Raw genomic sequence first — 71,569 nt, 5'->3', positions numbered from 1 at the left:
TGGCACTGAATATCATCTAGACAGATAATATCTCCTAAGAGGAATAGAAGCCAGGTATGTTGAATGTGAGAGGTAATTTAGGTAGAGAGCCTGAAGGAGGTTAATTGCATCTGGCCCCTGTCTGTTCCTCCAGGGTCCCAGGCACAGAGGTTTGCAAATAAACTCAGACATACCATGTCACAAGCAAACTGCCTTGAGATCTGCCTCTCAGTTTTTAGTGGAGCAGAACTATCAGATCATTAACAGCAGGAAAAGTCATCTTCCCCACACATTATTATCATGCAATTTTGGGACCCAGAGGTCCAGGATGGTCATGATCAATTAACTGCCCTCAAGAGCAAAAATGGCCAGTGGTGGTGGCATTAACTTTCCTCTTGTAGTAAATGTGAAACTATAGATATGTGGTTATCTACTGTATTAGTTATATTTCCTGTGTAACAAATTAGCCCGAATTCAGCACCTTAGACAACAACATTTATTATCTCACAGTTTCTGATGGGGGAGGGGTGGTCAGAAATATGGATGTGGCTTAATTAGGTGCCTCTGGCTCAGGTTGCCTTACAGGTTGCAATGAAGGTGTTGACCAGAACTTAGTCATCTGAAGATTCACTTGGAGGAGGATTTGCTTCCCAGCTCATTCACATGGCTGGTGGCAAGCCTCAGAAGATGCACTTCCAGGCTCACTCAGAGATATAATTTCCTTGCCATTTGGATCTCTCCACAGGGCAGCTCATAACATGGCAGCTGGCTTACCTCAGAACCTCAGAAAGAGTGAGAAACACAGCAAAACAGAGTGAGCAAGTTGGAAGTCACAGTCTGTTGGTAACTTACTCTCCAAAGTGAAATCCCGTCACTTTTGCAGCTTTCTACTCATTAAAAGCAAGTCACTAAGTTGAGTCCACACTCAAGGGGAGGAGGGGAATAGAAATGGGTATGAATATCAGATACCTACTACAGGTAACTCCTGAGAAATCTCAGTAATATTTTGGGCAGGGGTCTTGGGAACTGAGGTTCTGTATCAACTAATGTAAATAACAAGTTAATAAACTTGGATGGCATGCTCCTAAGGATAGATCTTTGGTTTATTTCTGAAGGTCTCCTTATCTACCTTGAGGCAGAGCACAGTACAGCAGTTTTGGGGACTAGTTCTCTTTCAGGCTTGAAGAATGGACCTTCTAATGGAGGCTAAGCATAGTACATTGAACCTAGACTACCTCCCAGTCATTAGAAATGTATTGGCTGAGGAAGGCACGAAGCAGCTCCACGCCCCTTCAAAAGGCAGCAGAATGCCTCTCACCATTCACATCACTAATAACTATGTCTCTGCTGAGGAATCGGGGAACTGGGAGCATGCAGCATTGTTTCCTGATTTTTCAAATTTCCATATATCGCTATATCTTTTTTTTTTGCGGTACGCGGGCCCCTCACTGTTGTGGCCTCTCCCGTCGCGGAGCACAGGCTCCAGACACGCAGGCTCAGTGGCCATGGCTCACGGGCCCAGCCACTCCGTGGCATGTGGGATCTTCCCGCACCAGGGCACGAACCCGTGTCCCCTGCATCAGCAGGCGGACTCTCACCACTGTGCCACTACGGAAGCCCTCTCTATATCTTTTGCCACTAAAAAACCTTTATATCTTGCACACGTTGGCTTCTTTCTCTCAGCTTTATTCCTGCCCCATGGTGATACCCAGGCAGAAGTCAGGACCTCTAAAATATGGCCCATGCACCTCTCTAGCCTCATTTATTTGCATTCTCTTTCAAGTACCCTGCATTCTACCTTCTCTGGTTTATCTTCTGTTTGGAGAATATGTTGCCTTTTCATATCTTTGTGCTGAAGTCCATGCTCTACCCCCAGTTTGAAAAGCTTATCTTCCTTGGCCTCCCTTACACTCTATTTCCATTCTCTGTTCAAATAAGACTTTATAACACACTGCTAGGAGAAGCCCTACATGAGTTTCCAGGTGGAATGGAGGAAATGAACAGAGAAGCAGACTTTGGAGATTAAGTATGCTATCAGTGTGACAACAAAGTGAAATGAAATCTGAGTGCTAGAATCTGAATCATGACTGGTTTACTATCTTTGTGACCTTCTATGCACCTCAATTTCATCTGTAAAATGTAGATGTGATAATGGTAGCTTACCTCAAAGGATTGTGAAAATTGAATGAGATCATCTTTGAAAAGTGTTTAGCAGCGTGCTTGGCATATAACAGGGTTTCACAAATCTAACTAATCTTGGGCATTTTGTTTTCTTTTCAGAATGCATGCTATATTCTCCTAACTCTTAGGTATCCCCTGAGGACTTGAAGAAACAAAGACTTTTCATCCACTAAGCACCTTCCTGTTCCTGCAATTTGGAACACTCCAGGGGGTAGAGTACAAACAAAAAATCAGTCTCTGGAGGAGTTACAGTGTTTGGTTACTGGGCAAAGGCCAAGGGAAGCTGGAGGGTCCAGGGAAAAGGCAGGGTGATAGAGAACCGATAGGGGAAGATGGCTCCCCATGGGAAGTCTTTGAAAATGACAATACTCCTCACCATGACTCTACGTTGTTCATATTTGATCTTGTGTCACTCTTCCTGCTCCTCCTGAAGGTTCCTGTATAAATCCCCCTTCTTTTGAGTGAAAGAAATGTGACTACCAGAGGAAGTCAAATAGAGAAAACTCCAGAGTGGTGGGTAACTGAGTTGGGGACTGGGTGTTGGGCGTGATGAAGTCTCAAAGGCAGGGTCACCCTAGAAAGGAGGATATAAGTCCTTAACCGCACTACAAAGGGCTTGTCAGGTCTTGTGAGTACTGCTGATATTAAGATCACATTCTGGAAGTGATGGGACAATTGGGGAAAGGAAAGGAACAGGGAACACATGATACTTTGGTTCAAAGCTGTGAGAGGAAGGGGTATGTCTCACCTTGGGATAATGGAGAGACAGTTTTCAGGGACCAGGGAGAGTTATGAGAATAGAAACTGGGCAGTAGGGCTGATTGGAGGTATGTGCTTTTGGTTGTAGAGTGGAGGCATAGGGTTATCATAAACACAAAGCCTTCATTTGAATGAATTATGCATTACTGCTTTTACCTTTAAGACAATCTTAATTTGAATTGTGTATTTCCCACCCTTTAAATAGGAATAAAAAATCCTCACATATCCTATGATTTAGTTAAGTGACTTGTCTAAGCTTTTGTTTAGTGATTGGCTCTCCAGGTCTTCATGTGAATGTCTCTGCAGGGTTGAAGGCAGAGGCAGGTTCTAGGCTGGAAATGTCTTAGGAGAGTTTGGACAGAGCTTTCTGAAGAACAGTACACCTTAACAACCAGGGAGCAATTGTGCTTGTATCTTGATCTGGGTAGTGGCCATGAGGGTGTGTCCTTATGCTCACTTTATAAAACTTTATCAACTATACACCTTCTGTGCATTTTACACAGTATATATTGATATGTTATACTTCAATCAAAAAGTTAACCAAAAAATAAGCTTCAAGGTGCTGAATGAGTAAGATATGGGGATCACCTTCCTCCCCACAAATACATTAAAAAATACATCTACATGTGGAACAACTACAGAACACCTACTGAACACTGGGAGAAGACCTCAGACTTCCCAAAAGGCAAGAAACTCCCCACGTACCTGGCCATGTGGCTCACAGGGTCTTGGTGATCTGGTTGAGTGTCAGATCTGAGCCTCTGAAGTGGGAGAGCCAAGTTCAGGACATTGGTCCACCAGAGACCTTGCAGCCCCTCATAATATCAATCGGTGAGAGCTCTCCCAGAGATCTCAATCTCAACACAAAGACCCAGCTCCACTCAACGACCAGCAAGCTAGAGTGCTGGATACCCCATGCCAAACAACTAGCAAGACAGGAGCACAACCCCACCCATTAGCAGAGAGGCTGCCTAAAATCATAATAAGTTCACAGACACTCTCAAACACACCACTGGAAGCAGTCCTGCCCACCAGAAAGACAAGATCCAGCCGCATCCATCAGAACACATGCACCAGTCCCCTCCACCAGGAAGCCTACACAACCCATGGAACCAACATAACCCAATTGGGGCAGACACCAAAAACAACGGGAACTAAGAACTTGCAGCCTGCAAAAATGAGACCCCAAACAGAGTAAGTTAAGCAAAATGAGAAGACAGAGAAATATGCAGCAGATGAAGGAGCAAGGTAAAAGCCCAAGAGACCAAACAAATGAACAGGAAATAGGCAGTCTACCTGAAAAAGAATTCAGAGTAATGATACTAAGATGATCCAAAATCTTGGAAATAGAATGGAGAAAATACAAGGAACATTTAACAAGGATCTAGAAGAACTAAGGAGCAAACAAACAATGATGAACAATATAATAAATGAAATTTAAAAATCTCTAGAAGGAATCAATAGCAGAATAACAGAGGCAGAAGAACGGATAAGTGACCTGGAAGATAAAATAGTGGAAATAACTACTGCAGAGCAGAATAAAGAAAAAAGAATGAAAAAAATTGAGGACAGTCTCAGAGACCTCTGCGACAATATTAAACTCACCAACATTCAAATTATAGAGGTCAGAGAAGAAGAGAAAGAGAAAGGGACTGAGAAAATATTTGAAGAGATTATAGTTAAAAGCTTCCCTAATATGGGAAAGGAAATAATCAATCAAATCCAGGAAGTGCAGAGAGTCCCATACAGGATAAATCCAAGAAGAAACATGCCAAGACACATATTAATCAAACTATCAAAAATTAAATAGAAAGAACAAATATTAAAAGCAGCAAGGGAAAATGCAACAAATAACGAACAAGGGAATTCCCATAAGGCGAACAGCTGATCTTTCAGCAGAAACTCTGCAAGCCAGAAGGGTGTGGCAGGACATATTTAAAATGATGAAAGGGAAAAACCTACAATGAAGGCTACTCTACCTAGCAAGGATCTCATTCAGAAATTAAAACCTTTACAGACAAGCAAAAGCTAAAAGAATTCAGCACCACAAAACCAGTTTTACAACAAATGCTAAATGAACTTCTCTAGGCAGGAAATACAGGGGAAGGACAAGACCTACAATAACAAACCCAAAACAATTAAGAAAATGGTAATAGGAACATACATATTGATAATTACCTTAAATGTAAATGGATTAAATGCTCCAACCAAAAGACACAGACTGGCTGAACGGATACAAAAACAAGACCTGTATATATGCTGTCCACAAGAGACCCACTTCAGACCTAGGGACACATACAGAGTGAAAGTGAGGGGATGGAAAAAGATGCAAAAGGAAATCAAAAGAAAACTGGAGTAGCAATTCTCATGTCAGACAAAATACTTTAAAATAAACACCATTACAAGTGACAAAGACGGACACTACATAATGATCAAGGTATCAATCTAAGAAGAAGATATAACAATTGTAAATATTTATGCACCCAACATAGGAGCACCTCAATACATAAGGGAAATTCTAACAGCTGTAAAAGGGGAAATTGACAGTAACACAATAATAGTAGGGGACTTTAACACCCTACTTTCACCAATGACAGATCATCCAAAATGAAAATAAATAAGGAAACACAAGCTTTAAATAACACATTAAACAAGATGGGCTTAGTTAATATTTATGGGACATTCCATCCAAAAACAACAGAATACACTTTCTTCTCAAGTGCTCATGGACCATTCTCCAGGATAGATCATATCTTGGGCCACAAATAAAGCTTTCGTAAATGTAAGAAAATTGCAATCATATCAAGTATCTTTTCCAACCACAACACTATGAGACTAGATATCAACTACAGGAAAAAAAAACTGTAAAAAATACAAACACATGGAGGCTAAACAATACACTACTAAGTAACTAAGAGATCACTGAAGATATCAAAGAGGAAATCAAAATATACCTAGAAACAAATGACAATGAAAACATGATGACCCAAAACCTATGGGATGCAGCAAAAGCAGTTCTAAGAGGGAAGTTTATAGCAATACAACCCTACCTCAAGAAACAACTCAAACAAACAAACTAACCTTACACCTAAAACAATTAGAGAAAAAAGAACAAAAAAAACCCAAAGTTAGCAGAAGGAAAGAAATCATAAAGATCAGATCAGAAATAAATGAAAAAGAATTGAAGGAAATGATAACAAAGATCAATAAAACTAAAAGCTGGTTCTTTGAGAAGGTAAACAAAACAGATAAGCCATAAACAAAATGGATAAGCCATTAGGCAGACTTATCAAGAAAAAAGGGGAGAAGACTCAAATCAGTTGAATTAGAAATGAAAAAGGAGAAGTAACAACTGACACTAAAGAAATACATAGGATCATGAGAGATTACTACAAGCAACTATATGCCAATAAAATGGACAACCTGGAAGAAATGGACATTTTCTTAGAAAAGCACAACCTACAGAGACTGAACCAGGAAGAAATAGAAAATATAAACAGACCAATCACAAGCACTGAAGTTGCAACTGTGATTAAAAATCTTCCAACAAACAAAAGCCCATGATCATATGGATTCACAGGCAAATTCTATCAAACATTTAGAGAAGATCTAACACCTATCCTTCTCAAACTCTTCCAAAATATAGTAGAGGGAGGAACACACCCAAACTCATTCTACAAGGCCACCGTCAGCCTGACACCAAAACCACACAAAGATGTCACAAAGGAAGAAAACTACAGGCCAATATCACTGTTGAATATAGATGCAAAAATCCTCAACAAAGGGACTTCCCTGGTGGCACAGTGGTTGAGAATCCACCTGCCAAGGCAGGGAACATGGGTTCAAGCCCTTGTCCGGGAAGATCCCACATGCTGTGGAGCAACTAAGCCCATGCGCCACAACTACTAAGCCTGTGCTCTAGAGCCCGCAAGCCACAACTACTGAGCTCACGTGCCACAGCTACTGAAGCCCGTGCACCTAGAGCCCATGCTCCACAACAAGAGAAGCGACTGCAGTCAGAAGCCCAACACCGAAACGAAGAGTAGCCCTTGCTCGCCGCAACAAGAGAAAGCCCATGTGCAGCAACGAAGACCCAATGCAGCCATAAGTAAATAAATAACTAAATAAAATTTACAAAAATAAATCTTCATCAAAATACTAGCAAACAGAATCCAACAGCACATTAAAAGGATCATACACCATGATCAAGTGGGGTTTTTCCCAGGAATGCAAGGATTCTTCAATATACGCAAATCAATCAATGTGATAAACCATATTAACAAATCGAAGGAGAAAAACTATATGATCATCTCAATAGATGCAGAAAAAGCTTTTGACAAAATTCGTCACTGATTTATGATAAAAACCCTCCAGAAAGTAGGCATAGAGGGAACTTACCTCAACATAATAAAGGCCATGTATGACAAACCCACAGCCAACATCATCCTCAATGGTGAAAAACTGAAACCATTTCCACTGAGATCAGGAAAAAGACAAGGCTGCCCACTCTCACCACTATTATTCAACATAGTTTTGGAAGTTTTAGCCACAGCAATCAGAGAAGAAAAAGAAATAAAAGGAATCCAACTTGGAAAGGAAGAAGTAAACTGTCACTGTTTGCAGATGACATGATACTATTCATAGAGAATCTTAAAGATGCTACCAGAAAACTACTAGAGCTAATCAATGAATTTGGTAAAGTTGCAGGATACAAAATTAATGCACAGAAATCTCTGGCATTCCTATACACTAATGATAAAATATCTGAAAGAGAAATTAAGGAAACACTCCCATTTACCACTGCAACAAAAAGAATAAAATATCTAGAAATAAACTACCTAAGGAGACAAAAGACCTGTATGCAGAAAACTATAAGACAGTGATGAAAGAAATTAAAGATGATACCAACAGATGGAGAGATATACCATGTTCTTGGATTGGAAGAATCAACATTGTGAAAATGACTATAATACACAAAGCAATCTACAGTTTCAGTGCAATCCCTATCAAACTACCAATGAAAGGCATTTTTCACAGAACTAGAACAAGAAATTTCACAATTTGTATGGAAACACAAAAGACCCTGAATAACAAAAGCAATCTTGAGAAAGAAAAACAGAGCTGTGGAATCAGGCTGCCTGGACCTCAGACTATGCTACAGAGCTACAGTAGTCAAGACAGTATGGTACTGGCACAAAAACAGAAATATAGATCAATGGAACAGGATAGAAAGCCAAGAGATAAACCCACGCACCTATGGTCAATTAATCTATGACAAAGGAGGCAAGGATATACAATGGAGAGAGGACAGTCTCTTCAATAAGTGGTGCTGGGAAAACTGGACAGGTACATGTAAAAGAATGAAATTAGAACACTCCCTAACACTATACACAAAAATAAACTCGAAATGGATTAGAGACCTAAATGTAAGACCAGACACTATCAAACTCTTAGAGGAAAACATAGGAAGAACATTCCTTGACATAAATCACAGCAAGATCTTTTTTGATCCACCTACTAGAGTAATGGAAATAAAAACAAAAATAAACAAGGGGGACCTAATGACACATAAGCTTTTGCACAGCAAAGGAAACCGTAAACAAGACCAAAAGACAACCCTCAGAATGGGAGAAGATATTTGCAAATGAATCAATGGACAAAGGATTAAGCTCCAAAATATATAAACAGCTCATGCAGCTCAATATTAAAATAACGAACAACCTAATCCAAAAATGGGCAGAAGACCTAAATAGGCATTTCTCCAAAGAAGATATACAGATTGCCAGCAAACACATGAAAGGATGCTCAACATCACTAATCATTAGAGAAATGCAAATCAAAACCACACACCGGTCACAATGGCCATCATCAAAAAATCTACAAACAATAAATGCTGGAGAGGGTGTGGAGAAAAGGGAACCCTCTTGCACTGTTGGTGGGAATGTAAATTGATACAGCCACTATGGAGAACAGTATGGAGGTTCCTTAAAAAGCTAAAACTAGAACTACCATACAACCCAGCAATCCCACTACTGGGCATATACATGGAGAAAAATCATAAATCAAAAAAGAGTAATGTATCACAATGTTCATTGCAGCTCTATTTACAATAGCCAGGACATGTAAGCAACTTAAGTGTCCATCATCGGATGAATGGATAAAGAAGATGTGGCACATATATACAATGGAATATTACTCAGCCATAAAAAGAAAGGAAATTGAGTTATTTGTAGTGAGATGGATGGACCTAGAGTCTGTCATACAGAGTGAAGTAAGTCAGAGACAGAAAAACAAATACTGTATGCTAACACATATATATGGAATCTAAGAAAAAAAATGGTCATGGAGAATCTAGGGGCAAGATGGGAATAAAGACACAGACCTACTAGAGAATGGACTTGAGGATATGGGGAGGGGGAAGGGTAAGCTGTGACAAAGTGAGAGAGTGGCATGGACATATATACATTACCAAACGTAAAATAGATAGCTAATGGGAAGCAGCCGCATAGCACAGGGAGATCAGCTCGGTGATTTGTGACCACCTAGAGGGGTGGGATAGGGAGGGTTTGAGGGAGGGAGACGCAAGAGGGAAGAGATATGGGAACAGATGTATATGTATAACTGATTCACTTTATTATAAAACAGAAAGTAACACATCATTGTAAAGCAATTATACACCAATAAAGTTGTTAAAAGAAAAAAAAGATGTGGCACATATATACAATGGAATATTACTGAGCCATAAAAAGAAACGAAATTGAGTTATTTGTAGTGAGATGGATGGACCTAGAGTCTGTCATACAGAGTGAAGTGAGACAGAGAAAAACAAATACTGTATGCTAACACATATATATGGAATATATTAAAAAAGAAAAAGGTTCTGAAGAACCTAGGGGCAGGACAGGAATAAAGACGCAGACGTAGAGAGTTGACTTGAGGACACGGGAAGGGGGAAGGGTAAGCTGCAAGGAAGTGAGAGAGTGGCATGGACGTATATACACTACCATATATAAAATGCATAGCTAGTGGGAAGCAGCCGTATAGTACAGGGAGATCAGCTCTGTGCTTCGTGACCACATAGATGGGTGGGATAGGGAGGGTGGGAGGGAGACACAAGAAGAAGGGGATATGGGGTTATATGTATACGTATAGCTGCTTCACTTTGTGATATGGCAGAAACTAATACACCATTGTAAAGCAATTATACTCCAATAAAGATGTTAAAAAAATTTTAACCAAAAAAAATGAGAGACCAAGTAGTAATGTTAAATGTTTGGGATAGGTCAAGTAAAATAAAGAATGAAAAGAAAACGCTGGATTGGCAGCATGTTATTGATGGAGATCATCGTTGGTCTTAGCAAGAAAATTTTTAGTAGCAATAGACTGAAGAGTGAAAAAGAAAAAAAAAAAGACCAACCAAACTGTCCAGTCATTTGAAAGCACTAATAAGATATGTAAACCTTTAGCAGTGCTAATCGAGAAGAAAAAGGAATGAGGGGGAAAAAATGAGGGGGAAAAAAAAATCTCTCAAGAGAATGAAAGGTATGACTAGTTACAACTTGCGAGGGCTAGAGAGAGGAGGGATGGGCAGGCACCGGCTGAGACTGCCCTCAGAAGAAACGTGATTTTATACAGGGCAGAGATGCAGAGAGGAAGATCTTGGATCAGAGGTGAGTGGGGGGAGGAGGCATTCTGGTTCCTTAGACTCTTCTTCGACTTTTTAAGGAATGATGCTTAACCCTGAGTTTGTGGCATTCAGGAAACACACAGTTGTCTTAAGGATATATATGTTTTCACTCTGCACTATCATTCTACTTCAAAAAGTTTTCCCGCATCTTCTCATGACCTATCACTGAAGATGTTTCACTCATCACAGCAAGGTCCTCTGACCATCAAACAGAGCTCGTTAGTTTATTCAGTCTGTTCCGTTATAAGGCATTTCTTATGTTTAGGGTTTTTTTGGTTTGTTTCAATAAAGACCACAGATTGTAATCATATCCCAGAAATTTGGCTTTTTAGAAAACTTCTGAGGACTCTCATCAAGGCTGCTTTGGTACCTGGGTGTGGTGTCAATTAGTGGTAGGCTCTCCAGGGGTAAATGGAAGGGGCAAATGTATGTCACTTGATTAGCATTGAGAACCAGGTAAATTTTTGTCTCATCCTTGGTTAAAAGAGAAAATGCTACTGTAGCTGATGGGATTCTGTGGCCAGTACTCCATCAATCTGATCTACTCAATTTTTTAGGGAGGAGCCAGGCCTGATGAGAAATCCAAGAAGGGTCAAGTGAAGGCAGTGTCCAAGGATATGGAAAGTTCTTAGCCTTAAAAAACTCCTGACTGAGGGGAGGGACGGGGTGATAATTAATAGCATGCTAGTCTCCAGGCTTGGCAAATAAGCACTCTTCATTTAAGATTGCCTGGACACCTGGGAAACAGTTCTTGGGCTATATATGACTATCGTAAAGTCAACATAGTCACACAATTGGTGTGGTGACCCACTAGCTGGAGGCCTTGAGAGATGCAATATTAGGGAAGTGAGAGATTGAAGAAGGAGAAGATGCACAATGTGACATGTTCAATCTCACAAAGTTTCATTCAACAATTATTAAATATTAGGAACTGAACATACAAAAATAAAAGAAAAACTCTTTCCTTTGTTTTCTCATTCATTCATTCAACTGTTTGCTATAATGAGTACACATATCTTCTTTTAATGGACTTGTGCACCACAGCTATGGGTGCACACAGTTGGTATAAGGTATAAGGCCATGAACAAGACACATATGATTGAATACAATAAAGTCACAGGTAGAGTATTGGAATTGTCAATTTAGGTCCCTCAGAGGTCAGCATGGATGAGAGTCCATAAAAGCTCTGAAGGTACCTAATTTAGTTTCCGCATGGGATGGGGCAGGAGGCAGAGAAGGCTTCCTGAAGGACGTAACTCATGATATTTGAACGATGAACAGAAGTTAGTAAGGCACAGTACTGAGGAGGATGGAAGGTGGAGCAGGAAAACTTTGTCAGATGTCACTTCCTTAATCCTGTGGTCCACTGAGTTAAGAATACCACCAGGCTCTCCTAACACCATAGCTGGGAACAAGTCTTACAGGATTGCATCCTTTTACATCATTTTATATATTAACAGGAAAGCAGTCTCATCTGTGATGCTGGGGCCACCCTACAACCATTCAATGGAACCCCCTGCCACCTTGTCCTGGTGGGTATTCCAGGTTTGCAATCTTCACATCTTTGGCTGGTTACCTCACTGAACATCATGTATACCATAGCCCTGTTAGAAAACACCCTCATAGTGACTGTAATTTGGATGGATTCCACCCTACAAGAGCCCATGTACTGCTCCCTGTATATTCTGGCTGCTGTGGACATTGTTATGGCCTCCTTGGTAGTGCCCAAGATGGTGAGCATTTTCTCCTTAGCAGACAGCTTCATCAACTTTAATGCTTGTTTCACTCAGATGTATTTTGTCCATGCAGCCACAGCTGTGGAGACAGGGCTGCTACTGGCCATGGCTTTTTGCTATGTGGCCATCTGTAAGCCCCTGCACTACAAGAGAATTCTCACACCTCAAGTGATACTGGGAATGAGTGTGATCATCACCATCAGAGCTATCATATTCATGACTCCATTGAGTTGGATGGTGAGTCATCTGCCTTTCTGTGGCTCCAATGTGGTTCTCCATTCCTACTGTGAGCACATAGCTGTGGCCAAGTTGGCATATGCCCACCCCATGCCCAGTAGTCTCTACAGCTTGATTGGTTCCATTACTGTGAAAACCCACAGAACCTCCATTACTGTGGGTTCTGATGTGGCCTTTATCGCTGCCTCCTATAACTTGATTCTTCAGGCAGTATTTGGTCTCTCCGCAAAGAATGCTCAGTTGAAAGCATTAAGCACATGCGGCTCCCATGTCGGGGTTATGGCTCTGTACTACCTACCTGGGATGGCATCCATCTATGTGGCCTGGCTAGGGAAGGACACAGTGCCTTTGCACATCCAGGTGCTGGTAGCTGACTTGTACCTGATCATCCCACCAACCTCAAACCCCATCATCTATGCCCTGAGAACCAAACAAATAAGGGAGCGAACATGGAGCTTGCTGACGCACTGCCTCTTTAACCACTCCAACCTGGGTTCATGAACACAAAGTCTGTTCAGACCTTGAGCATTCCAGCCAAGTTCAAAGATGCCTGAGAGGTCTGTGGAGCTGGTTTGGTTCACCTGGTACCTGGTACTTCTAAGATGAAGCTGTAAAGGGTAACTTTGCCTAACTTTTCAATTTTTAGCAAGGATATAAAAGAAATAATTTTCTGACAATGGTTTTATGGTTTCAATTAACTAGTATCTGAATCAGAGGTAAGTTTGGGAAGAGAATATAGATTTGGGATTTTCCCTTCCTGACCTACACTTCCAACTTAGTATCCTACCAGTCCCTCTGCAGAAGAAACCAACTGTTAGGTACCCCTATACCTGATTGATTTTCTCACAACTGTTCATCTCCTTATGTTATTATATGGAAGCTACTGTTAATATATGTGACCCTGACCTCTGGCCCATTGATGAATCCACTCAACTTGGGTCATGTGCTCACACCTGGACCAGAGTCTGTCTCCAGTCAAAATGGATCCCAGTTTATCTGAGGAGATACAAACTTGGGGTCACTGATGGTGGCCATTTTCCAACACACGAACTTGGAAAGAGAAATCTGTTCCACAGCAAGAGAAACAGATTAGCAAAATGGGATGAAGAAACTGAGTCTCTGGTTCCAATTCATTTTGAACACCTAGGTACACCCCTGTTATTAAGTTCTGTAAGATATACCTCTATAGCCTTTTAATATCCCCACTATTGTTAAGCTAGTTGTAATCAGTATACTAATCACCAGCTTTTTGTTTCTAAGCAACAGAAGCTAAAGCAACGTGAGTTTGGTTTTGACATCTATCTCTTTGCTTCTTAGTCCTGCCTGTGTAACTAAACTGTAAGATACAAAATAGAGGGATCAAATATAACACAGGTCTTTCTTCTTTTGGACATCTCTAAGGAGGTATGCTCTGGGATAAAAAGTTAATAGAGAACAATAATAATAATGAAGTTGAAATATCACCACTCTTTCCAGGTCATCAGATAATTCATTGGTTTTTGTTTTTATTTTTCCCCTTTCAGAAAGTCTTAAACTGAATAATCAGTATATGTTAAAAGAAAGAGATTTTATATGTAAGAGATACATATATTTGACCCTGGTATATTTGAAAATCTTAAGATAATTTCCCAGTAAGTGTTGACAGCAAGTTATTGTATTTGAGTCTTAATATCTCCTTTCTACTGATGAGGAAACAACACTAATTCATAGAGGATATTGAAGATAAAATAATGAATGGAAAGCACATAAAACAATACCTGAATTACTGTATATACTTTAAAAATATACCCAGTAAATTTCTAATTCCATAATTTTAAAGGGTAGCCCTAGGCACTATTGAAACTGTATTCCTGCGTAGATCAGCATTCATGTAGTAACTGTTCCAGAGGGATCTCATGCTTCACAACTTAGCATCCATACTCTTTGCTAATATTGATATTTACCTACCTAGAATGTATTCTATTTCTGAATATCAGAGAAGTAGGAATCAACCTCTCAAAATCAGATAACAATGCATTGAGTTCCCAAAGAGTAGAAAAAAGAAACTCTCCTTCAACCCCATAACATAAAACCAAATCAAGATCGTGAGATGGTTAAGCGTATTTGATAAGATTTCAATTTAGTCACACTATTCTTTCTCTACAAGCAACCCAATGATTTGGCTATGCCCATTTAATCAACGAGTTATCAGACGCATTAAAGCATCTGATGGAAAGTGACAAAGGGATAGTCCAGCCTGCATTCAAAACAGAAATTTCTTTTCGGCATTTCAATCAGAAGCCTGCCCTGCCAGCTTTGTGTTTCATTCACGCCAGTACTCACTGAAACTAGCTGAGACCCACCGTTGGTACTCAAATATTGAACTTCATACTTCCCAAAATGGACTGGTTCTCTGCCATGGCTGCCCCAAACAGAAAAACCTGCGCTTCTCCCAATATATTCAGATACGACCCCTGCCCAGCACGTGAAGCAACGTGTGCTCATTTAACTAGAGCCTGGGAGCAACAGTGGACTCTGTGTTAGGATTCTTGAGATTACAGCCAATCCTCCTTGGAAAAAAGAGAGATTGGATTTCCTGTGGGGAGTTGCTACCCCAAGGTTTGCCCGCTGTATCCACCTTTCGCAGGACCCAAGCATTTTACCCTTTGAATAGCCTTTCCCCTCAAGGCTCAGGCATTGCACCCCTTGGTTTCTTTGCCAGCAAAACAAGGATGGGCAAAGTTCACCCCTGCCTTGTAGTGAATTATCACACCAAGTTGGAGGTACAACCCTAGGCATTCCAGGGAGCGGTGCAGGCACTCTGCCCTCCACATGGCTACCTGCCTTGTCCCCTTCAGGACCACTTTTGTAATTAGCCATCAAATCAGTTTCTGAACAGGACTGTAATTAAATAACATCCAGTCTTTCATGCCCCTATGAGGCAAGAAGATCTTATTTTCGTTTTGATTCTAGGTATATGAATGAAAGTTCCCTCACTTAAATATGTAGACATGCACACACACACACACACACACACACAATGCTAGACTTGGGCTACAATGGTGAAGCAGACAAATAAGGTTCTTGTTCTTAGAAAGGAAGTGTAAGCAACTACCCTAGAGAAAAGGATTTTCATACACTTAAGACCTTTTATCTTTTTGCCTGGTCTTAAAAATCAGACATTATGATAACACATAATATATTTAACCTTGTAATTCTTTTAACAAGTAATCACAGCACCCAAATCAGCTTATAAATGTAAAAACAAAAACAAAAACCCAAAGAGCACATTACAAATAATGCCATTCCACTCCTTAATTCATTCTAGGTTTGAATGAATTTATCACCTAATAATTCTCTTTTTTAGGAAACTTCCAAGATTTGGCCTAATAAAACCACAGAAAAGAACACTGATGCAGTTCCGAGACTCTCTGTTAAGTTTCCATGGACATAGCTGGAAGCACTTCCTAAAGATCTATTTCTCAAGTCTATACACACTTCCCCAGGGAGTCCCCGTGCCCTGCCCTGCTCCCCTACACACACAAAGATATATGGTCCCTCTAATGTAGGTCTGTTCAACCCTTTGCCAATACCAGGTCTGTGACTTACCAGTTCATTTCCCTCCAGGCGGATGATAGCAAGTTCTCCCCTTCTACTGCTAATGCTCAAGGAGCAACTTGGAAGCATGGTGGGAGGAATGAGTTTATTTCTCCACTTTGGCCTGTTTCACCTCCTTCATATGTGAACAACCAACACAATTAAGGTAGAAAGACAATTTTTGCTATTCTTTATTACAGGAATGATTTTGCTTCTGCCTGTACCTAACCTAGTATCTACTTTGCTGCCCAATCCTAACTCAACAGTCACTACTTTCAAGCTTAGACTACATCAGAGGTTGTGTTACACAGCATCACAGTGACAATACATAATGTATATATTGTAGCCCCTCACAACAGGCAAAACCCATAGTTCTCATATGCTTGCTTTACAGTTTGTTTCCAGCACAATCATTCCCACATCACACTTTTAAGACCGGTAATGAATCATTTTCGTCACACACAACAATCACTCTGAAGGGCCAATAGCCCAGATATACAGTCTTAATTCCCTTTCATTATCATATATGGCTTTTTCTGCCTAGTCCTATTCTTCCTCCCCACACCTCCCTCCTGCTTTATTCCTTCTGTCACAGATTTAGGGAAGAGAAAGGCAGAATATTTACCAGAACCATGAAGATTCCCTTGGTGACAAACAAAGATCCAAACTTTAGCCCAATGAGCTTGTGGGTGAGCCTTCCTTTCAGTGCATTTGTTTTACATTTGTCTTTGTATTATTTCCATTCTCTACCCTAATGTCACAGTCCCTGTTCTAACCCAAAGACAAACACATATAATAGACGCTCAATATATTACCGTGGCCCGGAGTTGGCCAGGGCATGGGTATCTTTTGGTCTAAAAGGACAGGACTGTCAGGAGAGGCCCTAAGAAGCTAAGGCAGTGCTGCAAAGATGCTGTAAAAAGGTGAGATGGGAAGGTTGCCACCACAGGCAAAATTCATGGCTTGCCTTCCCTGTCCCTGAGAAAGGAACAAAAGTACGGGATGGAACTGAGATCTTCACAACAATCCTGCGAGGTAGGAGAGTATGCAGTTACTATACCCATTTTCCCATTGAGGACATTTAAAATCTTTCAAACATTGGGGTGTTTCAGACCTGAATGTAATGAATGATATGCAGACATGTGACCTGAGAAGTGAGTTTGTCAGTCTGGTTTCATTTGAATGTGAGAAATACTTTATGATCTATACACTCTTCTTTCCATCAGCTTTGTTAGAAATAACTGACTGCGCTAAGGCCATTTCAGTCTCTTCATCCATGAAGTGAAAATAGAAACAAGGCGCACAGGTTTTCCGATTCTGACATTTAGAGAAAAGGGCAGGACCAGGACACAGCTCTCATTACAGTCTGAGATTAGTGACTTGCCCAGCTTGTGCTCAGAGAGGAGATGGCCACTGGGGCGGTCTGGGCAATTGGTGATGCATTTCTCTAGCTGGGAGGTCAGAGAGTTGGGGTGAAATATGGGTGCTCAGAGGCACCTCAGTACACCTCAGGTGCAGCATCCTCCTGCTGCTATCAGCACAGCAACCAGCTCTGGACACGGACAGTATTCTTCTGGCTTGTCGGTAAACCTGACCCAATGGGTTTCCTGAAGATCGGATCTAATTCATCACCCTCACTGAATTATGGCACTGACAGGGACGGGGAAGAGGGGCGTGACCTGCAGAAAGCACTATCCTGGTCCTTAGAGCCGCTGTGATCCTCACCAAAAGCCTTGTCATACTTCCCGCGGGGGTGCGATGCTCCTTTTGCCGAGCCTCAGCTTTTTAACATGAGTGGTTTAGTGGGAGACTGGCCCGGTAGCGACACACCACTGGGTCAGGCAGAGGAATCCCTGGGTTCCAGGCTCAGCTCAGTTCCAGGGGACACTCATCAGGGGCAGGGTCCTCCAAGACCCCTGCGGGCCAGGCGACATTCCAAGGCCTCTGGGTAAAATGGTGGCTCTCTTAGTCGTCCCCGTCCAGGGAGCAGATGGCCAGGGGAGCGGTGTTGTTGGCTCCGATGCTGTAGCAAGGACTGAAATAGGGCAGGAGGCGCCCAGGGAAGGGATAGTGGGGGAAAGTGAAAATGTGGGAGCCGCTGTCAGTCACGTTGTAGAAGGAGATATCATGGGCCTCATAATCCAGGAAGACTCCCACCCGGCGGGGAGGGACGGGCAAGGACAGGAGTGGGTATTCGTCGGTGCCTGCCCGGTACTCATCGCCCTTCCTCAGCCTGATCACCCAGAATCCGTAGTGGGGGGATAAATAGACCACCTCCTTCCGGTCTACATTTTCCTTACACACCCCCAGGCCCCATTCAGACCTGTCTCCCACCTCCACCTCCCAGTAGTGCCGACCCGAGGAGATGCACTGACTGCCCAGGACGATATTGTAACGGTAAAATCTCTCAGGATTGTCGGGCAGCTTCTGCTTGGTGTCTCCATAGCGCACGCATTTTCTGTCCTCAGACACGACGAGGCGAGAATAAGCAGTGTCTGGATCCAGCCGCACATCCGCTAGGGAAAAAGATCCTGGTTGGTACCCTGACACAGAGCGAGGGGGCCCGGGCGAGGTCTCTGCGATAGATACAGCCAGCGATTTCCTCAGTGGCGGGTGGGCGATGGGCATCCAGAGGGCACTGAGCCATTTCATTTCTCCGGGAGGGGTCCCGCCCCCCGCTCATCACAATCCCGCCGAGCGTTCATTACCTGCATACGTCTTCAGGATCTCTCTGAGCCCCAGCACACGGCAGTCCGTCTTCAGCTCCAGCGAGACTGGTTCTGGTCTCTGCAGGCTCCAAGACTTGCTCCTGATAGAGAGGGGTAGGCCTTGGGGCCAGAAGTCCTGGCTCTGCCACACGGGCCTTCCCTTAGTACAGGGAAGGGGGCTTGGCCAGGGACGGGGTCAGCGAGGTGCCCCTCCCCAGCGATACCAGGCAGAGCAGAGATGTGATGATTATTTGACTGAGCTGAACGGCTTGTGGCACAGAGAGAATATTCACATACCTAGGCCATGGGAAGGGTTAGGTGTGAATCTGACACTGGGAGAGGAAGAGGTGTACTGCAGAGGAGAAGGGCCCATATGCAGACTCAGAGCACCGATGCTACTGGAGACAGCTGCAGTCTTCTCCCCTCCTTGGGCCATCTACTTGAAACCATACATTATAGCTCTACCTGAAACTCTTATTGGTAATGCTTGAAATGAATTTGGCCAAGCACAAAGAAGAAAAAAGAAAGATGCTGAAAGCTTCCTTAGCCAATACAATGGAAGGGGCAGAAGATTACGAACCAGCACCCACTTTTCTGTAGGTACTTGGTCTACGTTCCTTCCCCACTTCTGGCTCTGGCCAGGACCCACTTTCTCTTACAGGGCTGTCGAGGGGCTCCAGAGATGGAAACATACCTGTTTAAGACTTCCTGAATACCCTAGAAGGAGAAAAAGATATGCAGCACATGAGTATGCCCCATTCCTTGGAGGGACCAGACAGACACAGAGCTGTAGGAGGGAGTTTCTCCGAGGGAAGGGGAAGGCAGAGAGCAAAGCTGGAGAGAAGGCGTGTAGAGGGAGCGGGAGAGAAGCCTACAGGAGGCAGGCAGGGCAGGCTGAGCCCTGGCTTCACTGGCCAACTTCGGGCTCCATCTCAACTCTCTGGCCAGAGGGAGGGACGGGTATGATGTGAGGGCCGCCTAGACAATGTCCCTCTAGGAGGCCACGAGGTCATCCACCCAACCAGGGGTAGGGGAACAGCCGGCATTAGCAGCGGGTATACGGAATCCATATCTGGCAGGCTGAGTGCTGACAGGTCCCACTGAAGACGAGGTCCCCCCTCTCCTACAGTCCCAGGCCACCCTCAGCTCTTGCTCAGACTTCCCAGGAAAGCCTGCCCCTCACCTGCAGCATCCAGCGGACAGGCCTCTGAGACCTTTCTTCCAGCTCTGCGATCATCCTCCACAGGACCCGGCTCTGCTGGATGAGTGCGTTGTGACTCACCCCCAGTTTCTGCGTGGTCTCCCCTTCCTCCTGCTCCAGGCTGGCCAGAGCGGCGGCGGCCTCTACTTCCAGCCGCCGACCTGGTGGCTGTTTTTTCTTTAGTAATCGCCGGTACTTCTCAAACTCCCATATGATGCTCTGCTTTCGGGTTTCCACCTGTATCTGTAAAGCCAAGATCAGAAATCAGCACGGATACTGGTCGTGTAAGGGCCACCCAGGATTGAGGGCGCTGGTATGTGCACACACACACGCACTCTGGAATGTCCTGGTACCAACTGTGTGCCAGGCACTGTAGAGGCACAGACAAAGGATATGATTTTTCCTAACTTCCTGTTCCCACAGCTCCAGTACATGCTCCTCAGTCCCTATTACTAACTCTTGTTGACCCCAGGAGGGCCCAGGATATTACCTTTGCACTATATATTCCAGACTATTTTCCATTTTCAGAATAATATATTCTATTTTCAGAATAATGACCAGGCAGTGTAACAACTACACTGTCAGATGATTTTGCTTCTTACTGGTATTGTATCAATTCTATATGCTGTTTTAGACTGATTCAGTGTTACCTTCCATCGATCACAAGTTCTGATAGTTTGATATTTGTGGGCCTTGGGTTTATTTCTGAAGTGATTTTCCACTATTTTAATAACTTAACTTTTAGTAAATATGCTTTAGCTGAGGAAAGAGAAACAGAAGCTATGCTTTACTAAGCATTATACAAGTCATACCTCTGTGAGCTAAAGCATATGTAAGGTGTGTACTTTTCCTTTCTCACATATGAGGAGAGCCCAGAAGTTATCTCTACATCACATTCAAGAAACTGGAAGTGAGTGGTCCCAAGGCCAGCTGAAGGCCACACACCTAGTAGAGAAAGCGGGCATGAGGACCCCAGGCTCTCTGACCTCAAACCCCACATTCTGCCTCACAGAGATGAGGAAGGTGCCATGGGCCAGCTTCAGGACAACACAGGGACCACACGTCTGTGCCTCCTTTCCCCAGGGGGCAACTTGCCTTCCAGTTTGCAGTTCGTTTCCTCTCACCAACTTCCAGCTTCCAGGCCTCTTCTTGCTCTTTCCTCAGATGTTCCAAAGCCTCATGGAGTTTCCACTGAAGGAGACAAAAACCTCATGAGGACACCTCGGGCAGCCTGGGTGGATAGCCAGGCTTCCTAGCATTGGTAGGTGATGGGAAAACAAGCATCCCTCAGGGGGTGGGCCAGAATGCATGCTGGGAGAAAAGGGAATACCACAGAGGGAGCAGATTCCTGCCCAGATTACATCCAAGGTCTCTCAATCTGAGAATCATTTCAACTCCCACAGTCTCTAAGTTTCTGTAAAGCAGAAGAAAAGGTCCATTTCCAACCTGGCCAGAAAACTATCTCGGACTTTTCCTATCCATGCCTCTTTTTATCCTTATCTGCTTTGTTATCCTACAGCCTCCTAAACCTTGTTATTCAAAGTGTGGTCCACGTGTGTCAGCAGCATCAACATCACCTGGGAGCTTGTTAGCAATGCAGGATCTTGGGCTTCACCCCAGACCTCCTGAATTTTAGCAAGACCCTTGTGTGGTTCATATGCACCCTAAAGATAAGAAGTACCATCCTAGACTCTAATGCAAGAGATGACTACTGGGAAGCATAGAGTAATCTCATAATAATATGGACCATTTTATTAAAGATGTACCAACAAAACTGAGGCTTAGAGAGTGACCTACGCAAAGTCACTCATCTAGTAAATGGTTGGGCTGGGATTTAACCCAGCTCTTTAACTCTTATGCCTATGGTATACTGCCTCCCTATTCTAATACTTGCAAAACAAAATAAATAAATACTTTTAATTTTTCAGAAATTCTTTTTGCATAGGAAAACAGCTAATTCAGGGGATTCATCTTACAATTTTACCTTCTAATCTCAACTTCAAGAAAGAGAATTAAGACCAGTACAGGATCAATGGATCACAGAATCATTGGGATAGTGATTCCAATAAAGATATGTCAGCATGGACATCTACGGAAAATATAAGAAGTTAGAAGTTGATAGGATAGCTATAAAAAAGGAGCAGTGGGTGTCAGAGATGGCTCCCCCTATTGCCCCCAATAAATAGAAGGTAAGGAGAAGAGAAAGCACAGTGGCTGAAGAGTAAGAAGGCCTTTGATCTTCCTTTAATTAACTTAAGTCAGAAGGGTCCCTACAACATTAGATTAGACAATCTCACTCAATCCTAAATGACTCAGCCACGGTCCCTTCTAGCTCTAAAACCAATGATCATGATCTCAAATTTCTAAGCCTTTGTTTTGTCTATAAAATGAGGAGTTTAAAGTGACTCACCTGATGTTCAATGATTATCTGTGGCATTGCTAGGAGTTTGCACGTTCTGATAGGTACAGACTTGACCACCTCATCCAAGGCGCCCAGAACCCCAACTAGACCAAAATGGTCTCCCTCAAATTCTTAGTAAGGAAAGCAAGTTTGGGTTAGGCATTAAACCTGTTGGGACTGGGGTGAGGTGTGAAAGTGGGAAAGAAGGAAGTCAAAGGAGGTCACAAACGTAAGGAGAGGTACAGCTCACGGGTCCCTGGGATCTGGGGGTGCGAGAAGCCAAAGGAATCAGCTCTCATTTTGTCTCTGGGGTCCCTGGTCAAGTTCTTGATCTAGAGATAGCCAAGTGAAGGGCAGGGGAGAGACTGGGGGGAGCTGGCCTTAATCTCCCACCTTATAATCCCAGGCGACATCCTCCATGGGCACGACACTGTGGGCCTCGTGCTCGGGGGACCGGCCACAGGCCTCGCACACGATCAGGCCATCCTCTTTGCAGAACATCTTTAGCTGCTCCTCGTGGGTCTCGCACACGTCGCCCTTCAGCCCCATTCCTGGATGCAGCCCTAGCCGTCGGACTTTTTCTACAACGTTGGCCAGCTGCCAATTAGGCCGCAGGTTCCTTGGCTGGACGGGAGCCCGGCAGAGGGGACACGAGTAACCCCAGTTCTGGGATTCTCCTGGGACCTCCCAGAGTCCAGAGAGACAGTTGTGGCAGAAGCTGTGGCCACAGTCGATGCTCACGGGCTCTTTCAGGAAGGTCATGCAGATGGGACAGGCCACTTCTTCTACAACGGCTTCCACCAATGCTGCAGGATCCATGGCTCCTGTCACACCCTCCTCAGAATATGAATAAAACCAGGCGGAGCCACTGAAGGCTGAGAAGAAGGAAAGAAACCCAAATAAGGGATAAAAGAGCAGAAGAGCAGAGGGATAGGTAAAAGGGATAAGTAGTGACTGAAAAAAATAACTTCCTCTTTTGGATCCTTTATGAACCCTGTTTAATAAGCTCTGGCCTTCCCAACTGAATCCACTGGGTCACGTTTCTCACGCCACGGAAGGGACATCTGGGGATGCCTGAATGTTGGGATGCTGGGAATTCTCAGTTCCCATTCACCTGGTCGTCTCTGACCCTCCTGTGGGTTCGCTCGCCAGCCCATTCTCACTCCACCTCCATTGTGCTCTCGAAATCAGCACTGTTTCTCTTGAACTTCGTGTGGTTTCACTCTCCAAAATAAGGCCAGAAATACCCACCTTCCTCACTCTCTAGGATGTTTCTATGTATATTTATGTATGTCAAGGTGCAGAAAAGGTAATATGCCAGAAGCCCATGGCCTATATGCTCAATTTGTTTTCTTGTGTTGCACACTGAAGTGTAAGGTATAAGGGAACCAGCAACTCTCCCCAGTCCTGTAAACCTCTGCCCACTTCTCCAGCACTAACAACCGCTAAGATGCCAAGACACTCTCCTCAGTGATACATTAGAAGCAGATATGGACAAACAGCCCTTGGAAGATAAAAACAAAGGTCATCTGATGATAATTAAACCCATATTGATGAATCCACTACTCCAGCAAGAAACCTGAGATTTCTGCTAGGGTCATATGCGGGCACAGAACTTGAATGACCAATGGCAGGCTCTTGGTACAGTTGACAATGTTTATTTGTTCACCATGCAAGTCTGTGTTACCAGTTAGTCTATAAAGGGAAAAGCCCTGATGGTCTTAGTCATCATTGTATCCTTACGACCTAAAAAGTGCCTGTCATGCAGTTATTGCTGAATAAGCATTTGCTGAAGGAATAAATGAGCTAGACACAGAAAACAGTTCTAAAACCCAAAATGCTTTTATAATTAAGTTAGGGAGTTGAGAGCATATTATACATTAATAATAAAAGCGAGCACTCCTTGAGTACACTATATGCCAGGCACTCTTCTGAGCATTTTACATGGATTGGCTCAATGTATTTCAAAACCCTAAGTAGAAACCATTATTCTACCCTCCCCTCATTTAGCAGATGCTTGGTCCTGGGCTCTGCCATTCTATCTTGGGCAAAGTACTTAACCTCTCCAGCTGCAAAGTATAATAAAAATTCAAGAGGAGAGAGAAATCACTGTGGTTTAATGGTAGTCCTGTGAGGTTTCCTGAAGGAAGTGGGGCAGTAGGTAGATTTTGCAGAACTGTCTGTTACAGGCCATCAGCAGGTCCTGCCTTCTCACTGGCCTCCCTGTCTCTTACTTTTCCTCCTCCCACTGTCACTACCAAACTGTAGGACCAATATCCTAAAACCTTGTTTTACTAAATCACTAACCTACTGAAGAGCCTATCCTGGTTCCCCAGCCCTCAGTCCAACAAGAAGCTCTCTCTTCACCCTGAAACAGCCCAGTCAAAGGAGGAACTTCCACATTTTCTCGCAGACCCCATGTCCATTCATTCCACCCACTTGGATTCCTGCTGTCCTCCCAGCTTGAAATGACTTCTCCAAATTCCTGCTCTTAATGTCATTTGACACATATGTGTTTATTGTCTTACTTCCCACAGTAGAAGTTTCATGAGGATACTGACATACTCTATTTTGTTCACGACCATATCCCTAAGGCCAGAAACAGTGCTCAAATATTTCTGAATACACGAGTATTAAATGTAAATGTTAAGGTCTAGCTGATAGTAGGCTGGATATGGACGAAATGTCAATATCCTCATCTACCACCACGGAGGGGCCCCAAGAACTACTACCTAAGGCTGACACAACAGAGGCTGATATCTATGATTTAAAGCTACAGAGATTAACAAAGAATTGAAAATAGCTACTGAAAAACTGAGAAGATGGTGGAGAAGGGAAGTGAGGTAAAGAAATATCAAAATGATTAATCAAGAAATGCGATGGAAGCACATTATTTAGATTTAGTAGGGTCATGAAAAGCTCTAAACATGAACAAGTTAAATGTAGTGGCCTCTGCAAAAGAGGATTTAGGGGCGGGCATCTATTGCCTTATTGTTTTGTTTTCATGATACACAGATTACTTTGACAAAACTTTAATTATTAAACATTTAATTGCTTCAACCGTGCATTTGGCACAGTGGGAAGCCTTCTAGGAAAGACATTTGCGGGGGGGGGGGGGCGAAGCCGGGAAGAGACTCGAGAGGAGGGGCCAAAGTGGGAAGTGAGGAGGCGGTGACCTCCGGGGTTCGGGAGGAGAGAGGGGGAGGGTAACCTCCGGGCCACAGGACGCCGGGCAGGGCCCGAGGGTCCCGGGCGGGTGGGGGCAGAGTGAGGCTGACGGCCTGCAGGACCTCTGAAGAGGCACAACTGTCTACCCACCTCCCTTCTCAGCCGGGAGTAGCGCCCCGAGGCTGAAACCAAACGTGGAGACGCCCGCTTGGTTCCCACGGCCGAGTGTCCGCAGCTTCCGAACCGGCTGGCCCAGCCAGCCCGGCACTTACCGCCGGCTCGGAGACCTAGGCCTCAGCAGCACCCAGCTCCTTGGTTTCTCCTGCAGGATTCCGAGGCCCCGCCCACAGGGCCGGAGCCAATGAGCTCGCCGGCGGCATCTTTGTCGGAGCAGCCAATCACAGACAGGGAACAGGACACCCCTAGCCAATCGGAGGAGGGGACAGGGCCCCGCACACCTCTTGGACGGACGGCGTATTTTCTCTTCGGTTTTTCTGGCCTCTTCCCCCACTCAGAGCCCTCTAAACTGTAAGCGGGCCCAGGAGCCAGTCGAGGACGGGTCGAAGGGGTGAGGCCCTTGGATAAAGCCCCTCGGGCTATGCAGTAACAGAGGCCTAGCTGGCCCTCGGCTCAAAGAACCCCTTGCGCCTCACGCTTACGCTCTGGATGACTAGTGGCTCTTCAGAGCGAACCTTGTTCCTTCCGGGTCGTAGCCCCGGACCTAATGCTGTTCCTTTGCCAGTTTTCCACGTTAAACTCAGCAGCCTATGAGATCAGCCATGTCTGATTCTGAGACCCAATTTAGTGCGGGGCTGGGCACTGATAATGCAGTGGACTCTGCACTTTCCTGCAAGATGAGCGACCTCTCCTGGCTCCAGGCTGCAGATGGTGGTTTCTCATAAAAAACCCTGGGTTTTCTTGGCAAGCTCTTATCCTTCAGTACTTCAGCAGGCAGTCTCTCATCACTATTGCCACATCCCCCCCTTCAGAGTTAGAAGCAGATGGTGGGAACTGGCGGAGGAGAAGTGGAATTCCTCGTCTGAAACTGCTATACAAATTGGAAAAAAATTTTAAACGAGCGGTGTTCGTCCCTCGCCTAAACACACAGACATGTGCACACGCAAAGTCATACTTAAGGCAGTGATTTCGGTTTTTCTTTGTAGTCTCTGCACCTTGTCCTTTTCCTGATACTTCAGTGTTTACTGAATAAGCAAATAAAGGCACATCCTGCCTGTGTGGAAAATAACCGGGAAATCCTCCAACTGAAGCCCAGTTCCGAATGATTTTCTTGTTGGGACTGATACTCTTTGGTTCTTCATGCCAATGTCAGGGCTCAGGCCATGGTTGAAATTCTGAAGGGTGAGGCCCAGAAAATTCCTGAAACAAATGGGACCATGAGCAAAAAAAGAAGAAAAGAGGTAGCTGAGGTCTGAGCTGTACCCTGTGTCTCACCTGGATCTGTAGGCACGGCTGCCTAACAGAGTAGTAAATGGATTAATCGGAACAAGCCACTTTAAACATTTATTGAGCATTCACTTTTTGCACTTTGTGCTGGATGCTGGAATTACAACCATAGGCCACAGACTGTTTAAGGAACTCAAAATCAAGTTAGTTGTACAGTGAGCCCTTAAATATTGCAGGGGCCACCTGTACAGTCAAAAATATGCATATAACTTTTGACTCCCCCAAACCTTAACTGCTAGTAGCCTACAGTTGGCCTGAAATCTTACCAATAACATAAAACAGTCGATTAATACATATTTTGTTTGTATTATATGCTTATAATAAAGTAAACTAGAGAAAAAACGTTAGCAAGAAAATTATAAGGAAGAGAAAATGCATTTACTATACTGTACTATATCAACATCATAACTTTACATCTTCTGTTTAAAAGATGAATCACCAGTCTATCAGTACATACATCAATATTGTCTTATACAAAACACTGTAGATGTTATAGATATTATTAACACTAGACATAAAAAATGAAAAGATAATGTGAAAAAGAAATTAATATTTGTAGTTATAATAATTCATGCATTGATAAGAAAGAAGCAGCAATATGATTGCTTTGTGGTAGCCTATATAATTGATATGAATTTTTCACCGTAGCCTAGCCTATACACTAATGAAGGAATCATTATAAAATTTTTATGGCATTCAGTATTATAGTCATATTAATAATATAGTATTGGAAACACTTTCATTTTTTAAAAAACAACTTAAATGTGATGATAGGCTGATATACAATTTCTCCATTTATGAGACAGACAGGTATATTGTATGATAATGTAATTCTTTGAAAGCGAAGTTGTAAATCAGTAAGAAAATTAACACATTAATTTTATATTAAATATCACTCACCTTATGCCTATGTAAGGATAGACTAGTATCTACATATAATTTATGCATTCATGACATACCTAACTTTTTCTTACTTTTTCAATATTTCCAGGCTACATGGTTCATCTGTGAGATTTTTCAAATTGTTGCAAATCTCCAAAACATTTTCTGATATATTTATTGAAAAACATCTGCATATAAGTGGACCCACACAATTCAAACCTGTGTTGTTCAAGGGTCGATTGCACTTCTCTGGAGCTTCTGTGAAGTTAAAGCAGTTAAAGGGGAGATCTTTTTCATTTGTAACTTGGCAATTTGTCCATAACTATGATTGACTCTCAAGGACCCTGGCAAAAGGGCACCTTAGTATTCCTGGGGGCGAGGGTTTGAGTTCCCGAGGAGAAAGCTGGACAGAGCACTTTTGAAGATACATCAGTGCAGTGCACAAGCACAGCAGCTCTTCTTCCTGGCCTCCATCAGGGTGCTTTGTTTGCTGTGAGAGGCAGACAGCTGTGTCCAGGTGAGGCTCTGTCTTGGATATAGCCCATGACTGTAACTACAGATTCCAACCCTCTGCCTGAATCCAAGATGGACGAGGACAACAAGTTGAGTGGCTAACTGTGGGATGAGCTCTCTCTGTGCTAAGGGAGAGGAGTGGCAGAGAATGGAGTCCCAGCTTCCCATGGTGATAACCTGCTTGATAATACACACTTTATTGACTTCCTTTCCTTCCATTTCTCACTTCTCAACACTCCTGATATTTCATCCTGGGATCACCTCCCAGATAAGCTACTTGAAATCAGATCCATGTTTCCAGTTTGTTTCTGGGACATCCACACTAAGACAAGTCAGATTATTTGCTAAGACAATTCTTAAATAATTTCTCCATGTTATCATAGTAATTATGAAAGTGTGATATTGGTGCAGGGTACCACTGGGCCAATGAATAGAAAAAAAAGCCCAGAAGCACACCCGTTCATATATGGCCAGTTGTTCTATGACAAAGGTAGTACTATAGAGCAATGAGGAAACAAGGATATTTTTAATAAATGGTACTGGCGACACCAAATATCCATATGGAAAAGAATGAAACACGAACCCTAACCTCATATCACTCACATATGGATTGTAGCTATAACTATAAAAGTCAAAGCAATTAAACTTCCCAAAGTAATTTAAAAGAATATTTTCATGACCTCAGGTAGAGATTGATTCCTTAATGCCAGCAAATTCATCCATGAATATTTATTGAGTGCCTGCTATGTAACAGGCACTCTTTCAAGTGATCGAAATATATCAGTGAACAAAACAGAAAAATGCTTTTGTGGAGCTTACATGCTAGCTGGTATATTTTGGCATTACTTTAGCTGTCTAGATGCATACAGGATAGTTTATTTTTTATTGGAATTCAGAAATTTCATCTGAAATTAAGTATACATCTTTTATTTTATGAATGAGTGAGCATGTTGTATCTTAAGACAGGTTTTGGGCTTTTGGAAATTTTCTCCTAGTTATTTCCTTGACTGTTGATTTTACTCCATCTGCTCCATCCCCTCCTTCCTTTCCTTCTGGAATGCCTGTATTTTCCCCTCCATGTCTCTTACTTTTTCTTGCCCAAGTCTGTATATTTGCTGAAAAAGCAAAGAACTGTGCATGGCCAACTCGAGAGATTCTCCTAGAATGTTGTGCAGAAAGACAAAGGATACTCTGTTTCTATTCAGTGATTTGGTTTTGTTGTTGTTATTGTTGTTGTGTTTTACACCTTAGGGATTAAGGGATTCAAGAAAATACTCCTATCTCTTCCCACTCTTGGTTAAGAACCAACCAAGATTTCCCCATAAGATTTGCACACTCTGTTTTATTGTTATTATTTCAAATAATTCTTATTTTCTTGCACATTGCTTTTATTCAGTAGCAATCTGTTCATGTTTTAACGCAACAGGATTTTCTCAGCTCTCACTGATGCTATGGATTTTTTTTTTTTCTAAATTCTCCCAGTTCTGCCCTGTTTCCTGCTGGGCATTTGATCTGTTTTCTCATATTTGTTCCCTTTCTTCAAGCTCTGATATTTTCCACATTACTTGCTTCCTTTGTTTGCTCATGGTTATGAGAGATGATTTGATAAGTCACTGTTCTTAGCTGATGCAGGTTCCCATGGAGTTCTGCCTCCTTCTCAGTGAACATTAGATTGGGCGTCATCTTAGGAAGGTTATAAGGAACGGCACAGGTCAGCTGGCCAGCCCATACTCTTAAGTAAGGTAAGACCCATGGAGACATGAGGCAGAGCTCTTTCCACAGGGGCCAAATACTGGAGGCTCCGAAGTGAGGGTCTCTCAGCATGGTTTCATGAAAGCTTTCCTTCAAGGTAGGTTAGTTGCCTTCCACCTTACTCTGTACAGACTCATAGGAATCCCAAATTTTAGAAACAACTTTTGCTTTCTTTTGTGTGACAGGATTGTAGATTCTTACTGAATTTTATTTTATTTGAATTTTTTGACACACAAAATTAGAATCGAAGATGTGTTGCCATATTCCCAGAACCCTCCTGAGTGCAATGTTGAATCTTTTCTTCTTCTTCTTTCTTTCTTTCTTTGGCTGCGTTGGGTCTTCGTTGCTGTGCGGGGGCTTTCTCTAGTTGCGGTGAGTGAGGCTACTCTTCGTTTCGGTGCATGGGCTTGTCATTTCTCATTGCGGTGTCTTCTCTTGTTACGGAGCACAGGATCTAGGCACACGGGCTTTAGTAGTTGTGTCACGCAGGCTCAGTTGTTGTGGCTTGTGAGCTCTAGAGCGCAAGCTCAGTAGTCGTGGCGCACGGGCTTAGTTGCTCCACAGCATGTGGGATCTTCCCAGACCAGGGCTCAAACCTGTGTCCGCTGCATCAGCCGGCGGATTCTAAACCACTGCGCCACCAGGGAAGTCCTCTTGTTATTATTTTATAATGGGCTTCCTTTTTGCTACATAGCCTTGTATGGTCCCAAGATAGATAGAAATATCAGGTGCAATCCTAGCACTGAGGATACAGTGATGATCAAGATATTCCTTGCTATCACTTGAGTTTGAGTTGAACAGGCATAATAACAAAAGAAACAATCAATAAAATAAAAAGACAACTTATGGAACAGGAAAAAATATTTGCAAATCATCTATCTGATGAGAGTAATATCCAAAATATATAAGGAACTCATACTACTCAACAGAAAAAAACAAAAACAATCCCATTAAAAAGAACTTGGGCAAAGGACTTAAAACACATTTTTTCCCAAGAAAATATACAAATGGACAACAAATAATGAAAAGGTGCTCAACATCACTAGTCATAAGGAGATGCAATGAGATTATACCTTACATCTATTGGGTTGGCTATTATCAAAAAGACAAGAGATCAGTGTTGACAGGATGTGAAGAAAAGAAACCCTTGTGTACTGTTAGTGGGAATGTACATTAGTACAGCCACGATGGAAAACAGCATTGAGGTTTCTCAAAGATTAAAAAAGAAATAGAATTACCATATGATCCAGAAGTACCACTTCTGGGTATATATCTGAAGAAAATAAAATACTCTCTGAAAAAGATATCTGCACCGCCACATTCATAGCAGCATTATTTACAATAGCTAAGAAATGAAAACCACCTAAATGTCCACTGATGAATGAATAAAGCAAATGGACTTTCATTTCTATTCATTGGCCCAATTTTCTACCTTACACCAATATCACGCTTTCATAATTACTATAGCTTTATAATAAGTCTTGATATTTGATATAGCAAGTCTTCCCACATTGGTCCAATTCTTTAAGAGTGTTGTGGTTATTTTCAGCAATTTACATTTCACTATAAATTTTTAATTAAACTTATCAAGTTCTACAAAATGACCTGTTAGGATATTAATGAGATTGCATTGAATCTGTAGAAAAATTAGGAGAGATAATTAAATTCTTCAATTAAATTCTTAATATTATTGAGTTTTCCAATAAAAGAACATAGTTTATTCTTCCATTATTTAGATCTTCTTCAGTTTCTCTTAGGGATTCCTTCTGGTTTCCGTGTAGAAGTTTCTCTATATCCTTTACTGGATTTATTCTTAGATATATGACTTTTCTCTCCTATTGTAAATGCTGTTTTAATAAAACCATGTCTATTTTATAAAGAAATACAGTGGAATTTTGTATATTGACTTTGTAATTTGCAATCTCTTTGTACTTATTAATTCTAATTATTTATCAATGGATTCTTTTGGATTTTTATACATATTCAGTCACTAATCCACAAATAATGATTATATTCGGTTGGCCAAAAAGTTCGTTTGGGTTTTCCATAACAGTTTATGGAAAAACCCAAACGAAGTTTTTGGCCAACTCAATATAATTTTTTTCTAACTCTCATGCTATATATTTCTTTTTCTTGCCTTAATACAAGTTATCAATGTAAAGAATCATTTCTAAAGCCATATTCTCTTTCATGAAGGCTGTCTGTGGCTTTGTATGGCCATGTCCATCAGTGTTTCCTAGCAAAAAACAAGGGAATTATTCATCTGCAAAAGGAATTTGGATACCCTTGGAAACAAGAGAACATTTTCTTACAGGAAAGATTTCCTTGTAGAAACAGTACCTACAGTGGAATCTAAGAATAGTTAATATGTAGAGGAGGGAAACAAAGAGGTTGACTATTCCAGCCAAAGCAAGTGCTTGGAAGTGGGTGTAAGAAAAGAGAACTTTCATTTGAGGAACTGAAAGAATGCCAGTGTAGGACCATATTGAGGGACAGCTGGTGGGTCATGATATGGAGCTGGGGAATTATTTTCAGCAAGTTCATATAACTGAGCATCTCCTATGACAAGAATTTGAGTATATCCCTGGCCAGAAGTCTCCATTATTGGCTGGACCTTTTAACACTCTGTTTATGCTGAATGATTTTTTCCTTATTTCTTGTGAAAAATATTGAAACAAAAATATAGGGATATACTATTATTTTAAAAGTTCACCTTATGCAGTAAGATACTATTCTTGTGACTGTAACAAGTGAAAAAATGCTTGAAAAATTCCCATGAAAAATCTTCATTCAAAAATTGTGCCAACTTGGTGCTTGATGTTCCTAATAAAAATTTAAGGGGACCGGCCCATTAGACATGACTCAATTGAAGTAACTGAATTGTGAGTTATGAGTGAACATCAATAAGAGGACCAATAATTTCTGTATTAAGAGTGAATGAAAGAAGTCTATGTAAACCTCCCCTATTAAACGTACACATCAGTGTCCATCCCCCGCTATAAAAATAGGAGGATATGCTCTGTTTGGAACTATGAAGAATAATTAATCTCATAACATTAAAGTCTTTAAGTGAAACAAAGGGAAAAAAAGTAAAGTGATTACATCAAGATTAGGACCCAGAATAGATCTTCCTAAGGAAGGTTGTTTAAACAGATATCTGAAAGCTAAGAATTAAGAAAAACAGGAAGTAAGATGAGTATTTTTACCATGGGGAAAAACATATGCGAAAGCTGAAGGGTGAGAGAAAGCATGGTACATTGAAGCAGGGGGATAATTTCAGTGTGCCTGCTACTTGGCATGCAAAAAGGGAGGTAGAATGGTTGAAGATAGGGTGGAAATGTGCACTGAGATTGCACAAGAAGGTTTAAGAATTGGGTTATGGAGTGTGAACTTCAACTTTTCATTCTAAAGTCAATGGGGAAATGCTATGAACTGATTTGTGTTTGGAAGATCACACTGGCCACAGTGTGGACAGTGAATTGGTAGGAAAGATCTTCAATGAGGCTGACCAGTGAACAAGTTATTCTGATGGTCTAGGCAAGAGATTATCTTGGTTAGGAGGCAAAGGGGATGGAGAAAAATAATCTGATTCATGAGATATCCAGGATGTAAATTAAAGAGAACTTGGTGACTGATTGGATGGGATCAGAGAGAGGTAAGAGAGAGGGAGAAGGCAGAGATGAAGGCTTCTAGGTTCCTGGCTGGGGCAACAGAGTCATTTCTGTGACAGGGAACAAAAAATACAGATTGGGGGCAGAGACTGCAGATCAGAGATAATGAACTTAGTTGGAGGCACTGAGTTTGAGGTACCTGAAGGATGCTTAAATAGTGATGTCCAATAGACATTACCATGTCTGGAGTTCAGGATATTGGTTTTGCCTGTTTGGGTGATGCTATGGGAGCAATTACAATTTCTCATGGTCACTATATAGAGGGGGAAGGACAGAGGGTTTACCTGGGTCACAGCGTTAATGAACTCCACTAGGAATATGAGAAATAAAGGACAGGGAGCCTCTCTACTAACTTCATCCTGTTGACATTTACTTGTGTTTAAGCTCCAAAATACAAATTTTAAAACTCTCCTTAGAGCTATCAATTCTTCATGTATTGCCCATTTCACTCCTTCTCTTCACGTACAAACTTCTCAAAATAGTGGTCTACATCCACTTTCTCCATTTCTTCCCAACTCACTCACTCCTCACTCTGCTGCATTCAGGACTCCACTCATACCAACGCACCTCAACAGTTCTTCCCAAGGTAACCAGTGGCTTTTTATTTTCAGTCCTCATACTATTTGATCTCTAAGCAGCCTTCTGCACTGCTGTCCACTCTTCCCCCTCAATGTATTTTCTTCCTTTGGCTGTTGTAGCACTATCTCAACTGGATTTCCTTCTATTTCATTGGCCCTTCCAGTTGTTTTGAGCAATAATAATGAACACAGTAATTTACTGGAGAATTGCTAGTATCTCATTTTATTTTTCACATCAAACTGAGGCTAAGGATGGTATGTGATTGAGCCCAGATTTGGACATAAGTCTGTTTCCTGATAGAGCCCCACATTTAAACAACCATTCTACACTGTCTCATTTGGGGGCGGGGGGCAGGAGAGCTATTATTAGCAGCCCGAGGGATAAAGAGTTGGCTTATTAGGGAGAGGGGTGTGAGCTAAGGAGCAGCCGTAGTGCAGTGGCAGGAGCTCACATTCAAGGTAAGTTAGGTCCTCGGTTCATCAACCTCAGTCAATGCCCAAGTAGCCACGAGGCTGCAATTTGCCTACATTACCATAAGGGGGCAGCATCAAGAAGCGAGAGGCAGTGCCTGAGCACAGGGCTGGATCCCCTAGGATAGTGCCTCTGAGAGTGAGCAGGCGTATTCACGTCTGTGTGCTTTTAGGTGTGCGCCCACGCCTCCATTCCAGTAGCTCCTTTCTTCCAGTGCAGGTTATCCCTCACCTCCACTGCATTACCCTTACCTCTAGTCTCCTAAGGTGGCCTTAGACTAGTAACAGAATGCAGCCCCCCAGGGTAGGAGTCTGGGTTCAGATTTACTTGAGCACCTGAGCGGAGCGGTGCTCCCAGGGAGCCTGGCGTAGTGCACTGTTCATCATCCCTCACGCTCCTTAGGGCCCCCAGGGAAGCTATATAAGGGCAGCTGCCTGGGGCGGAAGCATTGTTGGTGAGTGTGCCAGGCTTAGCCCAGGGTGGGGAGGAAAGGAGAGGGGAGGGGAGACCACAGAGTGGTCTGTGTAGAGAAAGGAAATTGACCTTGGGGTGTTCTGTGCTCCCCAGGGAGGGTAGTGGAGGAAGGAGGTTGTGCTTGTGGATACCACAGAGCACTGGTGACAACACAGACTGATTTTCTTTTCATGTCTCAGCTGTATCTGGTTTCCATGTCACAGCCCAGCCAAGCACAATCTGGGACTGACTCTCATGTGGGCCTTGAGAGATCCCAATGAAAGACTATATTCCTTTCTTTGCTGGGGGCTAGAAATGATAGTCTTTCTTCACTCCTGTCTCCCTACCTCCCAGAAGACCAGAAAGCTTTTCCCAAATTGTTCTGATTAAAAAAAAAAAAAAAATCACCTGGAGAGAAAGGATTTATTGTTTTTTAAACCAGATTTCTGGACCCTTTCCCGGGAAAACCTTATTCTCTGGGCCTGGAGTAGGACCTGGAGAGATAGTGTTTTCAATAACCACTTCAGATGATTCTATCAAGGAATTTTGAGAAACGGTACTCAGGCTGAAACACAAACCTATCTCTTGAAATCTAGGCTCAGACTGACCCCCTGCTTCCCATCCTAAAATCAGATTAGAGTGAGTCTTAAAGGCAACCACAGACTGAACCTCAAACTCTGAACTCAGACAGACCCTAACCCTAACATGCACTAGAAAAGCTGGGATCTGGAAGGATCTGTGCAAGCCTGGCAGTTCTGTTGTGGAAGTAGCCAAGAGCAGTGTCTGTGGTCAGAAACATCAGCTCTGGAAATGAAGAGCTGTTGCACATGTGTTCTGAGTGGGCTTCATACACTGAGATTAATGGGACCCCCAGGGAGGTATTAGAGCAGAAGGAGGCTGGAGTTCAGAATTACCAGAAGTACTTAGTCTTTGTTTGCTGCCCTCACTGTTTCAGTGTCCTTTCCTAATAAGTCTTTCTCTCCTCTGAGCCATGACTGAGTGATTTCTCCTTTTCCCTTTCATAGACCCTGGACTTGGGATGCAGAAACCTTGATTCTTGATTCCTGCCATGGCCACACCAAATGGAACTCTGGTCTACCCAGCATACTTCCTGCTGGTGGGCATCCCTGGCCTGGGGCCTGGGACCTAATGTCCACTTTTGGCTGGTTTTCCCACTGTGTTGGCCACCCTGGGCAACCTGGCCATTGTCCTCATCATCCGTGTGGAAAGGTGCCTTCATGAGCCCATGTACCTCTTCCTGGCTGTGCTTTCTAGCATTTACCTAGTCCTCTCCTCCATTCTTATGCCCAAGATGGCCAGCCTCTTCCTGACGGGCCGAGTTCAACGTCTGTCTGGCCCAGCTGTTCCTTATCCATGCTCTGTCAGCCGTGAGTCAGCTGTCCTGCTGGCCATGGCGTTTGACTACGTTGTGACCACCTGCCACCCACTGCGGCATGCTTCTGTGCTCACAGGGCCTACGGTCACCACGGTCACCAAGATCTTACTAGCTGCCCTGACCAGAGGATTTGTATTCTTCTTCCCCCTGCCCTTCATCCTGAAGCAGTTGTCATACTGCCAAACACACACTGTCACACACTCCTTCTGTCTGCCCCAAGATATTATGAAGCTGTCCTGTACTGACACCACGGTCAGTGTGGTGTACAGGCTCTTCATCATCCTTGCGGTCATGGACGTTGACTCTCTCTTCCCGGGCTTCTCCTGTATCCTCATTCTGAGGGCAGTGTTGGAGCTGTCCTCTCGGGGGGCAGCACTCAAGGCTTTCAACACCTGCATCTCCCATCTCTGTGCTGTGCTGGTCTTCTATGTGCCCCTCATCAGGCTCTCGGTGGTACACAGGCTGGGTGGCCCCACTTCCCTTCTCCGTGTGATTACGGCTAATATCTATCTATCTACTACTACCACCCATGGTTAACGCTATAGTCTATGGAGCCAAAACCAAGGAGATTCATTCACAGGGCCTCCATACATTCTTATAGGACGGCAGATGAGCAGGATAATCTCTTCAGTGTCCTCAGTCTCTACCAAAGATGGCAGGATTTGGGTCCTGTTGAACATCTTGGTGACTGGCACATCCAACCCACTGGGATGTCTGCTCCCAGCTACTTAAATAGACCTTGAATTTCTGTCTCCAGGAATGTGTCAATACAGAAAGACTTACGACAGTTTGGACAGGTTATCCTGGTGAATGATCACCCTAGTCTCTCTGCTATGGTGGCCTTGCTGTATTCCTCTCTCCCAACTAGAAAATACACCCAGTACTGACATGAGAAGGCTGTAAATGACATACCTCAGGATTCATTCCAGTCTTGATATATGATTTTAATTATTTTGCTTCCATGTATCCATGTCAGTGAATCTGTGTTAGCTATAAAGCTTCTTTCTTGGACCCCAAAGTGGTTACACAGCCATTTTTAGGGGTTAATGAAGGTATTTGGGTGATAGTAATTGGAGGGAGGGAGACGGTAGCAAACGAAGAAACAGCTCACATGAAATGTTACTTTTCTGTATGCATGTGAGTGTATTTATGTGGAATCTGCCAATGTCAATGTCATCTATGTGGTTCTATTGGAGACTGTTTTTCCTAAAGGGTGATGTTTATCCTGGTTGTGGCTGTGAGCATGTGTGTTTATGTGACTATATGTATTTTTAGTGTGTGCGTGTCAGTACATAGAACATGTGCCAGTTGTGTTTTGGTCTGTGTGATAGTTGTGTCCTTGTGTGTATACACTTCATAAATAATGTCTCTGTACGTTTATTATGTTTATGTGGCCTCTGTTAGTTGGTATGTGATGTGCATCTATGTGAGAATGATGGACAATATCTTTATGTGTATCTGATGAGAATGCTGCCTCTTTTTTCCTTCATATCTGTAATATGTAAATGTACAATGTTACATATTCATAACAATGTGGAATATATAATATGCATGAGTGTGTGGAATGTGTAGTGTTGGGATGCTGTGCCTTTTGGCATGTGTGGTGTTTACCTTTGGGCGTATATCTGTTGTGCATCTTATTTGTGATATGAAATCCATTTGTGTAATATATATGTCTTTAGTCATATGTCAGTAGAATATAATGTCTGAAGGATATGTGAAAAAAAAGATATGTGTACAAGGGGGTGTGTGTGTGTATGATTTGTTTGTGATTATTGTGTTTTAGGGAGTATTTCCTTTGTGCACTGGGTATGGATTATATGACACAAGATGGGTATAACTTCTGTGTTCCTGGGCACTGATTGAAGAATGTGTGTATATATCAGGATGGAGGTAGGAAATTGAAATAATTTCCATATTTGGGAGCCATGACTCAAAGAGGCCCAGTTTCTTGGCTTGGGCTCAGCCTGGGATTATGTTTCAGTCTCTGGGACTGATAGAAAAGCACAGTGGTTATCTTCTCAATAGGCAGACCATACCTTCTTCATCCTGACCACAAGGATTTCAGGTGCTTCTGTGACTTCTTCCCTTCTTTCCTCCCACCCTTCTGGAGGCACTGATCTCCCTAAATTGCTGGCCTTCAGTAGCAAATCACATATCTTCCCCTCTCCCTTGGCTTTCTTGCTAATCTACTAAATATGTTTAGGTGTCCTTGATAGTAGGGAGTTTCTTTTAATCCCTTTGGGGAATCAGTGAACGAGAATGGGGGTTGGGTGTGAAGGAGAGTAATAGGAGACATTGTGAAGACTCTGTCACCACCCCCCCAGGGGTCTCGCCCCCCCCCCACGTAGACTCACTTAACTTCCAGCTCTTGAAATTTGTTAGGTCAAAAACGTTCACATTGAAGAATTATAGGTAGAGAACAATGTACGCTCATTTGAGGCAGAAGGAAGAACACTGAAGTACGACTTATAAGGTTAAAGTCCTGGAAATATCATAAAGTGACATACTGCATTACCTCTCTGGATTTTGTTTCCTCTTCCGTATAATGAGAAACTACAATAGCAGTGATGTTGCAAAGCTTAAACCCTATGAATGTTCTTTGTAGACTTCAAAGTGTTGTAAATATGCAAGAAATGATCATATTCATGGTTGTCTCACTGTACAGCTTTAGGAAACATTGTCCGCACCATGGTCCACGTGAATGGTGCTCCCGTATTGTGCAGTGCATCACCAGTTTTGCCACATGTGGCTGTCCTGACTTATTGTTATTAAAACAACTCTTTGTCTCTTAATAAAGTGTTTTCACAAAGCTTCAGACAAATTGACATTTATTTTCCTGTGCTGGTGTCTGATTTACAAATGATGTTCAAATTTACAAATGAAATTCAAAGACAGCACAACCTTGCCAAGAAATTCCTTTAGACATGGTAGATAACTGTATTAGGAAAAGAGACATTGTGCGGTTGGAATTAGATGCAGTAGACGTTAGGATCACTAGCTTTAATATTTGGGCAAGTTACTTAGCCTACTGCACCTCAGTAATTTTTGGAAACTCTAAGTGCTGTAAAAAGGAGATATAATGTAGCTCTGGTTGGGTGGTTGTGGGGATTAAATAGGATAATAGGTGTGAAAACACATGGAAAATAGAAAGTAATCAATACACATTGGTGGCAACGGTTTTAATAATAAAACTGATAAAATGAGATATGTTTATTGCATTACAGGGAATTTTCAAAGCACAGCAGACTTCACCTTTCATAACAACCTGTTGTGTCAAGGCCAGGAGCTAGTCCCTTATCCAGGTTGCAGTATCACTGGCTTTAGATTAACTCATGGCCTTCTTTCTCAGGAGATCTTGGGAAATCTCTGTTCCTCCAGAATCTCTTTACTTGGATAACTGGGGGTGACTGGGGTCATTGTTGCTTGTTGGAAAAGTCGGCTAACTGCCAGACTAAATTAAGGGCTTCCCCTAGGCTCCCGCAGAGTCTGTTTCCCTCTGTCATAAAACTTAAAGCTTTGCATTCCAACTGGATGTTTATCCCTCTGTCATAGAGCTTAAATAGTTTTATGATAGCTGTCTGTTTATCTTCCATCACAGAACTGAAATATCCATATACATAGTTGTCTGTCTCCCTTGAGGACAACACTAGTTTTATTTGTCTCTGGGGCCTGACATATAATGTGCTCAATGGCTCTTTGGCTGGGACCCCTTGGAGAGAAGGAGAGGGTGAGTGAGTTCCGGTTTACCTAAGATAAATAAATTGACTTATCCCTCCCCAGCCCTCCCATTCCCCACCCCATCCACGCTCATCTCTTTTTCCTGTCTCTATAAATTATAGTCCTTAGTTTGACCTGTGCTCCTTTATAAAGTCAACAAAGTACTTTCCCCACCCATTAATGATCAATTATGATCTAAACCCAACATTATCCTATAGATAATATTTGGTTAATTATTCCCCACTATGGAGGCAGGATCCTTCTGTAATCTCTACTCAACGCCCTGTGAATCTTGAAGTTTTCCAGTCTGGCTGGTGGAAACAGTCACTCTCCTTGGCCCTGTGTGAACACTGGGTGGTGGTGCTACCTCTCATCTTTCCAGGTGGCTCTGTCCCAGCTTTAGGTAGTTTGTTCACGTGCATGTGGGCTCAGTACTCAGCTGGAATCTTGCAGAGGGCCCTCTACATGTCTCTGGAGTTCTTTCTCTGTGTAGATCTCTCACCTCCAATACCTGGTCTTCAAACTCTAGCTAGCTGGAGCTTCCTGGACTCTCAGCTCCACGGCCCTAACTTAAGGTGTCCTCTGGATTCTGCCTGGGTTCTCCTACCCTGGCCTGCAGCAGGGAACCTCTCTCAAGGCAGTAAGTTGGGGAAACCCCAGGTTCACCTCATTTGTTTCCCAGGCTGCAGGGCTCATTGTCCTTCATTGCCTGATATCCAGTATCTTGCAAAGTATTGTTTTATGTATATTGTCCATTTTAGGTTCCTTCAGGTAGATGTTACTTCCTGTTATTCTGTCTTGGCCAGAAGTAGAAGTCCCTAGGGTATCACTTTTTAAGTCTTCACATCGTCTAAGTCTATGGGAGGTTGAAGGAGGCAGCAGAGATGGCTCCAGGGTGATGGCAGTGAATGTCAGGCTGCAGGTTTACAGGTACTTGGAGATCAGGTAATCACTAGTTTTGATGCGGTCTGAGTCGGAATGGCCTGATTTGACATTGTCTAATTTTACATAGTCTAAATCAGCATGCACTGTGTTGTGAATTTAAACTTGTAGTTGTGAAACTGATGAGTAAAACATAAGGAGAAACCAACTAAAATTTACTTTGCTTTATTAATAGACTTTTTAAAAACATTTAAATATGCGAGGTATTTCGTTTCACATTCAAACTGTTCCCTAACTCTCTAAAATGTCCTCTCACTATTTTTGCCCTTAAGAGAAAAACAGATGTCTTATATGGCTGGGGTTGGAGGTAAGGGAGGGTTAAGGAAACCACGTCCTCCTTCCTCAACAAGAAGTTCAGGAACTCAAGGCCAGGGAGTGGAAGGCAGAGGCATGGTCCCCAGGGATCCCTGTTATGCATTAGCTAGAGACAGTCCCCAGAGCCTGGGGGACAAAGAAGACGCAGCCCTAGAGCTCTGGGGAAAGGCAGGTGGGTCCATTGGAATCCAGGCCCAGCAAGGACCCAAGCGGCACCACCAATGGAAAGAAGGTCAGGGAAAGCTTCAGGAAGGCGATGAGTTGGCACTTAATCTTGGGGTTCCCCTGAAAGTACACCCTGCTTTTCCTCTGGCTGAGTTTGATAAGCCTGGTAAGAAACTTGGAGAAAACTCCTCGCAAAGGCCATGGCCACACACATGAGTTTCTTCTAGTTTTTCCTCACCCATTCACTCTGTCTAACTTCACATGGGAACTGGCAGAAATATCCCAGCTGGCACAGGGCCCATCTGGGGAGGATTCTAGAGACCCCTCTACCCACTGCCCCTCCTTCCCCGTCCTCCAAGCACACCTTCCCAGAACACAGAAGCCAAGAAGGACACCAGCCCCACAGTTGGCTACAAGTGGTAGCTGCTGATAGACCCTCTGGCAGCACCCTGCCCCCCAGCAGGGAGAAGCCAAAGGAGGGAGGAGGTATGACAGAATGAAAAAGTCTGATGTGGGAGACTCAAAGGAGGGGGCGGAGACAGAGAGGGCTGCCCTTCAGTGCAGCCTGCCAGACTGCTTCTGGAAGAGTCCTGGAGAAAAGGGCACACGTTCCTTCAGCGCAGTTGAGGTGAATGCAGGAGACTGGGGGTGAGTCTGGGTGTGTGGGTTTCTTGCAGCTAGGGGTCCCTCATTAGCCCTGCTGAGTGAATGAGAAACCAGGCCTGGAAGAACCAGAAGTCCAGGGGTAGGACCGGGGATGTAAAGGAGGTCCCTGACTCAAAGGACAGACAGACTTAGCAATTTCTATGTTCGTGTGGTGAAGGGAAGCATGGGTGGTGTTGGATGCTTCCTCGGCAGTTTTCAAGAAATTTTCTAGTGATCGGTTTACTGGGGTGCCCATGTAGAGCCTGGTGGGAATTGGCCTAAATGAAAGTGATGGGGGCAGAGAACAGATGGGGCTGGGACTGAGCTAGAGTTTGATTGGGGTTCAGTGTGAGAACACAGCCAGTCCCACTCAGGTTGTTAGTGTGGTCAAAGCTCACTTTGTGATCAGGGGTCAGACCATAGCTCTGTTTGGGTTGTGGGCTCTGAATGGGGTCCAGGCTCATGTTGTACTTTGCATCAGGAGTCGGGCTGTGGCTGAGACGGAGACTTAGCAATCTTCCCGGGGCTCTGATCCTGACCCTGTCTGTGTCTAGGATCAGGGTTCAGTCTTCAGCCCATTTAAACAGTGGATTTTGTGTCCCTACTGCGACTGCCCCTGCCTTGCACTCGTTTAACCTCCCACCCCCCTCTTCCCACTGAACCACTTGCAGCTTTTCAAACAGCGTGTGTTCTCTTTCTCTCTGGGTCTTTGCGTTCGCCAGAATGCACTTTTGAAAACAAATTAGGTCAGGTCTATTGCTTAAATTCCCCCAAGTCACTCAGAATTAAATCAAAGCTCCTTGCCATGTCCTGCAAGCCCCTACACGATCTGGCCCCTGCCCTCCTCTCTGACCTCATCTCTTACAACTCTCCTGTGCTCTTGATACATGGGCCACCTTGACCTTCTTCCTTCTGGGAACCCCCAAAGCAGAAGACCTTTTTCTCTTGCCTCCTCTGCCTGAAACACTCTTTGCCTCGATCTTAGAATGGCTGGTGTTTTCTCATGACCCAGCTCTCAGCTCATATATCACTGCCTCAGAGAGGCCTTCACTGACCTGCTTCTCACATAAGGGTGCCTCGCCTCTGTCCTTTTCTATCCATCACTCTGTCTTACCTTCAGTGCACTTACCTTTACCTGAAATGTTCTTGCTTATTTCTTTACCTTCTGTTATGGCTCTCCCAGTGCTTGAGCTCCATGAGAGCAGTGATCTTTGCTGTTTTATCCACTGTTTTATCTCCAGGTTTGGGCACATAGTAGGCGCTCAATGTGTTTTGTCATCTCACTGAATGCTGCTGTCCCCACGCCCTCAACCCTGCCAGCTTAACTGTGACTGGCCCTGCAAGTCTTGGCTCAGATGTCACCTCCTCAGGGAAGCCCTCTGAGCCTGATGACTTGGTGAGCTATTGTCTGCTTTGTTCCCGAGGCTCTTGTCCTTACCCCTGTCCTAGCATTTATCACACACAACATGTTATGATAGCTGCATATTTGTCTTAATGTCTCCCCACCACTGGAGGGCTGAACCATGACTTGTTTACTCTGTATTTCAGTATCTCCAGTGCTTAGCACGGAGTCTGGCGTAGTCATTCAGTCAATAATTTTGGGAAAAAAAAAAAAGAAATCAGTGTACCAATCAAAGTCCCAGATCAGGCTTTTCCACCGCATGTAGGCAACACTCAGAGAAGCCTAGAAGGGCCCTGATAACTAGGTCAAATTTTGAAGGTGTGTGGGAATCTTTTTGGCTCTGGTTCTACCTGGGAAATGGATCAGCAGGGCCCTGGACCCCTGGAGCTTGCCTGGGGGTGATTTTGGAGGGCCAGGCTGACTTGAGTGAGGAGAGTGGGAGTGGGAACCTCACACTGCTTTTTGTGAGTCAGAAATTGCAATCTCTCATCTTTCCAATCTCCTCGCGGCCATTCTAAAAAGAATGGCCAAGGCCCTATAAGGGTTCATCTGCATTATCAAATCCAAGCAAGGTATGAGGGACAGAAGATGCAGATGACTTGGGGTGGATATGATTCTGGGGCCAGCACCCTCATGGAGTGTTAAGAGAAGGGCTCCCTCTCCATGAACTGAGTGATGAGCTCTGATCATCCTTGCCAGCCACAGCATCACCCCTGAGGTCTGCCTTCCCTCTCTGGGCCTGGGAGTAAGAGCCAGGGGTTCCCAGGTGTTCCTGGGCTTCCCTCCAAGGACATTTTCTTCCAGGTGTTCCCATAGAGGCTGGCAGGGGCACAAGAGGCCCCTACCCCACTGCTCTCGGCATGGAACATTCTGTGTGTTTAGCCACTGAACCTAAGTGGGGAGACCTGGTCAGGTGTCCTGAGTCTTAGAGAGGCCTTCTGGACCAAATTTTGGATTCTTTGGAGATTAACATTGAAATAATCCTTAAAAACCATTGGTTTATTCAAAAGGAAACTGGGAAAGGGGCAGGGCAGTAGCTTGGCCTATTGGAAAGCACATGGATTTGAAGCTGAGAGCTCTAACTAACCCTCAACATCCTTATCTGTCAAATGGGATTAATGTTACCTGCCTGACAGGTTGATGAGAGGCCTCTATTGTTTGAGAAGAAAGTACTCAGTAGAGGATAAACCTTTTTACTTTCCACTGTGGGCCCTTCCCAAGTCACAGCCAGAGGAGTTGAGGCTGAAAAGGGGAGAGCACCCAAGTCCCAGTCCAGGAGGTTCCTCTTTATTGCCCTCTTGGTTTCCCTTCCAAGAGTCTAGCTGGGCCAGGTGTCCTACTTACCAAGCCCTTCTTCTACCCTGCCTCTTGGGCAGATTTTATTTGTTTTCAGAAGTTGCAACACAAAGCCGGTTAAAGGGAAAATGTACAGGTGTTGGAATTGAACAGTCTAGGTCAAATATCTCTTTTACCGGTCAGCTACTAAACCCTGGGAATATTATTTAACTTCTTGGGGACTCAGTTTTTACACCTATAATGTAGAAATGATACAAAGAAGTCCTATTATGCAGAATTGCTCCTGGGTTAGATAATATTTATATAGTGTCTGGCATTCTGTAGGTATTCAGTGATTTCTGTTATAATCCTAAAAACAATAGAATCAATGCTGGCAGTGACCTCATTGTTCTTATGGGTCTGTATCCCTGACTGCTTTTCCACACGTGTCTGAGATGGAAGGCATTCAGAGAGCTCTGGGAAAGAATGTGAAGATGGGCTGGTATGGGGGCTGTGAGGGCACTGGGGGACAGAGTCCTAGAGGCTAGGGGGAAGGAATGGGGAGGATTGAAGGCCTCAATGTAGATTTCTATTCTGTATCACTGGAGGCTCCTGATGCCCCGTCCTCAAGAAAGGTCTAAGATGTTCTTCACAGTTCTCCAATAAACTTCCTGAGACTTGCTAAAATAGTGTGACTTTTCAGAGAAAATCTCAAGCACAGGGCTACTCCCTGGGGGTTAAGGCAGTGCAGGCTTTCTAATAAAGAAAAAGACCCCTCTCTTTGTTTATTTTTCCTTGATTATGTTTTGTTTTCAAAATAGAGTGATTTAGCTCCAGTTTCCTTCAGAGCTTCCAAATGTTATCTGGGTGTGTGCTATGGTTCTAATTGCTAAAAGCTGCTCAGGCTGGTAGTCAGCTGGCAGGACTGTGGGAGATGAGGGTGCTTCAGGGCTGGACAGTCTGAAGGGTGATGCTTGGGTCCTCCGGTTGGCTCCCCTCTCTATTCCTTCATTTCTCTCCCGCTGCCGCCTTCTGAGGTCCATCCTGATTTGACCTCCAGTGAGAACTGCCCACTTCGTGCTGTGGAGGTGCCTCCCTTCCAGGCCGGCTGAATCTCAGTGCTTCAGCTTTGTGTTTCAGTAGCTTCATCTCAGTGCTTAGTCTTTGCCATTGTGAGAGACTGGCTGCTAGTTAGTGTGTGTGTGTGTGTGTGTATAAGTGTGTGCTTGAGGCGAAGTGGCAGTTAAGGTGACAGATGGAAGGGGGATAAAAAGTTTTTGGAAACTTCAGACATTTTCAGAGACTTATTCCCCATTTTTATGGAAATATGAAAAAAAGTGCTTTGTACCCTGTGATGCTGTTTTATGACATCTTTTGACATTCCTGACCTCATTAATTTTGCAGCAACACAATGAGGTTATTAATGTCCTCTGCGTTTACTTAGACCCGAGACTCTCATTTCCAGTCCCAGGGTTCTGCTCAACACGTCACTTTACCCTCCTAGGTAATAGGGTTGAATGTGCCAACCCATGATTCTTCCGCAGTATGTTTCCTAAGGCAGCACATTTTTATCCTGGGAATTGCCCAGCTTTACCTTGTCTGTCCATGTAAAATTTCTGGATGGTATTGATATCTGACCCTCTGGAGCACTAGAGCCTTTTTGCTAATGTCTCCAGTCAGGGATCCTAGGTCACCCCCTCTCTTGGGCACAGACTATGCTGCATGCCCACTTTGCATTTATTTAGAGCCAAGGCTTTGCACTTGCCCTGTTCTCCACATGCCCATTCTCATGCCCTCTGGCTCCCTGGGTAAGAAAGGTCTTTTCTGTTTGACTCTAAAGTTTCTTGTTCTGAACTTATGACCACCATGCCCTAACCGTCCAAACAGTCTTCATTTCTTCTCAAAAATCTCTGTAGTTCAGACAAATGGCAGTCTTTCTTACCCCTTGGCTGTGCTACCCTTGTTAGACACTTATTGAGGAATTCTTCTTTTGATAAAACTTCTTTTATAATATAATGTTTATTTTCAACCAACAGTAACTAAACACTAATTAATCAATATGATAGGGTCCCTGACATTAAGGAATTAATAATTTAGTGGGAAATAAACATAGCAATAATTCCAGTTCAGGATGGTAAATGCATAAAAAGAGACCTGAACAAATTTCTTTGGGAGTACAGAGCAGGAAACATTTAATCATACCCAAGGGAAAGAGGCTTAAGAAAGTGCATAGGAAAGAGACAGTAAACCAGGATGTGGAAGATAAGATTTTGCCCAGTGGGAACTTAAGGAGGGAGATCTGGGAGGGCCATGACAAAGGGAAGAGAAGTAAAAAAGACAAGTAGACACAGAGGCATGGGATCAATGCTACATTTATGAAATGGCATGTATTCCAGCGTGCCTGGAGCATAGGGACCATGGTGAGGAGTGGTGAGAGAGAAACTAGGGCCGAATGCTGAAAGACAGAGCTTTGTCCCACCTTAGTAGTTTAGTCTTTATTTCAGAATTAATTTGGAGCTTACAAAGGTATTTTTTAAACAATAAATGGTGACCTGATTTCATGTGGGTAGAAGATTATTGGGCTTGTGCCGATGACAAAGTTAACACTAGGGTCATGGCCATGAGAATCAGGGTATTTAGCTCATGTGTCTGTTTAGGCCACCTTAAGAGAAAAAAAGAAACACTACAGGAAAACAGTTAACAACAACAGATATAATTTTTTGCATATTTACTTTGTTCCAGGCATTGTGTTAAAAGCATTACACTCATCTCATTTAACCCTCACCTTGACTTCTATTAGGCAGTGACTGTTATCCTCATTTTAACAATAAAGAAACTGAGGCTTAGAAAGGTTAAATGATTTGCCCCAGATCACACAGCTAACAAAGTTGTTGACTGGGATTCGAATCCAGGATCGATTTCAGAGCTCATACTCTTAACATTAAGCTATACAATACTGCCTCTGGAAGACTTTGATCTTCAGCCATGGAGAGTTTGATGTGCTTGAGACACAACTCAGTGGACTCTTTTAGTGACTAGAATTATGGATCTGATCACAAAAGATAATTCAGGCCTTCCCAAGTAGATTTGGGAATCAATAGTTTATACGTAAATAATGGGTTTACTGAAGGAGATGAGATGGCCCGGGGAGAGTGTATATAGAGAGAAGAGATCTGAGGATAAAATTCTGAGAGCATTATCATTTAAAAGTACGCTTAAGGGTCAAGTGGAGGAGGCTGAACACCCAGAAAGAACCAAGAACTAGTAATCAGAGAGAGATGAGGAGAAGCAGAAGGAACAAGGAGAAATTTTAAGAAGGAAGGAACTGATCACAGTGTCATATGCTACGGAGAGGTCAGTACAGAAGATTTAAGTGACACGGAAGACTTTGGCCTCTTAGCCTGAAGTTCTTGGTTAAGCATGGCTCCTTATATCTTCTCCCTCCAGTTGTTTGAACTCTGTCACTCTCTGTTCTAAAACTCATGCTCCCAGTGTCTTCTCCTTTGTGTCTGAGGGACCCTCTGGGTGACAGCTCAACAGTGGAACAAAGACCATCAACACATCCTGAGCCCAGTGAATAGTGTAAGCCCCTCCTGATGCTGCCCATGAACTCTTCTGTGCATTCAACTGCTGTCTGGTAGCCCGTGCAGAAGCCCCTACCCCAGTTGTCAAGGGCCAGATCTTAAGAACCTAACCCTTCTTTTATTCTTACCAAGATAAAATTATCTTAAATATACCCTAGCGATAAGTGTCACTATTTTCCTAATGGGAAGAGGAGACAGCTATATATATATATATATATATAGAGAGAGAGAGAGAGAGAGAGAGAGAGAGAATACGTACACATATATAGTGTGTGTAACTACAATTATATAATCTAATAAATAGTAGGAGCATGTGGATATTTGTGAATGGAGGAAAGGAAAAAAGGGAGGAAGTTAGTTAACTCTGTAGTTGTTTCAACAGAGAGATATGATCTGAGAAAACTCAAATCTGACATTTCCCACCTCAGCAATCTGTACTTATATCCATCACTTTCATAGCCAGATTCAAGGATATTGGAACCCTGGTATAGGATTGATTGTTCCTCCAGTGCTTTTAATGCCATCATCTTTCAGGTTTAGTCCTCTGTGTCAGTCCCACTCTCTTAAGCCTGGTGGGTCCCCTAGAAACAGAGCTTGAGGTAGAAATTCTTGTTTAAAGGGTATATTGTCATGAGAAGATGAGTGAGGGTAATAGGATAGAGCAGGGAAAGAAAATTATGTGAGGCTGTGGTCTCAGTTGGAGACCAGCTTCAGCTTTGGTTCCTCAAGAAGCTCTGAAGCACACATTACATCACAGCTTTGGTCCCACCTGAAGACAAGAAGGCTGGCCTTTTGTATCTTTGTGTTAGGCACTCATTGACTTCTAGATGTGCTCTGGTGGGGATAACATAACTTCCTGGGTGAAGTGCCTCTCATTTGATCAAGGAAATTTTCTGTAGAAAGGGAGAACTCTGAGCCTTTAGTACTCAACACTCACTGCAAATGGGATATAGATGCATTGACTTGGTGAAGGGAATCTGAGTGGGACACCATTGGCGTTCATTGCAGTCATTGTTCCTTTTATGATATAAACTGGGCAGTCTGAACAAGTGTAAGACTTTGGGTGGACATTTGGGCAAGAGTGAAATGTATAGTTAGAGTTCAGGATGAAGTTAGTGTCTTTTATTTTAATTAAATTAAGCGTTATCATAATAAAATAGGTGTATGAAGTTTTACATTAAGTTTGAAATAACAACTAGAGTTAAGTCTTCGGTTATTGTTAAAGATAGAATTAAGGCTAGAATTGGTGAGATCATTAGGATTAGTGATAAGGTTAGATTTCAGCATTAATCTATGTTACTAGAGTATTGCTACGTTGGACTGGGATTAGTCTTAAAGATAGTCCAATGATATAATTAGAATTACAGTGGGTATTAAGCATAGGGGAGCATAAGGTAGGATAAGATAGAAGCGATGGGAATTTTTATCATCTAAGTCTAATGTGTACTTAGTCAATAACCTATCCTTGGTGAACTAAAAGATTTAAAATGCTTAGAATTTTTACTTTAGTATTTCATTTGTTTTCAAAATTAACTTCAGAGGTGGGGTTAGTAAGAAAGACTGGATGAATGCTCATTTGGGCCTTGAGTTATGAAGGATAGTTAGGCTGAGTTTAGAATAGAATCAGAGTTTGGTTAGGCAATGAAGTTAGAGTTCTGGTCAGAGAACAGGACATCAGGGTGGAGGAAAAGAAAAATGGCAGTGGAATTCTGGAGGATCTGACAATGGCTTATATTTGTATTCCAGCCTCTACCTGCCTGGCATCGGTCTCAGCTCAGCGTCTTCACTATGGTGGATCCCAGTGGCAACGAATCCAGTGCCACATATTTCATTCTAATAGGCCTGCCAGGATTGGAAGAAGCTCAGTTCTGGTTGGCCTTCCCATTGTGCTCCCTCTACTTTATCGCTGTGCTAGGTAACTTGACAATCATCTACATTGTGTGGACGGAGCATAGCCTACACGAACCCATGTATATCTTTCTTTGCATGCTTTCTGGCCTTGATGTCCTCATCTCCACCTCATCCATGCCCAAAATGATGGCCATCTTCTGGTTCAATTCCACTACCATACAGTTTGATGCTTGTCTGCTACAGATGTTTGCCATCCACTCCTTATCTGGCATGGAGTCCACGGTGCTGCTGGCCATGGCCTTTGACCGCTATGTGGCAATCTGCCACCCACTACGCCATGCCACTGTGCTAACATTGCCTCGTGTTACCAAGATCGGCATGGCTGCTGTGGTACGGGGTGTTGCACTTATGGCACCCCTGCCTTTCTTCATCAAACATCTGCCCTTCTGCCGCTCCAATATCCTTTCCCATTCCTACTGCCTACACCAAGATGTCATGAAGCTGGCCTGTGCTGACATCCGCGTCAATATCATCTATGGCCTCATTGTCATCATCTCTGCCATTGGCCTGGACTCACTTCTCATCTCCTTGTCGTATCTGCTTATCCTCAAGACTGTGTTGGGCTTGACACATGAAGCCCAGGCAAAGGCATTTGGTACTTGTGTCTCTCATGTGTGTGCTGTTTTCATATTCTATGTACCTTTCATTGGGTTGTCTATGGTGCATCGGTTTGACAAGCGGCATGACTCCCTCCTGCCTGTCATCATGGCCAATACCTATCTGCTTGTTCCTCCCGTGCTCAACCCTATCGTGTATGGAGTGAAGACAAAGGAGATCCGGCAGCGTATCCTTCGTCTTTTGCATGTGACCACCCACACTTCGGATCCCTAGGTGTCAGGAATCAAACTTCTTTTTCACAGGAGGTCCTTCAATTCAGATTTTAATATCAACAATTTGGAAGACAGTATTAGGAAAAAAATTCTTAATGAAAGCACAACTGATCCTTCAAAGATGAAACTGATTGGAGAATCTCCATCTGAGTAGGGGCAGCAGAACTGTATACTCCCAATCCTTATTTTTCAATATTATTTTATCCTTTAGTTCTTTGAGGTAGTCATGGTTGGAGGATTATTACTTCCTACTTAACCATTCAGTCCAATTCTCAAGTCCAAAAAATTCATATGGTTGCTTGCACTGATAGTTTATAGCATTCTGAGATAAGGGTGATATTTCTAAAAGACATTTACCAAAGGCTTAAGCAAGGCAAAAATAAAATAAATACAAGAATATAATACAATTAGATAATCTGGCTTAAAACCATGATTTCGTCTTCAGAATCCCCTACAATTTTGGATCTTAGGAAAGGAGACATACCTGGATTTCCCTCTTCAAAATGACCACAGAGAAAAAATAATTTCTTTTCTTCTGAGTAGCAATCCTTAAGAAAAGATTGAAAGTAAATTCACAAACCATTATATTTATCTACATTAATGAAAGATGATACACTGTATTCTGAGCATTTTCATAGACTGTGAAAATTTTTCCTTAATTTCCAATTTTCTTATCAATCTTTTGATTTAGGCAGGAATATGATTAGTTACCCCCATTGTACCAGTGGGGGAACTGATGTTCAATGAGATCACGCAGGCTCAAAAAAATTCTTTTGATGCCCAATCCCATATTGTGAGGAGGGAATATTAGACTAGTGGGATAGTGAGTTAGACATTCCAGAGTCTTGCATTTTCTAGTGGAGGTATTTAAGTTCCTTTCTCACTCATCCAGTATTGTATTTAGGAATTTCCTGTTAATGTTACTGATGGCTTTAATCTCAATAGTTCCTGGCCTATTTGCCATTGTACTTGTGTAGTAGCAACAGGAGTATGTTTGGGTAATTCCCAAACAGTGGCTAGTTTGGGAAATAGTATAATTAACAGTAGGGACATTCACTGGATATCTGGAGAGACACTACATGGAGAAATGCAGCTGAGAAAACCTAGAAGCTCATGGCAGAAAGAGCAGGGTTCGTTATAGACCAGGGAGTCAAGAGCAGGAAGTATTGTGAGACTGAGTAGGGCCAGTGGCCCGGGTGGCTAGCCAGGAAGCAAGGCTAAGTCAAACGTAGGTCCACAGAAAGTGAATAGAGTATATAAGTGAACACCATGTATTCCCAGGGCTCTGAGCTACCCTTCAGGGAATGCCCACAGCATCAAAGCTCAGAGATCAAGACCATAGGAGAGCTCGGTAAAGACTGCATCCCTGATAGCTGTACTTAGCATGAGTATGGTTCCAGAGGCCCACCCAGGAGCCCTACAAGCCAAGCACAGCACTCCCAGAAGAAGCAGAATGGGAAGGAGGGGTGTGGGCACTATAGGAGTACAGTAGGAATGAATGGGAGAGGAATGAGATCTCCATCCAAAAGAGAGGTAGGTAAGTGAGAGAAGCAGGTAGTATAGTAGAGAGCATGGCACATGGCCGGCCAGACTTTTCCAGCTATAGCTAGTAACACAGGACTACTTGGTACAGAGGATATGGAAAGAGCATATCTAATTTCTTGGACTGGAATCCAGAAGATGAGAATTGTGAGCAGTATGGAATCTGCTATGCCCAGGTGAGTGATGGCCAGCAGAGCATGGGGCATAAACTAGAGTCAGTGCTGGCTTTGGTCACTTTGAACTGTTTGGAGGGTCATCCCAGTTCCTGATAGTGCCTTGACATTGAAATTGAAAGAAAGAAACAGAATGAAAGAGAGAGAAGAGGGAGAAAGAGACAGATTTTTTTCATATTAGGAAACCAGTATATGATCACTGTAAACAAAAATCTTAGACACTCTGAAAATATAAAAGAAATAAAAATATAATAAAAACTCCAATAAACTTGTCACCTTAAAAAAACTATTGTTGGCGTTTTGGTGTTTATTCTTCCAGATTTTTAATAAGTGTTTGTGTACATGTTTCTGTATGCACATATGATGAATGTGTGTACCTGTATTATATTGTCTGAAATCCCATTGGAGACATAGATAGGTGGATAATAAAGAGATAAATCAGACAGACACATATAGTTTTCTTTTCCTGGGGATGCTGCCACTATCTTAGATTTCAAAAAGGATTCCAAGTTTATGATAGTTTGTATGCTCAGGATAAAGTTTCACGGTTTTGATCCTAAATGGATTAACCATTTGGTGAATGTAAATACAAACACACATCCACACACACATCCACATACACATCACCACCACCACCACCTTCTTGTGTTTCTCAATAAGTACTAAATGCCAGATACAGAGACAAAACTATATCCAGTCATTTACTTCATAAATACTTACTGGGTCATCCAGAAGAGCCTGGAGTTAAGAACTAGGATAAGAGGAAAAGGCTGCCTCTTGTAGGAGATTTGGCTAGAAGTTAGGGTATGTTTAAAGACCTTCATCATATACGTTTTACATGGGCATCATTTTACCATCCCCATTTCCTTTATTTGGATATTCTTGTCTCTGGCCCCACCATCTCAGCTATTGGACCTTTGTTGGGCCCTAGAGAAGTCTGCATAATATGGAATTTCAGTCTGCAAGTCCCTTATTCATTTTTTTTTAGGTTTTACCTAGAAATGATTTGTAAACATGTCTTGTGTTCTCAATTCTGACTAGCTATTCTCTAGTCAAGATACTCCCCTGTTGCCTGGACACTTGTCAAAACCTCCACACTGGTCTCCTTGCCTTAAACATCTTTTGCATCAGTCCTAAATCCCACATAGCTTATAGGAGTTTTTCCAAACACAACTCTGATTAACTTCCCTGCTTAAAAATCATCAGAGATCTTTTATTACTTCCCATAAAAATTTGCACTTCTCAGAATGACAGTAGCCTCCTTTCCCCTTTTATACTTGTTCCCATCTTACTTTTCCAGTATAATATCTCTAATTTTTCCACATACCATATTATTCAGCTACTTTACTTGGTGTCTCTCATTGATTTTATGTACTTTTAAAGCCTCTGTTTCACTCTATTTCTGTTGTCTGATTTGATTTTTGCCATTTTTCTTTTTAGTAACACATTATTAAATGAAGCTGTTTATGATTTGTCAGGCCAAAAGAAGTATTCCCTCTTCAATGTTCCCAGACTTCTTGAAAGACCTTTAGAACTGGACCATTTCCAGTTCAGAAAGGTTTGAGTGAGACCTCTGAGTTGTATCTATTTAAGATAATAAGGTACCTTATATCACTCCTTTAATTACATTGAGATAAGACTCTCTTGGATGCAATAGACATACATGTGAAGAGTCATTGCCTTCCACTATGTCTGGCCGCCGCCTTTTTTTTTTTTTTTGGCCTTCTTGACATAGGCAGATCTGAACTTGGGAAAGGATTATATTATAACATTGGTTTAGGCTTTCAGAGTTGATACTTATTGTTCATCTCTTAAACAAAGTACTTTCAAACTTCTTGTCCACTCCCCTGGCAACTCAGCTTTTCATCTTAGATTTGATCCAAAGGGAATGAAGCTGATGCAGAACTTGCCATTTCCCTTCCTAAGGGAGCCAACAAGGATGTAGGGTTTTTAACTCTAACAAAGTTGAAGAATGAGGGTGTGGATAATCTGGAGCAGATCTGAAATGGGGTTATAGAAGAGGATGCAATTGTCAGTGTCAGACTTCATTATGGAATCTGTCAAGCAAGGGGGTCTCTTGGAGAAAAGGACATTCCCAAGAGGAGTTATAAGAAGAGTTAGCGCTGAGGTGGGTGGTACCATATCACATGATCAACACATTTATTTATTCACTTATTCAATAAAACTTCATGAAAAAATTAAAAATGCCTTTTTCATGTGTTTTTGCCCTAGATTTTCCTCTTTGTTAATTCATAATTTGCCTAGAAAAACCCTATATATTTTTTCAAGATGAAATAAAAACATTCTCCCCTTTGTAGAGGTTTGTCCGATCTTCCCAGGACAGTTCTGGCAAGAACGGATTTGCAGTCCCTAGTAATCTCTTGCACTGAACTTTATTATGGTATGTATAAGTCTACAGTCTAATTGTGTATTTACATGCCTTTATCCTGGCACAAGATTGTGAGTTTCTATAAAGAAATGACCATATTTAACATATTTCTCAGTCTTTAATCCACAGCATTGCTTCTAGTACAAAGTAAATGGTGAACATCCATTTGTATCGTGAAGAAGCCTGATGGTCTTCCCACTGTATTAGCATAGACTAGGAATTTTCAGTGTTTGCTGAGGGTAGCAGGTTCCTATGAGGCTATAGAAAGTGTCTTTTTTGATACCCAGACCCTGCGATATTTCATAATTACATCAGCCTTGGTATTTCCCCCTCAGGACCCTGAGCATGGCCTCCCTGATGGGCTTGGACTTGACATTGTAGATGATGGGGTTGAGCACAGGGGGCACCAGCAGATACACATAGGCAACAAAGGCATGTACAATGGGGAGCATGTGCCTCCCAAAATGGTGGATCATGGACATGGTGATACCTGGAATAAAGAAGACAAAGACAGCCAGGATATGGGAGACACAGGTGTTGAGGGCCCGATGAGCTCCCTGGGAGAGGCCAGCCCTAGGACCGTGGGCAGGATGAGAGTGTAGGATAGGACAATGAGCAGGGAATCTATGCCCCCAGGGGACAGTACCACATAGAACCCATAGAGGATGTTTATGGTGATGTCAGCACAGGCTCTTCTCATCACGTCAGGATGGAAACAGAATGAATGGGATAAGAGGGTCTTATTACGGCAGAAGTTCAGACATTTAAGTAGGAATGGTCCTGGGAAGAGAGACAGGGTAGCACAGGCCACAATGGCCAGCCCCATCCTGATGATGACATTGTTTGTGAGGACAGCTGCATAGCACAGGGGGTTGGAGATGGCCACAAAGTGGTCAAATGACATGGCCAGGAGCACTGAGGACTCCACCATGGAGAAAGAGTGGAGGAAGAACATTTGGACCAAGCAGGCATTGAAGCCAATGAGCTAATGGTCAAACGAGAACACAGCCAGGGTGGTGGGCATTGTGGACAGGGTGAGGCCCACAACGGTGACCACCAGTATGGACAGGAAGTAGTACATGGGCTGGTGCAGTTTGGGGGTCCTCCTCACAGCCAAGAGGATCAGGCAGTTTCCAGTGAGGGCTGGGCTGCTCTGTACATGGAGGAGAAGGGGATGGAGATCCAGCCATGAACAACCTCCAGCCCTGGAATGCCAATCATCAGGAAAGCAGGTGGCTGGAAGAAGGAGATGTTGCCAAAGGACCAGGAAGGGAGCATCCTTGTGGGATAGATGAGGTCTCCAGAAAGATGTGATCTCTTCAATCTGGGTAGACACTTAGAGAATCCAGGATGATAGGAAAGAAAAATCTAGTATTGAGTCCCAATTCTAAAAATCAATTCTATAACTGGTTATATTATTCACCAATATGTTTAAAACCTAATAATGATAACAATTTAAATCTTCACTGACTCCCTATTATATTGTATTTCATATACTATGCTAATGCATTTACCTAGATTCTCTCACTTTATTATAAAAATCATAAATTTCTTTTTAAGGCTGTTCCCTCTCAGCCACAGTACTGGGCCCTAAGAGTCATGTCACTATTACATAATCTTATCTATCCTGCAAAAGTTCATCATCCTTAACATTGAGCTCTGGTATGACTGACGAAATGAAATTTCTCTGCAGGAAACAGTGATTAGAGTTCAGAGAAACTGGTCATTGTCTACTTGTTGGCCAGATTGAGGATGTGTTATTTCCATGTGCATAGGGAGAAAAGGAGAATACCTGTTTGGAGAGAGATAAGGATCATTGAATCAGATATGCAGAAAGAGACAAAGATGAGAGTTCCTGTAGTCCCATAGAAAGAGTGTCTGAAAGAGTGAGAAGCTGCTTTTTTTCCCCCATGGAGATGGCTTTGCACTTCCTGAAACCACTTCCTAAGGTCACATGTTTTTCTTGCTCTTGACTTTTGTATGATACATTTTTGAGTATAATAAATTGATTTGCACTTAAGCATTTTTGACTGAATTTCTCCATCTCAGAATCAACAGAGACTTTGGACAAGGCCGTCTTCCCCCTCCTATTATACAGATGAGGAAACTGAGACTCAACTCTAGTGGCTGACTTCTGAATGAACGGCTCATATATTGTAGTCCTGGATGTTGAATCTGAGTCTCTCTCATTCCAAATCCAATATTCTTTTCTGTGACCTCTTCTTTAAATGAGACAAAGTATGTGAAAAATTGTCTTAAATGCAAAGCACCACAGACATGATTTTTGTTGTTATTGTCTAACATGTTGTATATCTCTAAATCTTTCACTGTATATTATTCCTTTAATCTTCACGATTATCCTGTGATGTAGACCCCGAAGGGATTACTATCCCTACTTTAGGGATGATGTAACTGAGGCTCAGAGAAGAGACTGGTTTATGTTACTCCCTTGCTTAACACCCTTCAATCATTCCCCAGTGCACTCTGATAAAATGCTTGTGATATGATGACATATGATGATATTGACCCATCATTTTTAAAAAAAAATTTTTATTGGAGTATAGTTGATTTACAATGTTGTGTTAGTTTCAGGTGTACAGCAAAGTGAATTAGTTATACATATACATATGTTCACTCTTTTTTTTTTTTTTTTTTGGATTCTTTTCCCATATAAGCTATTGCAGAGTATTGAGTAGAGTTCCCTGTGCTATTAGGGTTCTTATTAGTTATCTATTTTATATACAGTAGTGCGTATATGTCAGTGCCAATCTCCCAGTTTATCCCTCCCAACCCCTACCATCTTGTATCTGCCTAACTCTCCACCCTTATCACGTAACGGACTAACGCTTGCTCAGTATTCTTTAACGACACTGACCTTATTTCAGTTTATTAAAAAAGCCAAGTTACTTCTTCACTTTGGGGCTTTCCTGTTCATCCAATATCCCTCTCTTTGCTTTTCTCATGGCTGGCTCCTCAGTCTTTAGATCTTAAATATCATTTTCCCAGAGACCATTTGCGATGACTCTCACTAAGTAGGTGCCCAGAGCCCATTATCCTTACCCCACACGTTCTTAATTTCCTTTATACCATTCTACACATTTTATAATTTTATGATTGCTTCTTTCCTTGAAATCTTTTGTTCTCTCTTGCTAGACTGTATGAGCCATGAATAGAGCAGCCATATGGTTTTATTTGCTGACACATAGCTCTTGCATAGTGCAGTGCCTGGCACAGAGCAGATTCTCAAATATTTGCTTGTTTGAATAAATAAATGACAGAATCAATAATCAAACTACAAACTCATGAAAGAGAGGAAATAAAAGAAAATTTCTGTTTCCTTTTCCTCCAGATACTAGGATCAGTGGTTGATTTTGAAGAAGAGTGTGGTTGAGGTCTTTCCAGAAAATAATGCATTATAGAATCAGAAACACATTTGATTTATGGATGACTGGGCATAGAAGAAATTTCCAATGAAGTGTTTGGTTAAATGTCTGAAAAAATGAATTCATAACAGGTCAACAATGAATCTCAGGTATTTGGGTCTATCCATACTCTGCTTTGAGAAGTGTGATGGGGGCTCTCACAGACACTATGTGTACTTACAATCTTACCATTGGATGATCTGCTTAGAATTAAAGATAATGGATGTCTTTTCATCAACTCATTCTATCTGCCCAATATGCCTTACATCTGTGCTCTCCTTCCCATTTTTCAGCCCCTAATTCAATTGCTCATAATCTCATCATTTCTCTTATGGTTTTCTTAGGGTGGCTGCTTGGCTGGTATCATTTCTCTCCACCGCTCCCCTCCTCTTGCAGATTTCTTGAACTGCTTTAATCAGCTCAATTTTCCTAAGGCACCGCATTGAAATTGGCATATCCCTGCTCCACTGAACTTCTTAATCATTCTCTAGGCCAGTCCATCAGTGCATTCAGCTGGAGCTCTGTACTGTCACTTGGATGTATATTCCTTCAAGGCTCTAGCATCTCTGGGGCAACTGCAAGGGCAGATACCCTTGGTTTTCTTTCCATGGTTTGTAATTTCTGGAGTAAAACTATCATACAGCATGAAACAGATATGATGCATTTCAACTTATTTTAATGTAGAGAATTAGAGAAGAGATTTCTGGACCCAGCTATGCCACTATATCATTGAGTTGTGCTGGTTATATAAGACACATATTAGAAAGTAGTCAAGTTTTGATGAACAATGAATTCCCTCAACTCTGAAACAACATCGTGAGACAGATGTTTCTCCATGTATATCAGTGAAGACACTGAGGCTTGGAGAAGTCAAGTGTCTAGTGGGGAGAGAGCGTAGAATGATCTAATCTTGGTTCTGTTTGCCACAAAATACCTTGTTCTTCCAAATCTGTTTGTCACAGATTGCACCCTGGTGCCAGGCTTACTAAAAATTTGTCAGTTTCTCCTTATGGTGCTCAATTTCCTCACCTGTAAAAGGGAACTGGACTAGATTATCCATCTTTCTAATTCTGGCATTCTATGATTGCAAGATCCAGTGGTCCTAAAATAGAGTTATTTTTTAATTTCCCACCTCTTTACTTTATTCTGTTTTTTTCCCCTCCTCTAAATACCCTTCCCCTAAGGTTTTCTTGCTCCTAACCTTTTGTTTTTGCTAAACAACCCTCCCCCACGCCCAACCATTTCTTTCTTCCCTGCTGTTTGTTCATTCATGTCTCTTAGAGACCCCATTCAATCATTCCGTCACTTACATGGTAATTTCTGCTTTCTCTCTCCTCTCAGCTAGCTTGAGCCTCCCAAGAACAGTAATTCTGATTTATATTGATAAGGCTCCATTCAGCACAATGTATGGTATATCTTGGGAATTTGGTTGTTTTGATGAATGAAAATTTTACTAGAGAGATTTGCAGACTATGCTTGTGTGTTGCCAAGCATGAACATTTCTCTTTTTCTAGAATGGCAGCCCAGAAAAGATTTTGCATCCTCAACCATTACCAATTCAGATCATCAATATAGGTGTCATTCTTAGAAATAAAGTCTGGGACTCTGAGCCTTTCTCTGAGCTAATCAGAAGCCTCAGCAAGAGATTCTCCTTGATCTCTCCCTCATTCAGAATATGAAACTACCATTGAGGATACTCAATACCCTCTGTGTCCATATTTCTCTGCTACCTCTGCCTTCTGTCATTTATTTCTATTTGACTCTTGTTTTGGAGGAGGAGAGGAGGAGGTAAAAGAGGTGCCCTCCAGGACTCTGGGCATAGAGAAGGGTCTGAGTCTCAGTCCTGGCTACTCACCCTGGCTGCTTCCCCAGGCTGTTTTGTTGTACCATATCCTATAGAAGCCCAGGAAGACCCTGCAGCCAAGACACTCCCCTTTTATGCTGCTGCAGGGAAATGCAGCCCATCTCCAGGGACATCAAGCTTTGTGTCACAGAGAAATTACTCTCTGCTGAGCTTCACCCCTGGGATGGGAACATGTGATGAGAGGGTAAGGAAGATGGAGGAGGCTGAAGGGAGCTCTCAGGAGAAAGGAAAACCCAGGGAGATTAGAGACATGAGCCATCAGAACTCTCGGGAATGTAGAGACTCTGGTTATCTAGCCCAGCCCTCTCTAAGACATGCTTTCAAAAGGTTCACTGACATGCTTCAGTGACCCATCTGTACTGTTTACCTCATTTTTAAAAAGAGTATCTTTCTATTTTCTGGAAAGAGGCAGAGTTAGCCAACATGGGGGTAAGATTACTTGTGACTAATAACTAGATGGAACCCTCAGTAGGTCATGAGAAAAGAAGCAATGCCTATGTCACAGAAGGAAAGATGCTTTTCACCAAAAGAGCTTTTAAGAACTGAAGGAACATGATGTTTGGACATGGATATTGAGATAACTAACCAAGGTTTTGGAAACCAGGAAGTGGTAAGTACTCTGAATACCCTCGTAAGACATATACACATCACAGAGTGGGAGATAAAGTCCTCAAACATTAGGCCGCCTGACACATCAGTGAAGTTCTTATAGGTTTAGTGTTCTGTGTCCTGTCAGCATACCTTCTCCAAGGCAAAAGGCATGTTATTGCACCTTGTCCTTCCTGCTGTCAGCAAAGAGGCACAGCACCTGTTAGTCTTCCTTGGATTTTAGAGAGAGCACATATACCCTTAGGAATAATTCAACAGGTGTGTAGCAGGCTGTCAGTTTTGAGAGGGCCTAGAACAAGAGAGGGTTTTGCAGCAAGTGTTGCAAAAATCTATGTCACTTGGGCCATATAACTTGGTAAAACCATGATGCCTGTTGTATCTGTGGTAAATAAATATGTGTGAAGTCTCCATAAAGCCCTAATAGGAGAGGTGCAGCACAGACTCCTAGGATTCTGGAGCAAGGCCATGCTGTCTCCAGCAGAGTCTTCTCTGTTCAAAAGACAGGTATAGGAATGTTACTGGACCCTAATAGGAATTAAACACTTGATCATGGGACATCAAGTGACTATGTGACTAAAATTGCCTATTTTAAATGGCTATTGTCAGGCCTACTCATGTCGTAAGGGTGAGTACAGACGGTACTATGAATTATACTGGTACAAGTTTAGCAGGCACAAGTGAGTTACATAAACATGTAGCCTAGACTTCCTGTCACCTGTCTCTTTTGCATCAATGCCTCTTCCTCAGCTGTACCTACAGTCTCATGGGGATTTCCCTATGTCTAACTGATGGAGGAGGAAGTAAGCTGGGCCTGATTCACGGCTGGAGTGGCCTAATATGTAGGTAGAAGTAAAACAAATAGTGCTGCCTCACTACAGTTTTATTCAGAGGTGGTCCTGTAGAATAGTGAGGAGGCCTGAAAGAAGAAATATTGGAAGATTGAAAACAAAAAAGTCTGGGGAAGATATGTGAATGGCTATATGAGAATGTAACTAAAATGTGCAAATCTATGTCTCACATTAATGCTCACCAGAGAGTCTCCATCCTAAAGGAAGCGCTGAACAACCAGGTAAACAGGATGACAGGATGACACATCCAGTGCCCAACAAGCTTCTGTCCCTCCTCACCCCAGTGCCTGCATGATGGGCCCTTATACCGAGTGACCAGGGTGACAGAGATGGAGGTAAGCAACAGTCCAGTGAAATAAACTCCCTTTCCCCAAGGCAAATCTAGTTACTGCCGCTGATGAATGTCTGACTTGTTAACATTAGATGCCAACACAAATAAATTGCTTATAAAGGTGGCACCTTCCTTAAGGAAAAGGTCTGGGTTGCTTGCTGTTGGGTAAGAAGTCTGACCATGAAAGGGTGGAATCTAGAATGGGTGGTAAAAGAGGGAAATTATGAATATTAATTTTACCTTGGGACCAGTCAGAGTAATGGGACCTCTAGATTGTTCCTCTGTAGATTTGGTCATAAATCTTTTTCCTTTCCTTCTCTTTCTGAAATTGCCACCACCGTGAAGGATGAGTGATGGATGCAGTTAACTTAGTGTAAACCTGTGATCCGAGTGATGCCAGGTGAAGAGTGTGGTGTACACCGAGCACCCCTCCCATAACCCTCAGCACTCACTTTTCTATCCCGACAGCATCCTCCTGCATCCCAATTATGAGTCCCCACTTGGAGGGTTTCTTTCCGTCACACAGGGGCAGACATGAAGTGCTAGGAAACAGCTTTCAGCCAATGACAAACGGGAGGGTAAATATCTCACCTTCCTGGCTCCACAGTGGTGATAACTCTGCAGCATATTCTACACTGTGTTTCCAAATTACTCCTTGGGTTTCACCCCTTTTATTCACAGAGGTAACACGTTCAATCACTCACCCTTACTGGTTTGCTTACTTCTCTCTCTCTCTATTTTAACGATACTTCCTGGAAAGACCTCTTGAATAAACTACTTGTAATTAAGTCTTGTCTCAAAATTTGCTTCTGGGAGAAATCAACCTAAGAGTCTTACATACAGTCCTACGAGTTTTAGACTTTAGGAAGAAGGCATTTTCCAAACTGTGTACCATTTAACTTCTCAATTTTCCTCTTCTTATCTCCACCTTGATTTCCTCTGTCTAAGAGTAGTCCCCCAAACTTTGACCAATGGTCACGGGGATATTTTCTTTAAATTTCATCACAAACTATAAAAAATAGGGGAAGAAATGAAACTTTAGGAACTATATTTGCTTAAAGAAATTATTTTGGATTTCAAGAACCTTGTTATTTCTTTTCCTCATTTTATTATCTTATCCCTCTTGTAGTGGAATGAAGGAAGTATTATTATCCCTATATTTCAAATGCAGAAACTAATACTCTGACTTGAGAAAGTGTTTTTCAAAAGAACACAGGGAAGAAAATAATATCAAGGTCAGTACTAGAGTCTAAGTCTTCTGATGTCTAGTCTAATATTCTTTCCATCGGTTCACAGCCTTTTTCAACGTAATAAAAAACTCTAAAGTTTCAGCAGACCTAGAATACTGAGTTCTCTTCTGGGTGTGGTTCTGCCCTTTTAGTCTTTGGAAAATTCACTCTGGCAAATCATCACCAAGCACAAATTCTCTGCTGGGCCTTTACTTCTAGGAGACAAATAAGAAAAAAAAAGTCCTTGATATGGGAGTCACTGTAATTTCATTATCACTAGAATATAAAGTAGAAGATAGTAAGTGCTGTATAAACATACAAAGATTCCTTTAAGATCTCACTTCAAAATCCCATTTGCTCTTTATAGTGGAGCATGACCCACTGGAAGCAGCACCATACTTGTACCCAGGAAGAGACCCAACTCCCTTTGCATATACTATATTTTTAAAAGTTCTGCTTGCTTGAGCCCTGCCTTCTACTCCAGCCTCATCTTTTGCCACTTCTCTTCTCTAATCACACTAAACCATTTGTTCTTCTAAGAAAGCAAACTTGCTGTTTCCTCCATTTGCAGTATCCTCTCCTACTCTTTCTCCACTTGCCCCAAACTACTCCGTATTCCCGCATCAGCATAATATACTCTATTTTTCAAAGGATCTAGCCCAGACAGAGCCTCCAGAAAACTCATAAACTGGACAGTTCTACTGGTTTTTTTTTTCTTACACATCCCTGTGCTTACCCTGCATCAATAACTTATTACTTGTTATCATAGCTGCCTACTTATTTTTCTCTTTACTCAAATAGGCAATGAGGTTCTCAAAGGCAAAAATTTGAGTCTGGTTCATTTCTGAGATCTCAGAAATTAGCCAGAGATCAAATATTGGTTCTGATGAATAAATGAGTGATTAATACAATAACAACAAGAGAAAACTTTTATTGGTATTTACTATATGTTGTACATTACGTTCCACACCTTGATCCTTATAACAACATTATAAGATAGACACTATAATAGTCCCATTGTAGAGAAAGCCAAAGCACACTGAGGTAAATAACTTGCTCCTCTGCTTACCCAGAATTCTGCACAAACCTTTAACAATGAGCTTATTACACTGTATTAAACACTTTCTTATTTGGGCTTTTTTTTTTTTTTTTTTTGCTGCATTGGGTCTTCGTTGCTGCCCGTAGGCTTTCTCTAGTTGTGGTGAGCGGAGGCTACTCTTCGTTGCGGTGCATGGGCTTCTCATTGCGGTGGCTTCTCTTGTTGCAGAGCACAGGCTCTAGGCATGCAGGCTTCAGTAGCTGTGGCACATGGGCTCAGTATGGTGCCTTGCGGGCTCTAGAGCGCAGGCTCAGTAGTTGTGGTGCACAGGCTTATTTGCTTCGTGGCATGTGGGATCTTTCTGGACCAGGGATCGAACCCATGTCCCCTGTATTGGCAGGTGGATTCTTAACCACTGTGCCACCAGGGAAGTCCCCCTTGGGTATTTTTCATATATATTCAAAGGTGAGATATTTGAAGGGCAAGACCATTTATAAATCATTTCTGTGTTCCTGGTACTTAACATAGGACCTGAAAGAAGTTAGCATTGAGAAAATATATGTGAAATAAGTGAGAGACTAAATAAATGAAAGTCTCTCATAATTATCTATTATTTTTTTTCCCAGATGCCCAAAAGGAAACTATGGGTGGGACTTGATCTATCCAGAAGTTTATTTTTTTGGCTTACCAAACTCTTTTCAGGGTCCCAATCCTGCAGGCATCCTGCATCATCAACTCTGACATTTCCCCCTCAGGACCCTGAGCATGGCCTCCCTGATGGGCTTGGACTTGACATTGTAGATGATGGGGTTGAGCACAGGGGGCACCAGCAGGTACACATAGGCAACAAAGGCATGAACAATGGGGAGCATGTGCCTCCCAAAATGGTGGATCATGGACATGGTGATACCTGGAATAAAGAAGACAAAGATGGCCAGGATATGGGAGACACAGGTGTTGAGGGCCCGATGAGCTCCCTGGAAGAGGCCAGCCCCAGGACCGTGGGCAGGATGAGAGTGTAGGACAGGACAATGAGCAGGGAATCTATGCCCCCAGGGGACAGTACCACATAGAACCCATAGAGGATGTTTATGGTGATGTCAGCACAGGCTCTTCTCATCACGTCAGGATGGAAACAGAATGAATGGGATAAGAGGGTCTTATTAGGGCAGAAGTTCAGACATTTAAGTAGGAATGGCACTGGGAAGAGAGACAGGGTAGCACAGGCCAGCCCCATCCTGATGATGACATTGTTTGTGAGGACAGCTGCATAGCACAGGGGGTTGGAGATGGCCACAAAGCAGTCAAAAGATATGGCCAGGAGCACTGAGGACTCCACCACAGAGAAGTGGAGGAAGAACATCTGGCCCAGACAGGCATTGAAGCTGATGAGCCGATGGTCAAACCAGAGCCCAGCCAGCGTGGTGGGCATTGTGGACAAGGTGAGGCCCACACCGATGAGGGCCAGCATAGACAGGAAGTAGTACATGGGCTGGTACAGGCTGGGGGTCCTCCTCACAGCCAAGAGGATCAGGCAGTTTCCAGTGAGGGCCGCAGTGAACATGGGGGAGAAGGGGATGGAGATCCAGCCATGAATGGCCTCCAGCCCTGATGCCAATCATTCAGAAAGCAGATGGCTGGAAGAAGAAGATGTTGGCAAAGGACTGGGAAGGGAGCATCCTTGGGGCACAGATGAGTTCTTCAGAAAGAGGGGACCTCTTCAATCTGGGCAGAAAAATAAGACAAGACAAAAGCATTGGGAAAACACCAGCTCTGATATTAGGTGACATGGGTTCACACACAACAGCAAATATGAAATGTGAAAGAGATTGAAAAATGTACTCCATCTAAAAGCAAACTAGAGAATAAGTATAATTTAAACCCACTGACTACAAAAGTAGCATTTCATACGTGAAATGCTGATCTCTTCACATATTGAAGAAAGCAGTGCTTTCTTTAAAAATGTGAGATGATCGTAAAGAGTCTAATAAAAAATGATCTATTTTTAAACAAGAAGCAGTGGCCTCATGGAAATAAATTTCAAACATACTGTGGAAGCCTGAAGGGTTGACAGCATGGGCTTATTATAACTGTTTTTCTTGGATTTTCTTTTAAATCTCAATATAAAACAAAACAAGTAAATAAGCAAACAAAAAACTCTTTAAAGGTAGGTTAATAAAAGAATATAAGGGAAACAGCCTCACAAATATCTTTTAGCAGAGATGAAAAATCCACCAAAAATAGGTCAGAGAACTACAAGGGACTTTAGTCTGAATCCTGCGGTCTACAGTTATGTCATATCTAGCCAACATAATAAACTCACTCTGAAAGTAGGACTGACCTCTCTTTTTTTCTTTATTTTAGGAGGGTGACAAGCATTGTCCCTCTGGAGCAGAGGATTGTGCATATTCTGGTAGAAGCCTTTTAAAGAAAATGCAGTGAAGTAAAGTTGCTGACAGTGTAGTTCTGGAGTCCTCCATCCCTTCTCTCTCAGACACTATTTCTAAGCAACATCAAAACCTGATGGAACTCGTTCCATTCAAAAACAAATAAACAGAGAAGTTCCAACACAGAACTTGTGCAGACATATTTTGTAAACAATTATAAGGGATAAAACAAGTTAAAGATATGTAAAAATACTCTTTGAGATAAGGAATTATTCAAAAGAGAGAGGAAAATTTTTTGAAATAAAGAAATCATGAACCAAATTAATTTTTTTGATATTAGAGTATAAAATGGGTTGATAATAAATAAGGAAAATGAATACCAGATGCCGAGAGAACTTGACACTTCCCCTCATCTACTCTCTCTCTGCAGAGACTACGAGGGACAGCTCTCTCTGGAAATGTGGACTGGGATTCCACTTCTTCTCTGAGTTGTAAGCTTCCTGACCCTCAGGAAGGTAGCCTCCTTCAGCCCCTCTTTTCAAGATGGCACTACTGTCTCCTATTGTTCAAGACTGGTTATGTCTCTTTCTTCTGCCTGACTTCCAGACCTTTCCCACTGTTACCTCCACCTGGATGGTCGAGGATGAGGTGCTGGTGGCCACCCATCCTGGAAGTGGAGAAGAGGGTGTGTTGAGGGTCCAGGTTACTCAACCTGGCTGTTGTCCCCAGCTGTTCTGCCACTCCACATCCTGCAAGAGCCCAGGATGTCTTTGGGATGTTTAGCTGCAGTGCCTATCTCCAGGGAAGGCCAGGCTTGAGCCACAGAGGAGTCACTCCACTCAGGTCCCTGAGGAGTGAACAAGTTCAGGCTAGCTTTTGGAACCAGGAAGTGGTTGGAGGAGCCAAACAATAAGGGGGAAAATGAGACAGACTCACAGAGTCTACAATACCCCACCAAGTTTGAATGATCTTCAAAGACTATCTGCTTCAACAGCCCATTTGCATTTGAAATCCTTCCAAGACAACATTCCTGAAGACAGCCTCCTCTTAGCCAGGCCCCAGGACGAATCTGGCAGGAGCAGCCAGTTTTTGTAGAGGGTGGGGGCTATGGAGTGGTGTGTTGGGAGCCTAGTAGTGTTGGCCTAACCCAGGCAGGGGGAATCAGGGAAGCCTTCCTAGAGCAAGTGGGGAGAGGGCAGACTTCTGAAAGACCCACAGACCCTGTTCTAAACTCTCAGGTCTCATTCTGGGACAGACTCCAAGACTCTAGGCTTGTAGCTCCAGGCTGGAGCTAGCACAGACTCTGCTCACACTCCTATCCTGGGGCTGACCTGCTGAATCCAACAGGTTCAAAAAGGAGGGAACTTAGTGGAAAGTATATGAACTGCAGAGCCATTAAGAACTGGTTCAGTGCTTCCCTGGTGGCGCAGTGGTTAAGAACCCCCCTGCCAATGCAGGAGACACAGGTTCAAGCCCTGGTCCGGGAAGATCCCACATGCCACGGAGCAACTAAGCCCGTGCGCCACAACTACTGAGCCCGTGTGCCTAGAGCCCATGCTCTGCAACAAGAGAAGCCACCGCAATGAGAAGCCTGCGCACAGAAATGAAGACCCAACACAGCCAGAAAGAAAGAAAGAACTGGTTCAATTTCTTCTCTGTTTCTTGCTCAGTTTCTCACCACATACAAGTTCTATGTCCCTTCTTTCTCACTTTCTTGAGAGCTCTACTCCAAAATAGCTCTGACCTCAGCTTTTTCCTATATCAATTTGGACTACACTCATTCACCTGGAGCTGCTTTCTATGAAAACATTTCACTTTTCTCCTCTTTGATTTTGGCTGCACTCTCCCATCTGAACTGGGCCCAGTCTGTCTCCCTTTCTCCTCCAGAGGTGATCAGTAAACTTAGGAAAAATTACTTAACTTTGAAATCTTACATCCAAACAAAGTCATGGTCATTAACCTGAGCTGAGACTTTAGCAGTACTCCATAATTTTCCTTTCAGTTTTTAAATTGTCACCATTCTTCTCAAGCTATTTATCCAACCTGCCATCTTACTCTCCGTAGCTAATTTGTTACTGTTCCTAACTTCACAGTGAGAAACAAAGGCCATCAAGTGTGCCATCTCTAAGAGTCTTGCCCAGCCCATCTGCTCTCTTACCTGCTTCCACTCCTACAGCCACACCCTGCCAGAGAGACCACTCTAAAGCATGTGTGTTTCATGTCAACCCCATCTCCATCATTTTAACCACTTCTTTGTTGGCTGCCCATCACTTACAGCAAAAAATTCTGAATGCCATAGCAGAACCTAAGACACTTCAAGATTTTTTAAAAAATCTTTTTGAGCAGTTGTAGATTCATAAGCAGTTGTAAGACTTAATACAGAGATCCCATGTATCCTTCACTCAATTCCCCCAAAATTAATATCTTGCAAAACAATAGTATAATATCAAAATAAGGATATCGACATTGCTACAGTCATGATACTTAAAATTTCCATCATCACAAGGCTCCCTCATTTTTTTCTTTTATGGCCACGCCCACTTCCCTCCGTCCCCATCCCCTTTTTAATCCCTAGCAATCACTAGTGTGTTCTTTATCTCTATAATTTTGTCAATGCAAGACTGTTATATAAATGAAGTGATACAGTATATAATCTTTTGGGATTTTTTTCTCACTCAGCATAATTATCTGGAGATTTATCCAGCTTATTCCATGTATTAATAGTTCATGCCTTTTTAAAATTGAAGCATAATTGATTTATAATATTGTATTAGTTTCAGATGTCTGACATAGTGATTCGATATTTTTATACATTACAAAATGATTACCATGATAATTCTAGTTACCATCTGTCACCATACAATGTTATTGCAGTATTACTGACTATATTCCCTATGCTGTACATGACATCCTCATGGCTTATTTATTTATTTATTTTTGCCGTACGCGGGCCTCTCACTGTTGTGGCCTCTCCCGTTGCGAACACAGCCTCCGGACGTGCAGGCTCAGTGGCCATGGCTCACGGGCCTAGCTGCTCCGCGGCATGTGGGATCTTCCCAGACCGGGGCATGAACCCGTGTCCCCTGCATCGGCAGGCGGACTCTCAACCACTGTGCCACCAGGGAAGCCCGGCTTACTTATTTTATAACTAGAAGTTTATACCTCTTAATCTCTCTTACTTATTTCACTCATCCCTCCACGCCTCTCCACTCTGGCAAGCACCAGTTTGTTCTCTGTATCTATGACTCTGTTTTTGTTTGTTTGTTTTGTTTTTTAGATTTCACATATAAGTGAAGTTATATAATATTTGTCTTTTTCTGTATGACTATTTCACTTAGCATGATATCCTCCAGCTCCATCCATGTTATTGCAAATGGCAAGACTTCGTTCTTTTTTACGGCTGAGTAATATTCCATTGTATATACCACATCTTCTTTATCCATTCATTTATCAATGGACACTTAGGCTGCTTCCATGTCTTTGTTATTGTAAATAATGCAGCAATGAACATAGGGGTGCATACATCTTTTCAAATAAGTGTTTTTGTTTTCTTCAGAATAAAAACACAGAAGTGGAATTGCTGGACCATTTGGTAGTTTTAATTTTAATTTTTTGAGTAACTCCCATACTGTTTTCCATAGTGGCTGCACCAATTTACATTCCCACAAACAGTGCAAGAGGGTTCCCTTTTCTACACATCTTTGTCAACAGTTGTTTTTTGTTGTTTTTGTTGATAGCCGTTCTGACTGGTGTTAAGTGGTGGCTCTTTGTGGTTTTGATTTGCTTTTCTCTGATTATTAGTGATGTTGAGCATCTTTTCATGTGTCTGTTGCCCATCTGTATTTCTTTTGAAAACTGTTTATTCAGGTTCTATGCCCATTTTTTAATAAGTTTGTTTGTTTGTTTTTATGTTGAGTGTATGAGTTCTTTGTATATTTTTTGATATTAGCCCATTATCAGTTACATCATTTGCAAATATCTTCTCACCATTAAGTAGGCTGCCTTTTGGGTTTGTTGATAGTTTCCTCTGATGTACAAAGGAAAGCTTTTTAGTTTGATGTAGTTTTATTTGTTTATTTTTGTTTTTATTGCCCTTGACTGAAAAGACATATCCAAAAATTATTCCTAAGACT

General features: G+C 42.6%; 4 protein-coding genes, 1 long non-coding RNA gene and 2 pseudogenes across 7 annotated transcripts; 4 read left to right on the top strand and 3 right to left on the bottom strand.

Moving 5' to 3' along the window:
• Positions 1-12,070: 12,070 nt before the first annotated feature.
• On the top strand, positions 12,071-13,129 carry LOC137230537 (olfactory receptor 52I2-like). Its single transcript, XM_067750117.1, is given in 2 exon segments — positions 12,071-12,128; positions 12,131-13,129. Coding segments are annotated over 2 exon segments (993 nt in total). The 5' UTR covers positions 12,071-12,085; the 3' UTR covers positions 13,081-13,129.
• Positions 13,130-15,740: 2,611 nt separating this feature from the next.
• TRIM68 (tripartite motif containing 68) lies at positions 15,741-26,423 on the bottom strand. Of its 3 annotated transcripts, none has more exons than XM_067750115.1 (7): positions 25,906-26,423; positions 22,859-23,340; positions 21,160-21,255; positions 20,146-20,307; positions 19,558-19,580; positions 18,864-18,964; positions 15,741-18,671 (listed from the first exon to the last, which is right to left on the bottom strand). In XM_067750115.1, exons 2-7 carry the CDS (start codon positions 23,282-23,284, stop codon positions 18,121-18,123), a joined length of 1,359 nt encoding a protein of 452 aa, XP_067606216.1. In that variant the 5' UTR covers positions 23,285-23,340; positions 25,906-26,423; the 3' UTR covers positions 15,741-18,120. The 3 variants fall into 3 exon arrangements, with proteins under 3 accessions (XP_067606216.1, XP_067606214.1, XP_067606215.1); XM_067750113.1 differs by having other exon boundaries at positions 20,047-20,307; positions 25,906-26,422; XM_067750114.1 differs by having other exon boundaries at positions 20,047-20,307; positions 25,784-25,921.
• Positions 26,424-36,487: 10,064 nt separating this feature from the next.
• Positions 36,488-37,415, top strand: OR51D1 (olfactory receptor family 51 subfamily D member 1). Its single transcript, XM_067751674.1, is given in 6 exon segments — positions 36,488-36,571; positions 36,573-36,597; positions 36,600-36,753; positions 36,755-36,804; positions 36,807-37,321; positions 37,323-37,415. Coding segments are annotated over 6 exon segments (921 nt in total).
• Positions 37,416-42,537: 5,122 nt separating this feature from the next.
• On the top strand, positions 42,538-53,581 carry LOC137231310 (olfactory receptor 51E1). Its single transcript, XM_067751801.1, has 2 exons — positions 42,538-42,604; positions 50,609-53,581. Exon 2 carries the CDS (start codon positions 50,651-50,653, stop codon positions 51,602-51,604), a length of 954 nt encoding a protein of 317 aa, XP_067607902.1. The 5' UTR covers positions 42,538-42,604; positions 50,609-50,650; the 3' UTR covers positions 51,605-53,581.
• A 2,437-nt stretch (positions 53,582-56,018) lies between these two features.
• On the bottom strand, positions 56,019-57,000 carry LOC137231309 (olfactory receptor 51I2-like; annotated as a pseudogene).
• A 5,673-nt stretch (positions 57,001-62,673) lies between these two features.
• LOC137231308 (uncharacterized) lies at positions 62,674-67,473 on the top strand. The gene is made up of 3 exons (XR_010946449.1): positions 62,674-62,785; positions 63,911-64,016; positions 67,414-67,473. It is a non-coding gene; the product is annotated as an uncharacterized lncRNA (long non-coding RNA).
• LOC137231307 (olfactory receptor 51I2-like) lies at positions 65,181-66,921 on the bottom strand (annotated as a pseudogene).
• Positions 67,474-71,569: the final 4,096 nt, after the last annotated feature.

The sequence above is a fragment of the Pseudorca crassidens genome, chromosome 9 (assembly GCF_039906515.1).
Source record: "Pseudorca crassidens isolate mPseCra1 chromosome 9, mPseCra1.hap1, whole genome shotgun sequence".
Taxonomy (NCBI): Eukaryota; Metazoa; Chordata; class Mammalia; order Artiodactyla; family Delphinidae; genus Pseudorca; species Pseudorca crassidens.
This window is presented reverse-complemented; position numbering and strand designations above follow the sequence as displayed.

Excerpts from the sequence above, each read along its gene's own strand:
- TRIM68 (XM_067750113.1), bottom strand. The coding sequence starts at position 23,284 with ATGGATCCTGCAGCATTGGTGGAAGCCGTTGTAGAAGAAGTGGCCTGT. Across the intron at positions 20,308-21,159 it reads AACGAACTGCAAACTGGAAG|ATACAGGTGGAAACCCGAAA; the intron begins GCAAGTTGCCCC and ends TTGGCTTTACAG. Across the intron at positions 18,672-18,863 it reads GATCCTGAAGACGTATGCAG|CGGATGTGCGGCTGGATCCA; the intron begins GTAATGAACGCT and ends CTTTTTCCCTAG.
- LOC137231310 (XM_067751801.1), top strand. The coding sequence starts at position 50,651 with ATGGTGGATCCCAGTGGCAACGAATCCAGTGCCACATATTTCATTCTA.